Source organism: Notamacropus eugenii, chromosome 2, assembly GCF_028372415.1.
Source record: "Notamacropus eugenii isolate mMacEug1 chromosome 2, mMacEug1.pri_v2, whole genome shotgun sequence".
NCBI classification, from domain to species: Eukaryota; Metazoa; Chordata; class Mammalia; order Diprotodontia; family Macropodidae; genus Notamacropus; species Notamacropus eugenii.
The window spans coordinates 96,939,104-97,011,192 of record NC_092873.1 but is presented as its reverse complement, the minus strand read 5'-3'; the positions used below and the strand labels follow the sequence as shown (position 1 = coordinate 97,011,192).

The 72,089-nt window shown below is 38.9% G+C and overlaps 1 long non-coding RNA gene across 1 annotated transcript; it reads left to right on the top strand.

The window, feature by feature from the left end:
- The first annotated feature begins 24,487 nt into the window (after positions 1-24,487).
- Positions 24,488-71,133, top strand: LOC140526064 (uncharacterized). Its single transcript, XR_011974228.1, has 3 exons — positions 24,488-31,385; positions 31,637-31,800; positions 63,474-71,133. It is a non-coding gene; the product is annotated as an uncharacterized lncRNA (long non-coding RNA).
- The last annotated feature ends 956 nt before the right edge of the window (positions 71,134-72,089 follow it).

Sequence of the window (72,089 nt, the reverse complement as noted above, 5' to 3'; positions counted from 1 at the left end):
TTGGGCCACATTGAGTAGATGGAGGCCCCTTTGAGACCTGGCATTTGGTGGCATCTCCAGTGGAGGAGGCTTGTACTGCTTCCTTCATGATTCCAGCCCATACAACAGTAAGGATAATAGCTCATATATAGTGTTTTCACAGATCAGAAGCAAGTGTAGAAGTGTGGAGGACATGCCTGGATACTACTAATTACTCATCAGTTCTCCTCTCTTCTCTTGTCTGTTGGTCTTCTCCTGGGCTTATTGCTCTTCTCAAGGTTCTGGTCAGTAAGGTGTTTGATAGTCCAATGAAAGCAGCAGATACTACGGATAGAGAATTCGGAGTCCTAGCAGTAGCTGATATGTAACAGAGCTCTATGCATGTAAATTAATCTGTGCATGTAAATCATCTGAGGATGGTGCTGAAATGGACAAACCCATCTCCTAAAGTGTGTCCAACTCCAGCTCACTTCTTACTTTTTTGACTTTGAAGAACCATGAGGTATTTCTAGTAAGTGGGCATCCCTAGAACGATCTATTGCTTCATCTCATCCTCTTGACCTTGACTTATCTTCCTGATGCACTTGACATAGCCTCTCACATCCCTTTTTTGACACCAGTTTTGCTGGGTATTTCTTCTTTCTTGCATTTGTTAATTTAAAAAAGTTTTTTTTTTCTGAAGCCTTATGAATTTATGCCTGCAAAGCCCTTCAAGCCTTCCGGGGGAGGGAATGTCCCATAACAGGCAAAGCAGTAGTAGCCATTCATTCAGGGGTCTTAGGCTGGTCTCTCCTCAGTTACATTAGTGTCATGGTGTTTCCCCTTCTTCACTTTCTTCCCTGTGTTCTTTCAAGGTGGTCTCTGAGATCTGTCTAAAGACTCACAGTAAATACCTTTTGGGGGAGGAGAATATAGTGTCCTCCCCTCAGCCATTCCCCACTTCATTCCTCCAAGGTCACTTCTGGACTCTGGCCAATTCTGCTTCAGCATCTGCATTCAGGAAATGTTCCAGCTTCATTGACTTTTGCTGGCAGATACTGAGGAGGCACAGGAGTAGGAAGAAGGCAAAGAGGAGAATGAATACTAAGATAGTGAGAAAGCCTCATTTAGCTCTTCGCTCACAGATTCTGAGAAAAGAAAAGAACAAGCAGTCAGCTTCACTCTTTCTAATAGAAAACACCCTTCCTTGGTCAACCTGTCTTCAGGTGTCAGAAGTTTTGGTGAGAAGGACTGTATCACACTCTTCTACTTTCAGGCTAGGTTTCTATTTGGGTAGTTTGTCTTCAAACCAGAAAACTCCCCAGGCCAGACAACTATGCCCACTGACCCATCACCCCCATAGAAGAAAATAAATAATATTTTCTTTGCTTTTACCTACAGCTCCAGGGTCCATTTCCTCACTTGCCCCCTTCCTCAGCTCCAACAACCTTCAATAATGTCCCTCCAGGTTCCCGAGATCCTTTTTTACTTTCCAGTCAGTGATCACTGAGTCCTGACAACCTGATTAAAACTGGATACCTGATGGAGATTCAACCTGATCTCATGTAAAAGCCCCAGACAGTTACTCAGGTATGAGAAACCTAGACAAAAAGACTAAAAACGAAAATGGACAACTTAAACAACTTCAGAGGATTAAATAATGATACAACACTTATATCCTGAAAGGAAGAGAACAGACTGCCATCCCTTCGGAAGCCCATCATTTCTAAGTGTCAATAAAGGAACAAAGACAAAAACTCAATGCCTGTATTATGTTCTTTTTTAAAGAAAGAGAAAAGAAAAGAAAAGAAAATGAATACCTTAGAGATGGAAAGGAGAGGAGTTCATGATTGGGGCACCACAAGAAAAGATTCATTTTAAAGGCACCATAGACACTGAAACAATTTCTAGGGTAAAATCTTAATGTGTTAAATGACATAGAATCCAAATACCTGAAGGAAAACTTTGCTGAACTAAAGGAGAACTAGATGGAAAAAAAAACACATAATAGTTGTTGGGGAATTCAGCTTTCCCTTTTCATATGTAGACAAATCTTAACAGAAAGATACACAAGAGAGAAATTAAAGATCTGGATGAAAAATTAGGAAAAAAATGAACGAAATACCTTTGACAATTGTTCCATGAAGTATGTAGTGACTTTACATACTCTGCAACTTTGTGAGACACATTTGCAAAAATCAACCATGTGCTGTGGGACTCACATGCAGAAAAGCAAAAAGATTAAACACATACCTTTATTCTACAACAGTAAAGATTGTCATGAGTAAGAGAAATCTAAAGATACAAATCAACCAGTGGAGACTAAGTAATGCTATCCTAAAGAATAAGTGAATGAAAAAATCTTTATTATGTGCTTACTATTTGCAAAGAATTTTGCTAAGCACTGGACATAAAAATAGAAAGCCAAACAGTCTCTAAATGAGCTCTCAGTCTAATGAGGGAGACAACACACCCAAGGGGCTCTAGCTGCAAGTCCTATGGAAAGCCTTAGTAGTCTTTATGACTCAGAGGCAAAGCAGATTGTAATGCATCTGCTTAATGTTGCTTCTGTTGAACCATATCCATTTCTGATGTTGATCCATTTAGAGTCATTTAAAGAATAAATGAATCAAAGACCTAGAAAAAATTATATCAAAGAAGATGGAAGAAACATGATAAAGCTTATGAGATATAGGGAAATTGTCTGTTTTCAAATATTTGTATTTACAAAAGAAGAGAGATGAATGAATTGATTGTATAACTTAAAAAGCCACAAATTAATAACCCCCAAATAAACACAAAAGTAGAAATTTAGAAAATCAAAGAAGAGGTAAAATGGAAAACTAAACTTCCCTCAAAAAAGTCAATGAGATAATCAATTTAATGATTTATGAAATGCCTGTTACATTAGGTGCTGGAGATAAAAATGCAAAAAAAGAGTTGCTGATTTGAAAGAGCTCATATTCTATTGTGAGATAAAAGCATGGGTGAAGATAAGTAAAAACAAAATGTTCAAAGTACAAAGTACACAAAGTGATTGGTTTGGAGGTGAGATTGTTAGCACCCCAGGGGCCTCGTGTATAAAGTAACATTTAATTTGAGCCTTAAAGGGAAGCTATAGATTCCAAGAAATATAAATGAGAAAGAAAGGCATTTTAGGCATGGAGAATAAATACCTCGTGATACCAAAATGGGTTGTTCTTGTTTTGTTTTGTTTTTTTAAGGAAAAGAATTATCAAAACCCATTAAATAAATCAACTGATCTTTAAAGGACAGCAGGAAGCCCAATTACAAGGTCAAAAATTAAAAGAAGAATTCACGATAAATGAGAAAGACATAAAGTGAAATTATCAGATACTATCATGCCAAAAAAGAAAATTTAAATGGATGAATATTTACAAAAATATCACAGATTTGGAGAAACAGAGCGAGAAAGAGTCCAAACAACTTAATCTTTGAAGGAGAAATTGAAAAATTCAGAAATGAGCTGGTAAAGAAAAAAAGTACACAAACCTATACGGTCTCTTACAAGTGAATTCTAACAAATATTTGACCAACAATTAGATCCTATGTTATATAAAATGTTTGTAAAAATAACTTCTCACCCAGCACTGTGAGACACATATGGTCCTGGGACCCAAGACATGAAACAGATAAGAAAATCTGTAGTTCAGAGGAGAGAGGAAAAGAAATTCCATTCAAAATAATCACAAAATGTGGGAAGTATCTAGATGATTAGCTATCAAAACAGAAATAGTTTACATGAATCCAACTACAAAACACTCTATGGAAATAAAGGAAGCTGAATAATTGAAAAGATAATTCATTGTTCATAGAGGAGTTGCACTAATATAACAAAAAATAATGCTACTAATTAACAAACAGATTTATCCCCATCCCAATTAAATTACCAAGAAGTTGCTTTATAAAACAAAGAAAAATATCAACAAAAGTAATTTGGAGAACAAAAGGTCAATAATATTAAGGGAAACTGTAGAAAAAAGTAGGAATTCTGGGGACTTTGCATTACCACATCTTAAATCTATGTTATAAAGCAGTAATCATTAAAACTGTTTTGTGTTGGTTAAGAAATAGGAAGAGAATCTGAATAAACAAGACAGAGAAGCAATCATATATAGTAATCTAGTGTTTAATAAATCCAGGAAGGCAAAGTACTGGGGTAAGAATTCCTTTTTAAAATAAAAATTGATGGAGAAATGGAAAAAGCAGTTTTTGCAAAAATTAGTTTTCTATCAAGACATTACAGTAAACACCACAATAAGCTCCAAATTATTATATGACTTAAATTTTAAAATTCATGAAATGGAGTATATTGCACCATAAGAAATGATGAACAAGAAGACTTCAGAGAGGCCTGGAAGGATTTATATGATCTGATGCTGAGTGAAAGGAGCAGAACCAGGAGAACTTTGTGCACAGCAACGACCACAGTGTGCGAGAGTTTTTTCTGGTAGACTTGGATCTTCATAGCAATGCAAGGACATTAAAAAAAAATTCCCAATGGTCTTCTAAGGCAAAATGCCTTCCACACTCAGAGAAAGAACTATGGAATTCAATCCCAGAATGTAGCAGATCATTTGTGTGTGTGTGTGTTATGTTTTGATTTGTTATATGATTTCTTCCATATATTTTAGTTCGTCTACACAGTATGACTATAGTGAAAATGTATTCAGTAGGAATGTATGAGTAGATCCCATATAGAATTGTATGCCATCTTGGGGAGGGAGTGGGGTGGTGGGGGGTAGGTACAGGGGGAAAAAAATCTAAGTTTTATGGTAGTGATTGTAGAATATTAAAAATAAAAAATAGAAATAAATTTTAAAATTCATATACAAAAATATTAAACGCATTAGCAAGATATACTTTTCACTTCTATGGTGAAGAGAAAAGGATTGTCACGTATGTGAAAATGCAGCAGCACTTTTTGTGGTAGCAAAAAAATCAGGGAAAAAGTGGGTATCCAATGGGGAATGACCAAAAAAAAATTGTGATTTATGACTGCCATGAAATATTATTGCAGCATAAGGAATGAATCTAGAAAATTTGGAGAAATTTGGGGACACTTCTTTGAACTAATGCAGTGATGTAAGCAAAATGAAGAGAAAAACTTAGACTTTCACCACAGTCGTATAAAAGAAAATATAATGCCTGGCCTATAGTGGGAGCTTAATAATTTCCTGTCAATTGATTGAAAAATGACACTGAAGGCTACCAATACTATGATCAACTCTGATTCCAGATGGAGGAGAATTACCTCCCTCTTCTCAGTAGGAAGATAGTGGACTTGGTGTAGTTTAGAATAAGACTTATATTGTCAGACATGACAACGTGATGGTTTGTTTTGTTTAACTATATTTTCTCATTGCAAGATAGGTTCTATTGCAGCAGAGTGGAGGGAGGGGATCACAGAAAAGAAAAACAATATGTTTTAAAGCGCAAATAAAATACTTATTTTAAAAAGAGAATCAATTAGACCTATAGGTTCCTCACCATTAACCAGGGCCAATCATCAGTAATTCCGTCAACATTTAGATCGCTGTATTTGAGAGCAGTATTCATATGGTTGGTTTTTTATCAAGTTACCTCTTTCTACTATTTGGAGTTATATTTTGCAGCTAAGACATCCCAGAAGATGCATTGAGTTCCTCACAAAACCAGTCATTCCACAGAGGCCCATATACAAGGCAATAAAAACGTGATTGTAGGCAGTAAGAGACACATCAGGAGCAGTTGATATTCTTACCCTTAGTCTAAGGGCCTTGTATCCCAAGTTAATCTAAAGTAGCGGCCTCTCTGTCTCTACACTGACTGTCCTCCAGACAGTTTGATTCCCTTAGCTCTCTTGGCCTGGAAATATACCAACTCTTCTTCGCCTCTACTTTACCAAGCAAAAGGTTGAGTTTAAAAAAAGAAAAAAGTAGCTAAGAGGGAACAAGTAAATTTACACTACTAAAAGAGACTTACTGCCATACATGGAAGTAACTGCAGTATGGTAGAAAAAGGATAATGAATCTGGAAGCAGAGGTTTCAATCCTGGCCCCTGCCACTTACGAGTTGTGACTTTGAGTAGGTAACTTTACCTTTGTAAGCCCAAGCTTCATTACCTGTAAAATAGGATCTATAATAGCTACATTACTTACCTCATGAGATTACTATGAGTATCAAATGATTGAATATATGTAAAGTGCTTTGTTAACCGTAAACGCCATATTTTTTTAAATGGAAGAACAAATGGAATCTCTACAAACCAAGAAAATGGAAATGAAAAGAATGAAAAGCAATATCTTTATTCGTTGATCAACATCTCTTTTGTCATATGGAAATTTCTTAGTGTTCGCATGTATTTTTTTTATTCTAAGTTCAAAACTTCAAATGGAATTTACTACCTACAGATGATATATGAGTATTGATCTAAATTATGCAACATGGGGTAGTAATAAAGGGTGATTTGGTTAAAAGGAGCAGGTAGATGGCGGGGATGGGGAGGTGATAAATCACTAGTTTCCTCATTCGGCCATGTTGTATAAAGTGCCTGCTTGCGTGCTGTACAGAAAGACAGGCTAGGACAAATTTACATGTGTTTAGTCTTGCAGCAAAATAGCCAGCATATTACAAAAACGTGTATCTATTGTGCACCAGGCAACATTTGGTACAGATCACTGTGGTTTCTGATCCTGTTTGCTTAAGTGATTTCTATTTGTGGCTCATTACTGATATCTGTCTTTTCTATTTGTGGTTTGGTTGTTTTTTTCCAATCATGTCCAATTCTTCCTGACCTCATTTCAGGTTTTCTTGGCAGAGATATTGGAGTGGTTCACTTTATGTTTTACTCATGAGGTGTATTAAAGCCATGTTGAACTTGTTCTCAAGAGTCAATTGTTAAATTTTCAGTGTGAACCTTTACACTGGAAATCTACAGACCCTACAAATCAAGACCTTGATTTATTATTTTATTATCTAGGCTTTAAATACAGATGAAGAAAATGTTAGCACACTTAAAACATGTGTTGTACATACTATTTTTTTGGATTTTGTTAATTCCTGGACATTCCTGATTTTTTATGTCCTAAATATGCCTCAGAAGTCATTACTTTGAATAGTTTTTGCTAATTTATAGTGAGTATATGCATCTAGGTATAGGCTGTTAAGTGGTACAGTAGCTAGAGAGCTGGGTCTGGAGTTGGGAAGATCTTAGTTCAAGTCTGGCCTTAGGCTTAACCTGGCATATAGTAGGCTCTATGTAATTACTAGCAATATTATCATTTATTATCTAACTTCTAAATCTCAGAAACTAGATTTTTGTACCTCTGATTAAGAGAACATATGAAATCTTTTCCAGTTATAAAACTGGTGATCAGTATCCAACTTGGTCCCTCCCTTTGTCATTACTTTGCAACTGATTGAACACATTGATCTCATCACATAATATTGACAGTTCCATTTACGGACAGTTCTTACTTTATGTAAATTCACATTATACAAATTCTATTTTAAAGAACTCTGAAAGAAATCTACATTTCCAAAACATTATGAAAATTCCTTATGCAAATCTTATGCTCTATGATAAGATGCTATACAATGTAGCTTGCATACACAGTGGTGGGAAGCCAAGAATCATCTCTAAGTTGGTTCTTTTGTGTCTGCCAACAAACAGTGAGTGATGCTGTCTCTCCCTACGTTCAATAGTGATCCTTATATTTTCCCCATGGCTAGTGGCAAATATGCTCTTAAGGGGAAAAAAGTGAACCATCTCATAAGCATAAGCCAACAGACTAAGAAATGAAAATGAAAATAATCAGACAATGTGAACAACAAAAATTGTCATCAGAAGCACGTGAACTTAGTTTTTCTTGTTGACTGTGAAACATCATAGTGAAGAATGATTCCCAGGTAAAAGGTAGGGCTTGCAGAAAGTTGACTTATCTGTCAAAAGAAAGGGTAGGTGCTATTCTAGAGATGGAGAAACTGTTAACTAGATGGCTAGAATACCAGATCTCAGAAAAATAATCTTTTAAGCTTGATGACAATCCAAGTCAAGGCTCAAAGTCTCTTTGAAGATTTAAAGGTAAAGTACTCTGAAGGAAAACAGGTATTGACATCAGGCAGTGGCTGGTTCTCACAATTTAAAAACTGTTTAGGATTCCATACTGTGCAAGTATCCAGAGGGACTACTAGTGCAGATGTTGAACTGGAAAAGAAATTCTCAATTCTTGCAAGAAATAATAGATGAAGGTCCCCACTTGCTGGAGCAAATCTTTAAAATGGTCTATTTTACCAGAAAGTGCCATCTCAAATCTACATCTTGGTAGAGGAAAAAACATGTGAGGGCATAAAGCTTTGAAAAACAGAATTACTCTTCTGCTCTTAGGGAATGCATCTGGGACTTGCAAATTAACACCTGCTCTTGTACATCATTCAGAAAATCCCAGAACAATGAAAGGAATCGGTAAAACAACAATACTTTATTTCACTGACCCTAAGGCATGGATAACCATTCCCATCTTTGAAAATGGATTTTGTACTGCTTCATTCCCAGGGGAAATTTTGTGATGAGGATGGCATTCCTTTCAAGATTCTACTCGTTTTGGATATTTCCCCAGGTCACTCTTCTTATTTTCATTGAAATTAAAATTTTCCCTAGTACTACCTCATTATTACAATCTATGGATGAGGGAATAATTACGAGTTTCAAGGCTTATTATTTCCATACTACATTCTCCCAGGCAATTGCAGCTTTGGGTGCAGATAAAAGGACTTGACATTGAGAGATTTATGGAAGCCCTATAATATTTACCATGTAATCCGGAATATTACTAAGACATGGGAAGATGTAACAGAAACATGTAAAAAGAAAGTTTTGAAAAATAAATATGCCTACAGTTCATTCCTGTGGATTAGACAAAGATGAAATATTTGAAGAAGTAGCAAGATTGTAAAATTAGCACAAGAAATCAAGCTAGAGTATCTATAGTCATATGAAAAGATACTCTAAATCACTATTAAATAGAGAAATGTAACTTTAAAACTACTCCGAGATACCACTTCACACCTATCAAGTTGACTAACATGACAAAACATGAAAATGATAAATGTTGGAGATGTGGGAAAATTGGTGCATTGTTGGTGGAGTTGTGAACTGATCCAATGGCAATTTGGAACTATGCCCAAAGGGCAATCCAACTGTGCATATCCTTTGATCCAGCAATCCCTCTTCTAAGTCTTTATCCCAAGAGATCATTTAACAAGGGAAAAGGACCTACATGCACAAAAATATTTACATCAACTCTTCTTGTGAAGGCAAAGAACTGAAAATTGAGGGCATGTCCAATTGGGGAATGGCTGAATAAATTGTAGTATATGAGTGTAATGGAATACTATTGTGCAATAAGAAATGATGAGCAGGCAGATTTCAAAAAAATCTGGAAAGACTTATATGAACTGATACTGAGTGAAGTCAGCAGAACCAGGAGAAGGACATTGTACACAGTAACAGCATCATGACTAACTATGATTGACTTAACTCTTCTCATCAATACAATGGTCCAAGTCAACTGCAAAAGATTCAGGATGGAAAATGTTATTCATAACCAGAGAAAGAACTATGCAGTCTGAATGCAGATCAAAGCATAATCTTTTCACTTTTTTTGTGGCTTCTCCCTTTTCTTCTGGGTCTTTTTTTCATAATATGATTAATATGGAAATATATGTAATATGATTACATATGTATAATCTATATGAGATTGCTTATAATCTGGAAGGAGAGAGAAAGAAAACATTTGAAACTAAAAATTTTATTTAAAAAATGAATATTGAAAATTATCTTTACATATAATTGAAAATAAAATAAAATACTATTTGCCAAAAAAAAAAAAAAGAGTTTGAGTTAGAGGTGGGTAAGCATGGATTGGAGAAGTTTATTGAATCTAATGGAGAATGAGGATCTAATGAAGCTTCTAGCTGCAAAGATTGCAAGAAGAAAGGGAAACTTCAAATCCAAGGTCAAACTGAAAAAATTCATCATAACACCACTGGCAGAAACATTTTATCATTCGAGTGAGTTTCTTTCTAGTATTGAAAAGATGGGTCCAAATATTTTAAGATTTTTTAAAGTTTGAAGATGAGTTGAGGATAATAATGCTTGATATAGTCAGACTCAGGAGGAAAAAAAGAGAGCCTCTGTTCAAACATCACTTGATAGCTTCATAAAAAAAGTTGCACAGCCAACCACCAGTGATAAAGACTAGGTGCAGGGGCACCTATACTAAGTTTGCCATACAGTACTGGGCATGCTTTGTCATTGACCTTACTTCTCATTTCATAATTCTGTTTATTATGGTACAGGATTTAATGTCTCTTTTGGTACATTTCATTACTTGCATAAAAGCATTTTCTGTACTCCTTTGTTATATAGGCTAACTGAAGTGGGTAGGGGCAAATTCACATTATGTAAAAATCACTTTGTCTTAAGTAAAGCGAGAACTGTCTGTATTTGGAGAGAACGAAAGTTTCATTCAACAGATGGGCATTTTTGTTTGACAAATACATTAGGGATTTACTTCTAATTTTAAGCATGCTATACACTATTGAAATCTACCATCAACTGGGACCTGTTTCAAATAGTAAAGAACTTCCTGGAACAAATCCTAAGAAACTAAGAGTTTAGATGAAGTTGAACATGAGGATTCAGATTATACAAATGAGGCTCGGCATAAAAACAAGATGATGATCTCCCTCTTTTTAATCAACTTTATTTACATCCTTAAACAGGTCATTTTTTAATGACTCAAGCATTAACTCATGATGACTTCATGATCTTAATTTAGCCAAAAATCAAGTTAAAATTTTATCTTCTTAAAGCTAAAAAAAATGAACTTACTTAGAAGACGGTACCAAAGTATACTGAAAACACATTCTTAATTCCTAGTTCCCTTTGACCAATGCTTAGATTAACCATAATATAGCATGGCAGAGTGGGACAAGTGCTCACAGGGTTAGAGTTCAAATCCTCACTCTGCCTTACTACCTCACTTGTACTCTTCAATATTCACACTTACTATCTTATTTACCCGAAGCAAGTCACTTTCTGCTATGGGCCTCAGTTTTCTCATCTATAAAATGAGGGTTAAGGGGGCAAGTTAGTTGATCTCTGAGGTTCTTTATAGCTCTAGAAGTATGATCCTATGAATGATGAACTGTTGAATGAAGTTGAAGTAGCTACATGGAAATCATATTTAAAAGATATCCTATAATTATTAGAAAACTTCAAAACAAAAAATTGCCCAAGAAATTGTCACTGATCCTCTCAAGTCTTATAAATACAGGATGCAATATGTAGCTAAAGAAAAAAACTTCTTGGATTCACATTTGAATAATAAACACAAGAAATCTCAACAGCAAGGGAAAAAAAGCAGTATCAGAAAAATGGAGTCCCACATACTGCCTGACTATTGGATGCTGACAAGGGATATTCCATGGATAAAATCCAATAAGAAACCAGTAGCTACATCTTAAGAAAGTTAAGTGATTTGAATTTGTTAGGTAGAAAATAATTTTAATATAAAACTGTGATTCCAGTGACATGGTGAGTGATTTACAAACACCGAACCAAAATTGAACAAACACACAAAACTCCTTACAAGTCTCACCTATTTTATTGATAGAGGGTATAGGGTGTTCAGGGAAGATTAGTTCCTCTGATGTGAAGGCTGCTGAGTCCTTTTAAGGGCTGCTTTCCACCTTTGGTGTTCATCTAATTCTCCTAGCTCTTACCTAGAGCTCCAAGAACTAGCATGTGCAGCAGTCACTGTGGAATACCATTTCAGCAGACAGGCTAGGGATAACCCAAGGGGACTCAAAGAGCCCTTTGTTAAATTGGGAGGGGAGAGTCTACCCCAAGCATGTGGAGACTTCCCCCAGCAGAATGAGAGGAAAAGAACAATTTGCTCCACTGACCATAAAGATGGCTGAAGAAGGCACTGCCAAACACTTAGATCTTGGTTAGACATCAAAGACAACAAAGTCAACCATAGTATCCTAAACCATCACCATTCAACTTGTCTTTTGTCTTGCCACTGGATTCTGATGATGCTGGACAAGAGAGCAGAGACAATGACTTTATACAACTCTACCTCACTTAAATCCAATTTATGTGCAAGTCAAAATCCATAACTTTTTACCATTTTACACTTACCTCATTGTCTTATGGCAATATGTAAGTGATGAAGCAGCAGGTGCAGATACAATGGGAACTATGGTCACAACCCTGTACTCAGGCAGCCCAGGCCATAGGGTCATCTTATTACTGAAGCATCAGAGGTATTCAGTATCCATCTGGGTGTCTGAGCAGTCTTTTTTAAGGACCACACTGCTCACCTCCTGACATAAGGAAGGAGCTAGGAAAGGTGCCCCTAAAAATTATCTGTTTCACCCAACCCTGGTCTGCTTGCCATGGTAGGTGGGGATCCCATCCTATAGTCAAAGCAACAAAAAAATGTACAAAACCTTTTGCATAGATGATTCTATTCACCCTTGGTATATGGAATGTGCATACACTGATGGAAAACAAGAAATCAGTAGACTTGAAAGATGAATATCTCTTGTTGCAAGAGAATGAGCAGGTATGCCATCTAAATAGCAGCCCTGAATGACACAAGGCTGGCAAAGGAAGGTCAACTTACTAAAGTCAGAACTGGATACATGTTTTGCTGGAGTGGTCACTGTGATAATGAGCACGATGAAGCTGGTGTAAGTGTAGTTATGAAATCTAATCTTGCCAACGAGCTTGTATGTCTCCCAAAAGTCAACAACAGGCTCATGACAAGATGAAAGTGTCATGTCACCATCACCAGTGTGTATGTCCCCACGAGAACAACCCCTGATGAGGTCAAAGAGAAGTTTTATGAAGACTTTGAGACCCTCACCATTAATCTGCTGAAAGAGAAAAAGCTTATAATTCTAAGTAATTGGAACACCAGAGTAGGCAGGGACCATCAGACGTGACAAGAGAGTCCTTGGGAATGACGGAAGTCAGAAACAGCAACAGCAATGATCTTTCTTACTCCTTACTTACTTACTCCTTACTATTCAGGTACTAACTTACTACTCAAGACTTCTGCCTCTTACGACCTTCTCATCACTAATGTTTTCCATTTGCCTAAATGCAATAAATGAGTGTATGTACCTCACAGAAAACACTGGCACTTAATAGACTATGTCACTGTAAAGAGAAGACCCAGCCCAGATGTAAGAGTGATGAAATGTAAGAGTGATGAAAGTGATGAATTGATCATAGACTTATCTTCTCCAAGTTAAATGCTTGGATTCTACTAAAGCAATGGCCCCAAGGTAAGAAAATTACCAGAAGACTTAATGTCAACAGATTACAGCACCTCTCCAGGCACAAAAAATTCATTCCTAACTTGGAGGGAAAGCTGATCCAGCATATGATTAACAACAGTGAATCAGAAAAGAAGATTTGGTATACAGTATTATGTTTCCTCATCTGTGTCAGAACACTTGCAAACTTCAAGATTGATTTTATGAAAATGATGGAGAAATTCATAAGTTGCTAAATGAAAAGCGAGAACTTCATAGGGTTTATTAGCCGGATAGTTCATTCATCTCTAAGAAGGCAGAATTTAACTCCCATTAAAAGAAAAGTGCAAATGAAGCTTAAAGAGATGCAGCATCCTTGACTTAGTAAGAAGGCAGATGAAATTCAGTTTTGTGCTGATAGTAATAATGCAAATTGCTTTCATGATGCTCCAAAATCTATTTATAGACCACACCTATGGAGCATCTCAGCTACTCAGTGCTGATGGAGACACATTGATTAGTGATTAGTATATAATTCTGGAAAGATGGGCCGAACATTTCCATAGTGTTCTCAACCAACCATCATCAATCAATGCTGAAGCTATTGACTGTGTACTTCAGATTGAAATCAATCTCTCTGTAGCAAAACTGAAGAAGAGGTTTTGAATGCCATTACTCTACTCTCATGTGGTAAAACGTCTGGTGCTGATTCTATTCCAGCTGAGATTTATAAGATAGGAGGTCCACTGTTCATACAAAAACTGACTGAAATTTTCTGGGTTACATTGGTAAAAGAAGGTTATCGCCAGGAATCCAAGGATGCTTCCACTGTCCATCTCGATAAAGGAAAGGGAAATGAGTTGTCCTATGACAATCATGGGGAAGTTTTTCTCTTAGTCATTGCTAGGAAGATTCTTGCCAGACTCCTCCTTAACAGGCTGATGCATCACCTCAAAAATGATCATCCACCCAAGAACCAATGGGGCATCAGAAAGGGCCAAAGAATGGTCAATATGTTTGCTGCTTGATAACTCCAGGAGAAATACCAAGAGCAAAACAGAGGTCCATACACAATGTTCATTGATCTAATGAGAGCTTTTGATACCATCAGTCATGAGGGCTGGCAAAATTTGACTGCCCAGAGAAGCTCATCAGTATTGTTCATCAGTTTCACAATGACATGCTTGCATAGGTTTTGGATAATGGGTGATGCTCTCACATTTTCCCAGTCACTTAATGGAGTGAAATAAGGTTGGGTGCTTGCTCCCATGAAATGATGTTGTCACATGTCTGCAATGAGAATGAAAAGAGCATCAAGGTCATCTACCATACTCATAGTAAAATTACTTATCCTGAAAAGGCTACAATCCAAGACTAAAATGGAGGGAGAGTTGGTGCATGACTTTTTGTTTATACTCAATACTTTATGCACTCAATGAAGCCTCTGAAACTGAGATACAACAGAGTATGGATCTAGTCTCTGCCCCTTAATGCTAATTTTCGCCTGATAATTTATACCACAAAAACAGAGGTCCTCCACCAGCCAGTACTACACCATTCATACATGAGATCATTGGTTATAGCAAAGAGAGAAATTGTAAATGCTGTGGGTAAGTTTACTTACCTTGACAGTATACTTTTCAAGGATGTTGCACATAAAATGATGAAGCTGACACACATTGCCAGAGCTAGCTCAGTGTTTGGGAGGCCCCAAAGTAAAGTGTGGGAGAGAAGAGATATTAGGCTACTTACCAAATTGAAGATCTACAGAGCTCTTGTGCTGACCTCATTGTTAGCTGCCTGTGAAACCTGAACAGCATACGAGTGCCATGCCAGGAAATTGAATCTACTCCATTTGAATTGTCATAGGAAGAGTCTGAAGATCACCTGGCAAGATAAGGCACTGGACAGTGAGGTCCTTTCTCAAACTGAACTGCCAAGCATTCAAACTCTACTGCAGAGAGTGCAACTCTAATGGGTTGGCCATGATATTTTAATGCCAAACATGACTTTGCTTAAAAGACTCACACAAGGCAAGTGTTCATATGTAGGTCAAAAGAAGTGGTACAAGGACACTCTTGAGGTCTCTCTGAAGAACTTTGGAACTGACTGTGAGACATAACAGACATTGGTACAAGACCACCTAGCATGGCATGCCCACATCAAAGATGGCACTATGCTCTTTGAGCAAAACAGAATTGCAGTAGTTCAAAAGAAATACAAGATGCAGAAATTTAGAAACAGCTCCACTCCAAGTGTTCATGGAGGCATTTGTGCCTGACTTGTGGTAGAGCTTTCTGAGCTCTTAATGGTCTGATCAGCCATAATTTAGACACACTACACCTTGACTCCAACATAGCAATGTCATTTTTGTCCTCTTTGAGAGCCAAGCATTTTATGAATGGGACAGAAAACTCCTCATTACTGTCATTCAGTGTAAACTAAGCACGATAGGGCTTCTGGAGAATCATGAAGAAATGAAAAGTCTACATGCCATCCTTGAGGACATCACAAAGAAAAATCACCTAGAAGTATTGGAAATAGAGATTAAAGTTCAGATAGTTAGAATCCGTAAAGCATAGAGAACAACTCTTACTTTAACTCATCAAGAATTTTATGATCAAACTACAGAATTTCAATATCAAATAAATATTTCAGGTAGTTAAGAGAAAGAATGTCACCTACAAACATCAGGAATCAAGAAGTTATTGAAATGTAATATACAAAAAAGAAAAGGAGATCAGTTTACACATCAAAAATATACTGCAAAGCTCAGCTTAGACATCAGTAGAAAATTATGGACCTCCAACAAAAGGGAAGACTTTGAGATATTCCTTCAAGTGGTTCAATGGAAAGGAGTGAAATTGAAGTCACAGGACCTGAGTCCAACCCCAGCCCAGATAATTCCTATCTGTTTGACTTTGAACAAGTTACTTAAATTCTCTAGACCTCAGCTTCTGTATATGTAAAATAAGGTTTCTATAACAGATGAGCACTAAGGTCCCTTCCAGTTTTGGAGCTAGATCCATAGTGGAATAGGGACATAGGGACACAAGACACATAGTAAATGACCATAGTTACATAGTTTTTGATAAATCCCAAAACCCCCAGCTCCTGGGGTTGAACTCCCTATTCAACAAAAACCCGCTGAGAAAACTGGAAAACAGTATGGTAAAAACAATGTGTAGACCAACGTCTTACGCTGTATACCAAGATAAAGTCAAAATGTCTACATGATATAGACATAAAGTGTAATAAAATAAGCAAATTCGGAAAACATGGAATAGTTTTCTTGTCAGATCTATGGAGAAGGGAAGAATTTATGACCAAACAAGAGATAGAGAGCACTAAAAAGTGTAAAATGGATCTATGATCTTATGAAACCTGATGTAAATAGAGCATTTAATATGCATGGATTCAATTATCCTAATCTCTCTGTTGACCTCCAATCTCGCATCTCCAATTGCATATTGGACTTCTCAAATTGGATTTCCTATGAGCAAATTAAACTCAGTATGTGTCAAACTCTAAAAACCCTTCTTCCTAATTTTCCTATTACTATTGAGGATACCATTATCCTATCAGTCACCCAGGCTCACAATCTGTGTCATCCTTGGCTCCTCTCTCTCACCTCTTATATCCAGTATGTTGTGAAGTCCATCAACTTTATCTTCTTAACATCTCCCACTTACATCCCTTTTCCTTCTAATGCTTGCCACTACCCTGCAGCAGGCCCTCACCACTTCATACCTAAACTATTTTAATAGCTTGCTGGTTGGTGCCTCAGCCACAAGCCTTTACACATTCCAACTTGTCCTGCATTAGACTGTCAGTTTATCTTCCTAACGTGTGGCCCTGATCTTGTCACTTTCTTACTCAGCAAGCCTCAGTGGCTCCCTTTCACCTCCAGGATCAAATATAAAATCTGTTGTTTGGCATTCAAGGTCTTTCACAATCTGTCCCTCTCCTTCTTTTCCTGTCTTCTTACTTACATATTACTACTCCCCCCCAACATGTTCTGTGATCCAGTGACAACAGCCTCCTTGCTGTTCCTCAAAGTCACTTTCCTCTAGGAGCTTCAGTTTCCTCATCTGTAAAATGAGTTGGAGAAGGATATGGCAAACCACTTCATTATCTCTGCCAAGAAAACCCCAAATGGGGTCACAAATAGTCAGACATGACTGAACAACAAAACTCTCCCTTGTCAGCAGACCTCTTTTTTCCCTTGCTTCAACTACCAGCAAAAATAAGAAGAAAAACTGAAGAAATCTGTTTATGTTGATTATTTACAATTTATGTTGTAAGTAGCTCATTTATACATAGTTAAATATTGTCTCCCCCAGGAGCTGTTTGACAGCATGCACTGTCCTTTACCTTTCTATTTTTGTATCCTCAGTGTTCAGTGCAATGCCTGGAACACAGTGATTAATAAATGTTTTTTGACTGTTTTTGACATGAAACAAAAGAAACATTAAAAATGAGAATGTTCAGTTAGCAAGGAAAGATTAAACAGGGAAATCATCATTTCCATACTTCTAGGGTAAAATAAGACCATTGATTTGGGGCAAAGGGCAGTAAACTTTTACATTTTTTGACAGCTACTGAGTCATTCAAGAAAAAGCCTCTATGGACAAACGTGAAACAAGATAAAAATAGGGAGAGAATGGAATAGAAACAAATTAATATATTACAACTTAGAATCATGATTCCCTCACTATTAAATCTATAGTAGGGAGGGAAAACACAGAGGGAGAGTTCCTGGGATAGAAGCAGGCAGAAAAGAGACAAGGAGCAACCAGAGGATCACTTTTGCCTTCCCTGCTCTCAAGAGAGGCAGTGAATGCTTTTTCTAGTTGCTTGTCCTAGTTCATGACTTTGGGGAAAAAAGGGAGGAAGCATTGAAGAGTAGACCCTGGAAAGGAAGTGGATGTTGGCTCCCACCAATGTGCTTTCTGCCTTTCTCTTCCCCTTCTCTAACCAGAGATTTGAGACCAGAGCCCTGAATGTTGGTTTTTCTGGCACAAGAGAAGGCAGCAGCCAGAAGAGTTTGAGTGCTGAGAGTTCTCAGAGAGCTGGTAGCCAAGGAATACATGATTTCAATCACATATTCCTATAATTCTGACTTGATCTACTTGATCATATATATGCCCAGTGGTATCATCACTGATCTGAAGGATATGTATAATTTAATAACTTTTCTAGTATAGTTCCAAATTGCTGTCCAGAATGGTGGGACCAAATCACAACTTCACCTGTCGTAAAAAAGATTTCTTGGGTAGCATGACCTTCTAATTTAAATTTCTAGCCAGATAAGGGTAATTTCTTGGATAATGCCAGCCTCGGTTATTGTATTGCATCTAACCCTATATTCAAAATTTCAGAGATTTGGTCTTCTGTTGATAATAAAAAGAAGGATTTCCTGAGCAATCTATGCTGCTTAAAAAGGAAAGATCTTGTGACTCCTGGTACTTGTATGAGAATCAACAAGGGACTAGATGCACAATATGGATAGGTAGCTAGTGATCTGGATCTTACCTTCTGATGTTAGTTTGAGTTATTCAGATGGTATGATTTTGAAAGAATAGGGTCTCCCTGTATAGTAGATCTAATGCTTCCCTGTGGGGAAATCCCAAGACCTCAGAGTAGTACAATAAAGCTGAATGGCTGTGTAGGTCTCTGTGGGGCCAAAGAAGGACACCAGAATGTTGGAGTGTCATCTTTGTCATCAACCTCAACCTGTATTAACCTTTGAAGGAAAATCACTTGATAGTTCTATCAGTCTGTGAGGGGTTGTACGTATCACCGTAAAACTAGTCGCACTCATTGGAATGTGGGTGGGTTTACCCCACTGGCAACCCAAAATGTGTTTTCCTCCCAAGAAAAATCCAAGCTATAGGATGGTATTGAATCTGGAAGACTTTAAGCCTCTGGTAAAAAGGTGGACTCTCCAGAGGAAGAGGAGGACTATATTGATTGCTTATGGGTGATCAAGAGTCCTTTATGTTTTATTTGTATTTATGGACACCTATAAATCCTTTACATTTTTTGTATTTCTGTGCGATAGAATAAAAAGCTGTCTTATACCTAGTGAGTGCACGGTAATCTTGAGTGTTTATATGGGTTCTCAGGAGCCTTTTAAATCATATCTATAAGGAACTGGGCCCCAGTTATGTTTAGGAATCTCCCTACAAATTCTGAATGGGGGCACAAGTAGCTAAAGATTTGTGAATCAGTCCCCCAAATTGAAATCCATCCTCCAGGAGGCACTAAGGGGCATTCCTGTACTTCAAAGAAAGATACAAAGTCCCACAAAGTTCATTACCCTATAAGCTCATTAAGCTAATCAAAGAATACTCTTGACCAGATTAAGAGCTGAAAAGGACCTTTGAGGTCATTACTGACAGTCCTTTCATTTTACAGATGACAAACGTGATCCAGAGGGTTTATAAGTGACTTGTCCAGGGTAACTAATAAGTATGTGAGAGAGAACTCAAAGTCAAGTCTTCCTGACTTCAGGTCTAGTGTTCGATTCACTATGCCATCCTGCCTGTCCCTGTAGAGTTGTCTTTAAATATCTTGAAATGGTGTAGTATGGAAAAAGGGCTTGGATTTTCAACAGAGAAGCTCACCTGCTCAGATGATCATCATATAGCTACAGTTCTGGGGACATTTGGACAACAGACCTAGAATCCAGGAGTGCAGTGCTAGCAGCAACAACAGGCAATTAGACCATTTGCCAAAAGAAAAGCAAAAAACAAAAAAAGCTTATTATGATAAGTTAAAAGTCTATATCCTATTCTAATAGGGCATTTCTTCTACTTAAAAACATCTCATTCAAAGAGTGTACCAGAACTTGTTTAAAAAAATAACTTTTGGGAGAGGGGATTTCTTTAACTAACTTTGGTAGTTTTGGGAAGAAAAAAGCTCAGGTGCACATCTCAGGAGACAAGGACCTACCTGGAGACCTGTTCTATCCACAACTCACTCTTGCTCTAGTATTTTCAGGGAACATTTCTTAGAAGAAACAGAAATTCTCAGGGAACTGTTTCAGCAGCGACTCAAGGCAGCTTTCCCTACAAGGTTTTTGGATCAGAAATTTCTTCTACAATCTACCCCCATTTCTCCATAAGGATTTGTTTTTTTTCTTCCAGTGGTATTGATGTCTGAGTGAGGGGTTGTTTTCCATTGGTTTGTGAAGGGATAAGAATGATCTTGCTGCATGTGTTTTCCTGTTCTATCTTGTTAGTATGGCTCAATAAAATGTCTTATTTCCATTTCTGTTTGACTGGCTGGTGAGTTGAGTTTGCACTAGATAACTGTTTGAGCCAAGAATATATTTTCATTTTAAACTTTTAACCTGAGTGGAGCATGGGTGGGAACTCTCACTGCACAATTTAGAGTCCAAATAATTTTGCACCAATCCCCTCTCCCTGTGTGTGCTTTATCCAACCCATGTTCTACTTTCCCATTCCCCCTTTTCACCTTCTATCTTATTGCCCCAAAGGATAATTTCTCTCATCCCTTTCCTGCTTCTAATAGATTTTGTTTTCATCAGAGTGCTATGATATGGAAGGTGTGGGGGCATACTGACTCTCTGATTTAGGAGTCTCTGATCTATTTGTAGACCCAAGATACAATGCTCCTTCCTCTGTCTCCTGCAGCTAGACTTTAGCTAGAGGGGTTCTTCTAGCCAAAAACCCCATAATTAAGACACAGAGTACTAAATTTCCCAAAATACTTAATGACCTTCCAAACATTACTTTTCCAATCTTATTGAGAGAAAAGGGAGATACTCACTGACCTGGGTCCCCGTAGATGAGAAATGTGGTGACTTTGGGATAATTAGAAAAAGTTATATTGTTAATAACATTAGAATTAGACATTTTGCTTTCCTTAATCCCTTGAGACATAAAGAGAAAAATATCAAATTGATTTGGGAAAATTCCTTACATCCCATATTCAGAACAGAAAGAGATCATTGTAAATATTCTACGTGGCAAAAAAGGTATTAGTATGTTAAACACTTGTTCCTGTAGAATCTTCCTTTGATTTTCATTTTATAAAAACTTCTATATGTCCATCCACAAAATCGCTGCACTAATGCATCATCACAATATAGAAGTGACCTTATGTATTCAAAGGCCATACCAATAGAATACCAGTTCTAACAGGGAGAAGTTTCAGAATGACATTCCAACTTGGTGAAGGTTGGTGGGGGTCCAAAGGATACTTGAGGAACTATATCAATTGCCTGCATGAAGATTTTTTCCTGCTTTTTGCAAAACTCCAAAATACCAGAGTCACATATTAGTTAATCGAATAACAAGGGAGTGCAATGTATAGTCAATCCACCAATCCATTAGATATTGCTCCTTTCCAGCTGCTACTAACCAAGGGGGAGGGGGGGAGAAAGAGGTCAAAGAAAGGTCTCTAACATGTAAGCAAGAAATCTCCTCCTGGACTTCTGGGAGCCAAGATGGCAAAGTAAGCAGTAAATTGCCATAACTCTCCCATATTCACCTCTATACAACCATGAAATAGCACCCCAAAGCAAATCCTGGAACAAGAGAACCAGCAAAAAGCTTTCATAAGGGGAATATCAGAACTGAAAAAAAAAATTTGATCTTCAATATCATGACCAAAAAGAAGCCTAAAAGGTGAGAAGAAATTCAAAAGAGCTGAACTGTTAACATCCCTATATGGGAAGATGATACTTGTAATTCTTAAAAATTTACCACTAATAGTACAACTAGAAGGAATTATCTAGATATTTGGAGACACTATTTCCCAGAGACAAGGCCCAAAAAAGCAAGTTGTAACCTGAGTTTGGCATAACAACAATCCTTTGTGCTCTGGATGATCTCATCCTCTGTCAAAGCGCATTGCTTTGACCAGAACCAGTTTTTCATTGAGGGATCTATTATTTTCATATTAATTATTGACTGTTTAGACTTGTAACAACTCCCCCTATTAGGGACCTGAGAGCCAGAAGTCGGTGGTGTGCTGCAGCCTAAAGTGTTCCATTATATCTCTTGATATGCTCTCAAACCCTGTTTCTTGTTACAATCATGTGAACCAAGCCAGGTACTGAACTCCTGTTCCCACCACACTTACTGTATGATCAAAAGACTCAACAACCCCCTTATGCAACTTAGAGACTGTTCCCATGGGACCCAAAAATGCCTGTATTTTCCCAAGGGATGCCAACTATGGGAACTACTACTCAAGACCTAAGATGAATCATATTGCGGTCCAGCCCCACATTGTAGTTTTCATGTTTGTAAGTCCTATCCTTGCCAAAGAAAGTTAAGTGCTTCTACTTACGGGTTGGAGATGGGCTTTGCTTGCAAACATTTTCTTCACTCTGAAATTATTAAAACCATTACTTGATTCCTGACACACTTGCTTCTGGCCTCCTTTGTTTAGCTCTATCCATTCACAGGTTAGAGGTTGGTTTCAGTCTGGTTGACAGAATATACATAGACAGAGGGTACAGGTAGAAGGTGAGTTTGACATAATGACTTTGAAAATAATTAAAGGGCAGAGTCAAGATGGCAGAGTAGAAGCATGGACCTGCTTGAGCTCTCCCCGCAAAGCCCTTAAAATATCTGTAAAAAATGACTCTAAACAAATTCTAGAGCAGCAGAAGCCATAAAATGACAGAGTGAAACAGATCTCCAGTCCAAGACAACCTGGAAGGCCAACAGGAAGGGTCTATTGCACCAGACCTGGAGCGGAGTACAGCCCAGCATGGACTGCACAGGCACAGACAGGACTGGAACAGGTTTCAGGGCACTGAATCATGAGCAGCTGCTGCAGTTTCCTTATTTGTCAACCCACAAATGCCAAAGACAGCTTCAAAGGTCAGTGAGAAAGTTCTCTCACCTGGCTGAGAGGGGAATATGGTCTGATCCTAACCCCAGCCCCATACTTGCAGTTTCAGGGCAGGAAAGGGTGCTTGTGGTTGCTCACAGACCAGAGCACAGTCCAGGAAAGGAGTAAACATCTCTCCTCTCATTATACCACTTTGGAGGAACTGAGAATTTACAAATTCATAGAAATATCTCAGAGAACAGCTGCACCAAACCTCTGAAGCCTGGGGTAGTATACCCTCCACTTCACAAAGGGCTCAAAAGTCAATTACTTGACTGGGTAAATGGCCAAAAAGGGGACAAAAATAAGACTATGGAAGGTTAATTTCTTGGTGAAAATGTATTTTCTTTCATCCTTTTGGATGAGGAAGATCAAAGCATACAACCAGAGGAAGACCAAAGCATTAAAGTTGAACTGTTTGCATTCCAAATGAAAAGATGGCATTTGTAACTCATGAGACCTTTCTCAATATTAGAGCAGTTAGAGGGAATATATATGTAGGTGTATATGTGCATGTAAGTATGTGTATATTATATATGTGTACGTATATGTGTAGGGGTGTGTGTGTGTATGTGTATACATAGACAGAGGGCACAGGATGAGCTGAATATTAAGGGAGAATACCTAAAAAAAATAAAATTTACTGTTGAGAGGAAAGTACTAGGAGAAGGAGAAAGGGTGAGGTAGAATGTAGCAAATAATCTCACATAGAAGAGGCCAGACAGAGAGCTTTTACCATAAAGGGGAAGAAAGGGAAAATGAGAGGAAATAAGTCAGCCTTACTCTCATGAAATTTGGCTTGAGGAGGGAGTAACATACACTCAACTGGATATGGAAATGTATTTTACCCCGCAAGAAGGCAGGTGGGAAAGGTATAGGAAAGGGAAGATAATAGAAGGGACAGCAAATTGGGGAAAGGGATAATCAGAAGCAAGCACTACTGTGGGGGGAGAGAATGGAATAAATGGAGGGCAAGACAGGACAGAGGGAAATGCTGTTAGTCTTTTGCAGCATAACTGTTATGGAAGTGTTTTGCATGGCTACACATGTATGACCTGTTTCAAATTACTTGCTTTCTCAATGAGGGTGGGTGGTAAGGAAGAAATGGAGAGAAAATGGAACTCAAAGACTTAAAAACGAAGGTTAAAATTGTTTTTGTATACAGCTGGGAAACAAGATGTACACACAATGGGGTACAGAAATCTATTTTGCCCTACAGGAAAATAGAGGTGAGGAGATGGAAGAAGAGGGTGATAGGAGAGAGGACAGACTGGGGGAAGGGGTGGATGGGGTGTATACTGTCCTGGGATGGGGGTGGGGAGAGATGGGGAGAATATTTGGAATTTAAATTCTTGTGGAAGTGAATTTTGAATACTGAAAAATAAATAATTCATTTTTAAATAGAAAAGAAAAATACAAAGAATGAAAAAGAGAAGTACACTGAGTACAGAAGAAAGGAAGGGGTAGAATGAGGTAGATTATTTCACAAGAAATGGTGCAAAAAACTTATTATAGTGGAGGGGAAGATGGAAGGGTAGAATGTGGGCATCTCTTGAACATGACTCCTTTCTGTGTTGGCGCAAAGAGGGAATTATATGCATAATCAATTGAATAAAGAAGTCTGTCTTTTTCAATGTAGAAAGTAGAAGATGAGATGATTAAATAAAGAGCATTGGAAGGGGGCTGGGAGTCAGGGAACTGACAGAAGGGAGGGCAGATTTGGGGAAGAGATAAGAAGAAGACCAATGTTTTCACTGGTGAGGAGACAATGGGTGAAAGAAAGAGGACAAACAGGAGGAAAAAATAGGAAATACACAGTTCATAGTCATAACTGTGAATGTGAAAGAGATTAACTCTCCCATAAAATGGAAGCAGATAACAAGAGCGGATCAAAAATTAGAATCCTGCAATATCTTGCTTACAAGAAATGCATGAAGCAGAGAGATGCACACAGAGTAAAGGTAAGGGACTGGTTCCAAATCTATTATGCTTCAGCTAAAGTAAAAAAATAAAAAAAGCAGGGTAGCAATCCTGATTTCTGACAAAGCAAAAGCAAAAATTGACCTAATTAAAAGAGATAAGGAAGGAAACTACATCTTGCTAAAAGGTACCATAGATAATGAACTAAAATTAATACTCAACATATGTGTACTAAATGGTATAGCATCCAAATTCTTAAAGAAGTTAAATGAGTTATAGGTTCATGACAAATCAAGAGAAAGAGTACATTATGAAATTTAAAATAGATAATTTTGATTATATTAAATCAAAAAGCTTTTGCACAAACAAAATTAATACAGTTAAGATTAGAAGGAAAGCAGAAAGCTGGGAAACAATCTTTACAGCAAGTATCTCTGATAAAGACCTCATTTCTCAAATATATGAGAGAACTAAGTCAAATTTAAAAAGAATACAAGCCTTTCCCCAATTGATAAAAGGTCAAAGGAGATGAACAGGCAGTTTTCAGATGAAGAAATCAAAACTATCTATATGCATATGAACAAGTGCTCTAAATCACTTTTGATTAGAGAAATGCAATTTAAAACTACTCTCATGGAGCACCTCACACCAATCAGATTGACTAATATGACAAAAAAGGAAAATAATAAATGTTGAAAGGATGTGGGTAAATTGGGACACTAATGCACTGCTGGTGGAGTTGTGAACTGATTCAACCATTGTGGAGAGCAATTTGGCACTGTGCCCAAAGGGTTATAAAACTGTGCATATCCTTTAACTTAGCATTACTACTACTAAGTCTGTGCCCCAAAGAGATCATAAAAAATGGAAAAGGACCTATATGTTCAAAAATATTTATAGTAGCCCTTTTTGTGGTGGCAAAAAATATTGGAAATTGAGGCCATGCCCATTAATTGTGGAATGACTGAACAAGCTGTGGTATATGTATGTAATCAAATACTATTGTGCAATAAGAAATGATAAACAAGTAGATTTCAGAAAAAAACCCTGGAATGTCTTGCGTGAACTGCTGCAAAGTAAAATTAGCAGAACCGGGGAATCTGTACACAATATCAGTATAATTGTATAATATATTGTATAATACTGTACACAGTATCAGTAACATTGTATAATGATCAACTATGAATATAAATATGAGTACAAAGAACTCATAACAGAAAATGCTATCCATACCCAGATAAAGAGCTGAAGAACTCTGAATGCAGATTGAAGCATACTTTGTTTCACGTCATTCCTTTTCATTTGATTTTCTTTTTTTCATCTTTTTTCTTTTGATTTGTTTCTTCTTTCATACTGTGACTAATATGGAATTATGCTTTACTTGATAGCATATGTGTAATCTATATAAAATTGCCTGTCATTTTAGGAAAAGAGGAGAGAAACAGAGACAGTGAGAAAAATTTAGGGTTCAAAATCTTGTAAAAATGAATGCTAAAAATTGTCTTGACATATGTTTGGGGGGCAAATGCTATTAAAAAGAAATTTTCAAATAAAAATTTTTTTAAGTGATCTCTTCCTCTGTCACTCTAGGTTGTATTTTCCCTTACTAGTTGGATGCAAAATTCAGTATAAGGGGAAAGAAAATGGAATATCACTCTGAAACATTAAGATTAAGAATATTTTAATTGGTTCATTCTGTATCTGAGACACTTCTCTTCCTCCAATCTCACTTGTTCTCCCTGAATGGCTAGGAGAGGTAGCAGAATTGTTTTCTTTTTAGGGCGGATGGGAAGAGTTGGGAGGAGCAGTCCATAACAGTGATTTCATCCCTGTGGGGAAACTCTCAGTGTGGAAATTCTTTCCATGGATCTCAACAACTTGTCTGCAATGTACACCCTCCGAGAGTTGCCTGGGGGAGGGGGAGGGACTAAGAGGTTAAGTGACTTGCCCCAGGTCACACAGAGAATACGGGTGATAGGGAGGAACACAACTCTTCCTAATTCATGGATTAGGTCTAACTGTCTCTCAGAAGTTGGAAGGATAAATCATATATTTATGTGATATTTACTCCAAGGCATAAAATAAGTGGGGAGCACATCTCTGCTTCAGTAACTTTCAGGTGTGTTTTGAGTCTGAAATCTCACTTTTTAGGCTTCCTACCTGTGTGATCTTGGGTGAATTAACTTCTCTTGACCTCAGTTTCCTCAGCTGTAATATGAGAGGATAGAATGAGGTAGTATCTGAGGTCACTTCCAGAACTAAATCTCTGACCTCTATGAAATGTTATCTAAAACTTGGTAATCTTGTGAACTCATCAACAAATGGTGAGTAATGGCGTGTGAGGTCAATCCATATACAGGCTATGTTTACTTCTCATAAGCTAACCTTTCTTTGTAGTTCGAGCCACCCCCCAAAATCATATTATTTAGAAGTTATTTGGCCTAAGATCCATGGGACAGGCCCCTTGGTGAAATCATCCTTCCACTGATGATGAACATGAGGGTTCTGCTGTTGCTATGTTTGCGTTTAATGTGGGGCTGCCATGTCACTGATGAGGTCATAGCATTCTGTAGGCTCCTGTTGCTCATTAGAATCCTAACAGGTCCACAGAGGAGAGTGAACTCTGAGGATTGCTGTCTGACTCCGTCCTTCTCTGGAAGGTTTGAGTGACTTCAGTTGAAATAAGATCATTTCTTGTAGAATACCTAAGGGATTCAGACCCTCTTAGATACTGAAAAAAGGGGACCACAGAACTTGAGGGTCATCCTTCCCCAGGATTACTTTTGGTCCCTCACTATGAATCCTCAACATGAGGAAGAGTTGCCTGATCTTGAGGCTAATAGCCAAGCCTCACAGAATTCAGAAGGTAAGAGCTGGGGATTTTCTCCAAGGGAAAGAAGGATGGATTAGGATGGAGAAAATTAATCCTTCCCTAGATAAGTAGGAAGAAATCAAAACATTGTGAAGTTTGAGGAGACTAATGATGAGTCAAAAGAGGAGAGAAAAATCAACAAGGAGCTTGTGAGGTTGGGAGGAAGTGATGTACCACATCCCAAAGTCCACAGGAAAGGACTACTCAATATCACCCAGTAAGTGTTAGAAATTGGCACCATCCTTCATGACTTTGGGTCTATGGAGACTTGGGGCTTCTGTCTTGACTATAGGGCATGCAGGTCAATCCAGCTGATGAAACTTTTAAAAAATTTGCTGCTTAAAAATAATTTAGTTTGTATTTAAACAGTTCCCAACCAAAAGAAAGATAGAAAGAGAAAGTATAACAACTTACCCAAGATTGCTTGGCTAACAGAGACAGGATCAGACCCCATGTCTCCTGACTCCCATCCCACTGCTCACACTAAGCTCATTCATTTATGTGAGTCTCATCCTTCCTCAGAGTTTGTCTCCTATGTTCATTTTTTCATATGTTCAAGAATGAATGTGCATCAGTTGCTTTTCAACGCAAGAGAATGGACTCAGGAAGACCAGCTACTACTATATGTTAGACACAGGGAATACAAAAACAAGAGATTTTCCCTATCTTCAAAGTGTTTATATGAAAATTGAGTCACTTCTTGGACTCAGAGAATGCCCAGTTCTGGTCACATTGTAGACCCCAGCCGAGTAACAGTCCCTAAATGGATCCTACATCAGAGTTCTCTAGTCAATACCATGGCCCTAAGACCTACTTTGAACTTACTGAAGCAGAGATGTTGCCTTCATGTATGCTCTTCCCAAAGGGAAACATGATTACAAAGCACAACCCTAACCACTCTTCTGTGTACCTACACCCACCTCCACCTAAGTCTGCACCATAACCAGGAACAATATTTATAGGGGTTTCTAAGACTGTGCCCCAGACTTGTTGCTAATAGCAAAGAATCTGATCTCAGACATTATAGTCTCCCTTCTCAGTTAAATCCTTTCCTGCTGGGTTGAAGGAGGTAGGAGAGAATAGAATGACACAAACCCTAGAACTCCAAGGGGAATCTCTAGGCCTTGGGCCCAAAGAAAGCCCCACTTAACAGGCTCAGACTCAAGGGAAGTGTGAACAAGATCGAGCAGTGTAGAGAGGAGTTTTCTGGGCCCTTCAGAGACAAACTCCCAAAATAGGAATCTGAGAGAAGGGTCCACCTATGGATGCCTGTGCCTTTTTCCACCAACATTTCCTGACCCCTTGACAAAGGAAGTGATTGACCTGAGAAGGGTGAGGTCTACCAATAAGAGTGAAACTGAGAACCTCTTCACTTCATTTCTCAGGGGCTGTGAGAGCAGAAGATCTGATCCAGCCTGGGCCCAGTGGGGAGGATGGGGCTGAGAGGCAAGAGGAAAGGGGAGCTGCTTCTCCATCACTTTACTTTCCACTTTCCACTTCCTCCTCTTCTCCTTACCACTCTTGTGTCTCCTCACTCTCAGGCAGTGAAGAAAATCCAGTCAGCTTCAGCTACTTCCATGTAGAAATGATCACAGCTGAGAACATTGCATGGGAGCCTGATGCCAAATTGGAACCAATTCCAAAGAGGTCTAGGATATATAGCACGGAGGCATGAGAGGGGAGTGTACTAGATCCTTCTCCCAAGAGTGTACCCTTTGGCCTACTCATTGGCAAAGAGGCCACTCTGGAAGGAAATGGTAAAGAAATGGAAGAGGAAAAGGCAGGAACCTCAAGAGACCCTGAAAAAAGACTAGAGCCCCAGCCTCCTAGCTGGACTAGCCCTCCAGAAGGTGTCTATTGTTATTGCTGCCTGACCTGCTTCAGGATTTTCTCTACCCATGGGGCTCTGGAAGCACATACACACCATGAGGTCATAGAGGGTTTCAGCTGCTGTAGTTTTCATCATCCAATACAAGAGAGAAGAATCATCCTGCAGAATGGAGGTCAGAGTGAAGATCTCAGGAGACTGTACCAGGAAATTCAACTAGGGCATCAGGAAGACAAGGGTCAAAGTCAGACTGTACATCATTAAGAAGAGGAATGTGGTGAAGACCCATTCCTGAAGAGTCAACACACTTGAAGTCCCCTACAGTCCCTTCCAAGTAAAATAAATAAGGGAATTTGGGGTGCCCTATTTTGTAAGATGGTGGCTTGTCCATCAGAGCACCTTACCCAGTCCAAGCACTTCATTTTAAATTTCCTTCCAAGAACTAGGTGACAAACAAACATCAACATGACCCCAAATCCTCCCTCTGTAGCATCTGTTGGTCTGGTCCAAGAAAGGGAAAAGTCCTATAGACCAGAACAACACAGAGAACAATTAAGTCCAAGAGAAAACTAAAAAGCAGAGAGAGGACTCTGGCAGCATGAAGAGAATCTCCTAACCCCTTCACCCCCACACTTTCACATGAGAAAAGTGGTTATTTTTCTATTATATTAACAACCAATTATTAAATTAGGATCCTATTTCTTCATTCAGGGATCAGCTCCTATAAGCCAGTCAGTCAAATTCTGAAGGACTTTGCATCATCTAGATTGCCCAAATCCTCCAAGTACATGCTCTGAGATCTTGCACAAGACTGACCCCACCCAACTCTAAGACCTTTCAAACAGAGTCTAATCTAGGTGAATTCTTGCCCTTAGGAAATATACCCATGTCATTGTACCCTTCTAATAGAGCCTAAGGAAACCCAGTTTATGAAGGAGAAAGTCAACCAAAGTGGTCTGGGTAGAAATGGGTTCCCCTGTCCAGATTGCAGGAGGCAGCTGAGGCTCATGATCAAGTCACATTCTCATCAGGAGGAGCTGAAGACTTCTAGACCATCTCCTTAATAATGTCCCCTCATTAATTGTTCACTAACCCGGGGGCGGCACCTTTTCCAAAGGTAATTAAACATTCAGGGATCACCAATGTTTTGTCTTTGGTTACTGACACCACTGACCATCAATTTATTGATTATCAGTTAATCTAGCCTAATTAATAAATGGATTATTAATTATCCAGAAACTGTCTCTCAGGCTTTTCATTTGTTTCACACAATAGGCTCTGACTTCTATAGACTCACAGGACCATTGAATCATAGATTAAGAATTGAAAAGCATATTAGAGACCATCAAATCCAACCCTCTCATTTTATAGATGAGGAAACTGAGACCCAAGAAGGATCGGTGGCTTACCAAAGTTCACACAGGTGATAACAGAGGCAATATTGAAACTAAATCTTCTGATTCCAAAGGCTGTACCACGCCGATAAAACCACAACCCAAGGAACCACTCAGTATCATCCAGTGAGCCTAAGTTAGGAGTCAGTGCCATCCTTCAAGACTCTGGGTTTATGAAGACATGGGGCTTCTGTCTTGACCACAGGTGAGGCATTTGGGTCAGCCTAAAGTGATTTTTTAAAATCTACTGTTTAAAAACGATTTAGTTTGTCCTTAAGTTTAAATTGTCCCCAAATCAAAGAATGAGATAAGGACCAGAAGCCCAGAAAGGTATAAGGATTTACCCAAGATTGCTTAGGTAACAGAGACAGAACTAGACCCCATGTCTCCTTACTCCCATTGCACTGCTCACACTAAGTTCCTTGCCCATTTATGTGAGTCTCTCCTTTCCCCTAGGTTTGTCTTCCAGACTCATTTATATATAGGAAGCCAAATGTTCAAGAATGAATGTACAACAGTTGTTTTTCAACACAGAGACTGGACAGAGAACATCCTTAGAGGGAACATCAAGGAAGTAAGCAGATGAGTGGAGAGTGTTGCCGCCCATTCCTGAAAAACCAGTAAGTCTAGACTCGAAAGTCAATTTGAAAATGTTTCTTAGGCAGGCAACTACTCCAGGGTGGAGCAGGTCTGGCCATGTCCTCCTAGAACTGAGGAATGAATTGGATAGGACATTTTTTTCTTTTCAAACCTTTACCAGTATATTGTGAAAGCATATTGTCGACTTCCCTCCTGGGATTTCTCTGACCTATGAGGTCATTCAAGGCTCTAAAATTTCACACATCTTGCACAAGCTACTGTTTCCATCAGAAAAATCACAAGATTAAAGTTTGAAAACCCACAGTCATTCAAGCCTCTTGTTTCCTGGAAGTGACTGTTATGTCTAATGAATCATCCAATGGGGAAGATCTGGACTCTTACGAATTCAAACACTAACAGGTTTCTCTTTATTTTACAATTTGTTCTTTCATTGTATCCAAACACTCGAAAATCCCAGTCGTGACTTACAGGGGTGAAACAGTCGGAAAAGCCAATTCCCAGAAACAAAGGGAAGTTTGAGCCAGTTGTAGCTGAAAGGGGCAGAACATAAACCTTTCCTTCTCTGACAGGAAGCTGCTCAGATCTGCTTTGAGCTTCGTTTCCTAGAGGGTGAAAGCTGCTGTTCTAGCTTCTGAAAGAAGGGGGAGGAGGGGAGGGAACAAGGATTTATTAATCATCCATTATAAGCCATTCACTGTGTTAAATGCTTTACAAAGATTACCCATTTGATTCGATCCTCACAACAATCTAGCGAAGTAGGTGCTATTTCAATCTTCATTTTATAGTTGAAGAAACTGAAGCAGGTTAAATGACTTGCCCAGGGTCACACAGCTAGCAAGTTTCTGAGGCTGTATTTGAACTCAGTTCTTTCTGCCTCCAGATCTAGCCCTTTTTCACTGCACCGCTACTTAGATGCCAACATTGCTTTCAAGTTCCAGAAGGAAACTGCCTGGGCATTTTTGAATTCTCGGTGTCTTGCCTAGGGTCTAAAGCTAGTGATCCCTTTTTGTTAATCCTTTTCTCTATTAATACCAAACAGAAATTGCAGCTGTATGCAGGGAAAGAAAGAGGATGGCATGTTATCCCCATGAAAATGTGAACACACTAGTGACTAGGTACTTGGATCCTCCTTGGTGGGTACAGAGGCCAAATCAGATGTGAAAGGTAAAATGGTATGATGGTTAAAAGTGCTAGATGTGGGTTCAAATCCTGCCTCTGATGCTTTTTAACTATGGGATATAGTTATGTTATTTAACCTCTCTGTCCCTCAGTCTCCTCATCAGTCAAATGAAGGGTAGGACTAAAACGTTTCTGAGATCCCTTTTTACTCTAAATCTATAACCTATTAGCCTGATCAGGACACTCTCTAGGGATTCCCTGTGGGATCTGACCCCCTACCTGGGCCAGCTCTTTAACTCTATCCTATCCCAAAACACCAAAGACTAATCTAACGATCTCATTTTGGCAGATGATGAAATTGAGTCATTTCCTCCCTGTGTGACCCTAAGTTCCCTTAACTGCTCTGGACCTTTTTCCTCCTCTGTAAAAGGAGGGAGCTTGGTAAGACGGGCTTTAAGATTCCATCCATGAAAAATAAAGTGACTTTACCTAAGATGATAGCAATAGGTAGCATCAAAGTCAGCATTAAGACATGAGTCCCCTGGTTCCCCTTTCAGTGCCACACCCATTTGCAAATTCTTCCCTTACACAGTTTTTGTGTTCCAAAATGTTAGCTGTTTCAGTCTGCTTTATTCATAAGAAATTGTAAATTAATGAATTTACTCTGTATGTACCTTATGTTTTCATGCTGTTTCCAGTTATAATGTGAGCTCCTTGCGGGAAGGAACTGTTCTTTGCCTTTCTTTGAATCCCCAGTGCTTAGCATAATTTCTAGTACATAGTAGGCACTTAATAGATGTTTTTTGACTGCCTGAATGGTCTAATGAACCTATACAATTTCTTTTTAATACAGAAAGCCCAGAACTGACTGGCAATGTTAGAAATGAGCCCAAAAGGAAAGCAAAGAAGATGAGTTAGGTCTCCCACCCTCCACCCATCCCCATTTCCTGAAAAGTCTCTTAAGTCGACCTAGTAAATTCTGCTTGGGGCTGATATCTAAGGCTACATCCACTCTAAGTGAGGGCACATCTAACAGATAAGAGAGAGTATTTGGTGTGAGGCAGCCTCACCCCATTCTCAAAAAATTAGGGATTGAACAGATGATTGACACTATTTCCACAGGCACAATGGAGTTAGTAGAAAGAACATTGGATAGGAAACATAAGACCTTTATTCAAATTCTGACCATGACACTAGCTCAGCGGACTGAGTAACTCAAAAGAGAAAGTACTTGCCTTAATATATCATAGTACAATTGAGGGAAAATGCTTTATAAACCTGAAAGCACTCACTTTATAAAGGTGGGTTCTTGTCATTATAGAGAGGCAAATATGACATAGTTGACAGAGATCAGGCCTTGGAGTCCGGAAGGCCTCCCACTGACATATTGGTGATGGGACTGGCCCTTGGTAAGTTGCTTAACTTCTCAATAAATTAAAGTTGCACATCTACATTACTAGAGGCAGTTTCCTCTTCAAGAATTTCTTATGCAAATGAAATCATAAATTTAGTCTCCCCAAAATGTTATTTTTACTAGAATGGTGTTTGAGGGCACAGTTCCCTTATGGCAGGGATTGTTACATCATGGACCCTGTTGCCAATCTGGTGAAGCCTGTGGACTCCTCAGATCAAGTTAAATCAAAAGGCATTTGTTATGCCTTACTATGGTTCAGGCATTGTACTAAATGCAAAGTATTGTGTCAGATTCATGCTTTTCAATGAAAACTACAAAGGAAAACAATTATATTTAAATACAGTTATTAAAATATTAAAAGTTCTAAGTTCATAGACTTTCCTGATATCTATTCATGGACCCCTTGCATTAAGAAACCCTGTCTGATGATAAATAAAAAGACTCCTGAGTTTGTGGTGATGATTATTCTCTAGAATTTCACATTCTTAGTATAAGCTGATGTCTCTGTGGACAGTTCGCTAGGAGAAGCTTGGGAATGGACAACTCAGGCCTTATATCCAGAGGAGTCAGCTTTGTTGGGATTGTCTAATAGAAGTCATTTATATACCCTTGGAGTGTGTTGCATGTGGAAACAGTTTCCCATTATTATATGCAGGGTTTTTTCATTGTATTCCAGAAGGAGAAAATCCAGCTATGTTCCCAGTGACCGGTGAAGATAAGCTCAACCAAAGACAGGCCCAAAATTGGAAATTCTCCTGACAAAAAGAGTTTGGGGTAGTTTTAGCAGGAATGGGAAGAACAATGTCATGTTTTCCTTACACAGAAGACTGCCCAAGTCACAGCTTTAACTTGGACCTCACATTTCTTTGACAGTGAAATTTACCATGAGCTTCCTAGCTCCTGGAGGAAACCATTTGAGGGTCTGAACCTGAATTATCATCCTCCTTTTGTTAATTCCTCTTTATGAATCCTTAAAAGAAACTATGGCATGGAAGATATAGAGGATACCTATGTCCCCCTCCCCCCCAAAAAAAGGAAAAGGGAAAAATATAGTGTGTTGTTTTCTTTGGAATGGTAAATACATATTATCAAACTGGAGACCAGACTGCAGTGCTGCATTGATGGATATAGATGTCCCACAGCCAGCAGAACCAGAACAGATTAGAGTCTTTATAGAATCTGCTGTAGGGGAGGCAGAACCAAGATGGAGAAAAGGAAAGGACTAATCTGAGCTCTTCCCTAAACCCCTCCAAATACCTTTAAATAATGCCTCAAAATAAATTCTAGAGTAGCAGAACCCACAAAAGGATGGAGTGAAACAATTTTACAACCCAAAACAACTTAGAAGGTTGGCAAGAAAGATCTGGGGGATGAGAATGGAGTGAAGTCCAAGTGTAGATTTTGACCTAGCAAACCAACAGTAGACCATGGGAGTGGGAGAGGGGGGTGGCATTGAATCACTGGTAACAGCAGTGAAAAGGTGAACAGACAACTGGTCAGGAGAAGATTACAGGGGTCCTTTTGCTGGCACCAGGGGCAGAACCCTGTTGCATTGTCCATACCTACATCTAGGTCACAGTCCTGGGTCTCAGTCCCAGAACTCTACTTCCCTTTTTTGATTTTAAAATTCTTTTTTGAGCTCTTCAGTGTCCTGGAGCTAATACATATATTTTTTTTTCCTTGATGCTTTGGATGTAGGAGTTTTGATCTTGCTGTTTTCTTCTGAGTTTGTGTTTTGATCTTCTCTATTACCATAGTAACTTTCTATAGTCAGGATCTTTTTGTTGTTTGCTCATTTTCCAACTTATTTCTTGACTTTTATCTCTTTGATAAAGTGGACCCCTATTTCCAGAGTGGAGGGGGTACTGTTCCAAGCTTCAAGTTTTTTTGCAGTTATTTTCAGAGGTAATTCTGGGGACCTGTAAGTTTTCAGTCTTCCAAGATGATATGATCTAATGAGAGATGTGTTTATTATTTGTTCTTTACTCTGGTCTGTGAAGGACTCTTTTCTATTCTGTACCTTTGTTTGACCAGAGTCCCAGCTCCCCTGTAGCCAGCAAGGTCTAGTGTGTTGGTGCTCCTCCTCTCCCTAGAACTGTGACCCAGGACTTGACTCAGATCCAAGTATAGGAAATTCAACAGGGTCCTGCCACTGCTGCTCCCAAAGGGATCCCTGTAATCTTTGTCTGGCCAGTTGTCTGACCCCCTTATCATCTGTGTGTTGATAGGTCCAGGAACCACTACTGTCACCACTGATTCAATCCCACCCCAACCCTCACTCCAAATGTCTACTGCTGGTTTCCTGGGGCATGAACTGTACTGTACTGCACTCTACGCTCACCCTGGTACAACATATCTTTCCTGCCAACTTTCTAAGTTGTCTTGGGTTGAAAAATTGCTTCACTCCATCGTTTTGTGTGTTCTGCCACTCTAGAATTTGTTTTGAGGCATCATTTAAAGGTATTTTGGAGGGATTTGGGGAAGAGTTCAGACAAGTTGCTACCTTTTTGCCACCATTTTAGCTTCTCTTTTTTTGAGATAATTCTGAAGGACTTAAGATAAAAGGTGTAGTCCATCTCCCAAATGAGAACTGGTGGAGTCTGGATGCAGATTGAAGCACACTTTTTATTTTTCTTGGGTTTTTCTTTTTCTTTTTTGTGTTTTCTTTCACAACATGACTTAAATGGAAATGTGTTTTGCATGACTACACATGTATAACCTATATCAGATTGCTTATCTTCTCAATGAGATGAAGAGTGAAGAAAGAGATGATTTCAAATTCAAAATTTTGGGGGGACGGAAGAGTGCTAAAATTATTTTTAAATGTAATTGGGGAAAATATTAAATAAAAAATTCAGAGGGAAAAAAGAATCTGCTGTGGGGGTTCCTGGTATAATCTGATTCTCAGCAACTGTCCCCAGCTACAAGGGAGCCCAGAGCTCCCATAGGGGACACAGTCATCTCCAGAGTGTGAAGTGGAAACCTTTGACTATGATGTTTCCCCCAGTTTCCATGATTATCATCAGCCCCCAGAAAAGAGAATCCAATAAGACCAAGATGAGAAAGTAGCCAAGAAGCCAGGAGCAGGAAAAAAAGGTCCCACATTGTGTAAGGGAATGGTGGAACCTGATTTGCCTGGTTTAAAATCTGATACTAAGAGGGTGAAAAACCAAAAGTTTCACCATTTTGGTGCAAAATCAAGACAGAAGTTTTTTAGATGAGAAAACAGATTAATGTCCTGGAAATGGCCCCTTTTTGCCTTTTGAGCATCTTTTTGGACACAAATCTTCTATGGTTTTGCAAAAACAGTGAAGGCTGGGTTCCTGGGGAGAGTACCAAGATGGCTTTGATTTCTACAATGATATATAGTTGAATCCTTGCTGGGAAGTACATTGTCCCAAAACTAAAAATGTGATTCCCTAAAATAAAGATTTTCATTTTTGGTAATGGACACAGCATATTACTCTGATAATTACTACGTGTGTAACTTTGGAAAAAATCACATGACCTCACCAGGCCTAAGTTTCCTCATCTATAAAAAGAGGGAGTTTAACTAAATGACCTTTGAAGTGCCTACAAGCCATTGCTCCATGATCCTATGCTGCCCCTTAATAAAAATGGGTCATTATAAGAAATTAGAAGAGCCTGGAATAGACAAGGGGATTTATCAGAGGCAGCAGAAAAATGTCCACTTAAGTATATGTACTTAAAAGACATAAACTACAGCTTGCTAAAAGGTAGCATGAAGCAACCAAATTAGAAAAGCAAGGAACAGTCTACCTGTCAAATGTAAGGGGAGGGGAACAATTCATGACCAAACAAGAGATAGAGATCGTTACGAAATGTAGAATAGATAGTTTTCATCATATTAAATTGAAAAGCTTTTGTAAAACAAAACAAATGCAACCAAGATTAAAAGGAAAGCAGAAAGCTGGGAAACAATCTTTACAGCAAGTGTCTCTGATATAGGTTTCAGTTCTCAAATATACAGAGAACTGAAGCAAATTTATGAGAATACAAGTCATTCCTCAATTGATAACTGGTCAAAGGTTTATGTTTTACATGATAACACATGCATGAACTATACATACATACATATATGTATATATATATATCAAATTGTCTACCATTTTCAGAAGAGGAGAGGGGAGAAAGGGGTGGGAGAAAAATTTGGAACTCAAAATCTTGTAAAAATCAATGCTAAAAAACTTTCTTAATATGTAATTGGGGAAAAATAAAATACCATTTAAATTTTTTAAATAAAGAAAAGTATCCATCTATATCCTAAGAATGAAGTGGGGGTAAGATACTTACTTTGATAAGGGACTTCTTTTGATTGGGACTCAGGACACAGCATTTCACATCACTAAAAGAACCCTGTTAATGATAGGGAGGAGAACTTCTGCCAAGTGAGACTATAAGTTCCTTTTTTAAAAGTATAGCAGCGGTGTGTAGTGGGTAGCACAGGGAAGAAAAGCGGACTTTATATTTTACTCAGGAGCCTAGTCCAACTCTTGGTTCTGTCTGATAGTCAGTTATCTGTTTAACCTTTGACAAGTCATAGAACATCTATTTGGTTTTTTAATTTTTTAATCTGTGAAATGACGAGTTTGGACTAGATGGCCTCTCTATCTTAAGTCTACATTTTTTATCCCCTGCAGAACCTAGAATGTTTGAAATTTAGGGCCTGTTCAGTGAGTGAATGTATGTGTGTAGATGTAAATATGTGTGTATGTGTGTGTGTGTGTGTGTGTGTGTATGTGTATTTCATCAGCTTTTAGAGGAGCTAGGTGACTCAGCAGACAGAATGCTGGGCCTAGAGGGAGGAAGATCTGAGTTCAATTCTGGCCTCAGATATTTACGTTTGTGTAGACCCTGGGCAAGTCCCTTAACCTTTGTTTGCGTCACTTTCCTTAATTGCAAAATGGGTATAAAATAATCGTACCTACCTGGCAGGGTTCTTGTGAGGATAAAATGAGGTAGGGGTTGTAAAGCACTTAGTATGGTGCCAGACACATAGTAGGTGCTGTATAAATGCTAAATGAATAGATAGATAAATTAATGGATGGATGGATGGATGAAAAGTCTTGAATCCTCAGGATCATTGAATCACAGAAGGAGAGTTGGAAGGGATCCCAGCAGCCATAACCCTTACTCAGAAGAAATTCCTACTATTTTAACATACCCAGCAAGCCTGGTCCCTTCCTATTTTGCCAGTCTTCTTACATTTCTCCTCATGTATTCTGATGCAGTGGCACTCATCTCCTTGATGTTCCTTCAAAAATACACTCCATTTTCCAATGTTATGCTTTTCCAGTGGTTATTTCTCCATGCCTGAAATTGTCTCCTTCCTCATCTCTGTCTCCTGGACTCCCTTGTTTGAATTTTCAGCTAAAATCCCACCTTCTGACAAGTCTTTCCACATCTTCCTTCATACCTTTCCCCTTGTTATCATCATTTTATCATAGATATAGATATACACACACATATATACACACATATATGTGTGTGTGTGTGTGTGTATTTTATACACCATTGTTTGCATGCTGTGTCTACCTTGACTGGGAACTCCTTGAAAGTAGGCACTCTCTTTTACCTTTCATTGTATCCCTAACTCTTAGCACAGTATACGACACATAGGAGATCTTTAATACATGGTTGGTGGATACTTGATATGTGGTCTGTGACTATATATTTGTGGCAACTGCCTTGATATCTTGAGGAGTATGGCACTGTGATCCAGGGCTCAAATGCAAGGGTCACCTGTTGAATCACAGGACCTGCCCTGAGAGAATCCTTCATCAGATGTTTGTGTTATCTTAATACTTAGCTGATTAAGCAACATTGATGAACTTATTGCCTAATGTCAGTGCTATACCTATTCTTTTAGGACAACCCCAAGCTAATGAGAGAAGCTCAAACATGTATTAATCAAATGAAACTTTGACCAGAGTTAGGCCAAACACTCATAATTCCACAATAAGGAGCCCATTTTTCTTCCTACCTACCCTATGAGATTCTCAGGAAAGCCTTTGTCTTGTGTTCTGTTTTACATATATACATGTATATAGATATATATATGTATGTATGTATACATATATATACATATCTTATATGTGTGTGTATTCTGCTATTTTGTAGTATTTCTAAGGGGAAAATCTAGCACAACCAGAAAGTTTACTATTAAAAGAAAAAACACAGAAAGGGAGCTTAGAATAGTGGGGGAGATGAATGAAGTTTCATACTTAAAGTAGCTCTCCCCGCTTTCTGTAATCTAATGTTGAACTTACCTGAAAAAACCAACAAAAACAACACAACAAAACAACAACAACTGTAAGATGCTTTCCCTCTATCTTTTCAATCCTGGCAAAGTTGGGGTTATAGAGATAAAAACAAATAAGCAAAGAAAGGAAATCATTTTGCCTTTAGAGGTTAAAGTGCTATAGCTTCAGATATGGTTATCTGTCAGCTTATATGCTTACAATGACCAGTGTTTTTCTGGGTTTAGAGTGAACTATCAGGTACTCACTGTACACGTAATCACATAATGTAATTATTTTCTTAATTTCAAAGGATTAATTTTGTTCCAAGATGGATTAAAACTAGAATGAATAAGACATAAGGCCTTGTTTGCATTTATTGTTAACTTCTATTTCAACAACATGAGAAAAAAATCTCCTGAGACTGTTATTTTGATACCATTTTAAGTTTTGCTTTCATGTGTGATAGTCTGAATTGTCATTTAAACTAATCCATCTCTCAAAAGAAGTGCCATGGGCTGCTCAAAGGGAGTTTGATGCAATTACTGATACAGGTGTATGTCTGTGCCTGAGAAGGTTGGGAGAACAACCCTGCAAGTTCAATGGTAGGATCCTCTTGAATCAATTCCCATATTGTGCTGTTTCCTTTCTCAGCAAGAAATTTTCCCACCTGGTTAATTCTGAGCCTGGCTGCGTTACCCTGTGCATAATGTGGAACTTTGCTACATGATTGGCTATTCCAAAATAAAGATTAACTCTTACTTGGAATCAAACACAGTTTAGGATGCTTTATCCTAATATGCTTATGTTGGGTCAGTCTGTGCCCTTGAAGACACAATATTAATATTATTATAACAATGTCCCTCCTTCTTCCTTTCATAGAATTTTTTTATAACCAGGCAGAAGCATTGTAAAAGATCTTTTTTGCTATTGTTGTTTTTAGATACAACTAATCTTGTTGCAATACTCAACATCTCTGAGTTACTGTAATGGGGTATAAGTATTAAACATCTTACTGTTTTTTAAATTTTTCTATTTGAATTTGTAGTCACTAATAGTTACACATTTATGTATAAGATTAGGTCTCTAAAGTATCTCATTCTTTCTGAATGATATGAAGATAACAAATTCTCAAAAGGAAAGAATACAACAAAGATGTGTGATAAAGATGTAAAAGTTTTCCATTTTAATTGAGTAGCAAACTTCAATTTGAGAAAGATTAGATTGTTTTCACTAAGAACTAAGACAGAGAGGGAGGAGCCAAGGTGGCAGAGAAGAAAGACCCATATACTCTAGTGCTTCCCCCATAGCCCACAAAATGCCTGTAAAAAATGACTCTCAGCAAATTTTAGAGCAGCAGAAGCCACAGAACAACAGAGTGAAAGAGATTTCCTGTCAAAGGGAACCTGGAAGGCTGACAAGAAAGGTCTATCTCATGAGACCCTGAGCAGAATAGAGTCAATCTCTGGCCATGTGGCACTGGGAAGCACAGGACCTGAACAGATCTCCAGGGTCTCACCAGAGAGGGTTCCAGATCCCTCAACCCACAAGTGACAAAGAAAGCTCCAAAGGTCAGTGTGGAAGGACTTTACCAGCTGGGAGAGAGGGGAGTAAGGTACCCCCAGCACTGGCCATACGCAACAGCAGAGGTTGTGGCAGCAGCAGCAGCAGGTGGCTATAGTGGCCGTGGAAGCAGTCTGGGTCCATTGTCCAGGCAGCTCAGCTTAAAGTCCCTGGGGGAATTGAGCAGCTCATCTGAATCTCAGCCTTGAGCATGGCACTGGAGGGAGGAGGAGCACTAGGACCCTCCTCTTGACAAAGGATTCAGAAGTCAAGTAACTTCCTGGGGAAAATGCCCCAAAAAGGGGGAAAAATAAGACCATAGAAGGTTACTTTCTTAGTGAACAATTATCTCCTTCCATCCTTTGAGATGAGAAAGAACAATGCATACTGTCAGAGGAAGTCAAGGCTTCTGCCTCCAGTACCTCCAAAATGAATATGAAATGGGTTCAAGTCATAGAAGAGCTTAAAAAGCAAGTCAGCAGTTTGCTAAATGAGAAACAAAAAATGCTGAGGAAAATAACACCTTTAAGAAGAGGCTACCTCAATTGGAAAAAGAGGTCCAAAAAGTCAGTGAGGAGAAGAAGGTTTTAAAAAGCAGAATTAGCCAAATAGATAGGAAAGTTCAAAAGCTCACTGAACAAAATAGTTCTTTAAAAGAGAGACTGGAGTTCAGGGAAGCTAATAATTTTATGAGATAAACCAAGAAGTTAGAAAACAAAACCAAAAGATTGAAAAAATTGAAAATAATGTGAAACATCTCATTGGAAAAACAACTGACCTAGAAAATAGATCCAGGAGAGACAATTTAAAAATTATAGGGCTACCTGAAAGCCATGATCAAAAAAAGATCCTAGACATCATCTTTCATGAAATTATCAAGGAAAACTGCCCTGACATTCTAGAACCAGAGGGCAAAATAAATATTGAAAGAATCCACCAATCACCTCTTGAAAGACATCTGAAAAGAGAAACTCCTAGGAATATTGTGGCCAAATTTCAGAGTTCCCAGGTCGAGTAGAAAATATTGCAAGCATCTAGAAAGAAACAATTCAAGTATTGTGGAAATACAATCAGGATAACACAGGATCTGGCAGCTTCAACATTAAGGGATCGAAGGGCTTGGAACAGGACATTCCAGAAGTCAAAGGAACTGGGATTAAAACCAAGAATCACCTACCCAGCAACACTGAGTATAACACTTCAAGGGAATAAATGGTCATTCAATGATATAGAATAATTCAATGATATAGAATATGAATGTTTTCAAGCATTCATGATGAAAAGACCAGAACTGAATAGAAAATTTTGACTTTCAAACATAAGAATGAAGAAAAGCATGAGGGGGGGCGGAGCCAAGATGGCAGAGTAGAAAAACGCACATACACATAGCTCCGAACCCATAACCCACAGAACGGCTAGAGGGGAGTAATGGCGAATTCTGCACCCAGAGGCCACGGAATATTGGAGCGAGGGAGATTTCTGTTCCAGAGAGACCTGCAAACCTCTCGCGGGGGGTCCTTCGTGCTGCGGACTGGGCGCAGGGACTGGGAGCTGAGTGCAGCCCTGCAGCGGCCGCAACACCGTGAGGAAAAGATCCGAGCGGGCTACGGGGATGGGATCTCCTGTGGCCACGCGGGTCCCTTCACCCACAGAGGGAACTGCAAACCTCTCGCAAAAGGTCCATCGCGCTGCAGACGCGGAGCCCAGCCCAGACCTGCGGAGGCCTCGGCTCCGAGAGGTACAGATCCGAGCAGGCTTCAGAGACGGGATCTCCAGTGGCGGCACAAGCCCCTCCACCCACAGGTGAGGACGGTCAGTGAGAGAGTCTCTTTGGCAGGTCGAGAGGGGAGTGGGGTGCCCCCATGTCGGGCCCCCCCAGGAGATAGAAGCTGAGAGGCGGCTGCAGACAGGGGCTCCCCAAGCGGGCGGGAGCCTGGATCCATTGTGGAAGGTCTGTGCATAAACCCCCTGAGGGAACTGAGCCTGAGAGGCAGCCCTGCCCCGACCTGACCACCTGAACTTAATTCTCACACTGAATAGCAGCCCTGCCCCCGCCAAAAGCCCTAAGGCGGGAAGCAGCATTTGAATCTCAGTCCCCAAACTCTGGCTGGGAGGACCAGGAGGCAAGGTGGGTGTGAGGAGAATATTCAGAGGTCAAGCCACTGGCTGGCCAAAATGCCAAGAAAAGGGAAAAGAAATAAAACTATTGAAGGGTACTTTCTCAGAGAAAAGACACTTCCTCCCTTCCTTTCTGATGAGGAAGAACAATGCTTACCATCAGGCAAAGACACAGAAATCAAGGATTCTGTGTCCCAGCCCACCCAATGGGCTCAGGCCATGGAAGAGCTCAAAAAGAATTTTGAAAATCAAGTTAGAGAGGTGGAGGAAAAACTGGGAAGAGAAATGAGAGGGATGAAAGAGAAGCATGAAAAGCAGATCAGCTCCCTGCTAAAGAAGAACCAAAAAAATGTTGAAGAAATTAACACCTTGAAAACTAGCCTAACTCAATTGGCAAAAGAGGTTCAAAAGGCCAATGAGGAGAAGAATGCTTTCAAAAGCAGAATTAGCCAAATGGAAAAGGAGATTCAAAAGCTCACTGAAGAAAATAGATCTTTCAAAACTGGAATGGTACGGATGGACGCTAAGGACTTTATGAGAAAGACAGATATCATAGAACATAGCGTGAAGATTCGAAAAATGGAAGATAATGTGAAATATCTTATTGGAAAAACAACTGACCTGGAAAATAGAATCACCAGAGACAATGTAAAAATTCTGGGACTACCTGAAAACCATGATCAAAAGAAGAGCCTAGACATCATCTTCCATGAAATTATCAAGGAAAACTGCCCTGACATTCTAGAACCAGAGGGCAAAATAAATATTCAAGGAATCCGCAGAACACCGCGTGAAAGAGATCCAAAAAGAGAAACTTCTAGGAACATTGTGGCCAAATTCCAGAATTCCCAGGTGAAAGAGAAAATATTGCAAGCAGCTAGAAAGAAACAATTCAAGCATTGTGGAAATACAATCAGGATAACACAAGATCTAGCACCCTCTACATTAAGGGATCGAAGGAAATGGAGTAGGATATTCCAGAAGTCAAAGGAACTAGGATTAAAACCAAGAATCACCTACCCAGCAAAACTGAGTATAATACTTCAGGAGAAAAAATGGTCTTTCAATGAAATAGAGGATTTTCAAATTTTCTTGATGAAAAGACCAGAGCTGAAAAGAAAATTTGACTTTCAAACACAAGAATGAAGAGAACCATGAAAAGGTGAACAGCAAAGAGAAGTCATAAGGGACTTACTAAAGTTGAACTGTTTACATTCCTACATGGAAAGACAATATTTGTAACTCTTGAAACATTTCAGTATCTGGGTACTGGGTGGGAGTACACACACACACACATGCACACACGCACACATACATAGAGACAGAGTGCACAGAGTGAATTGAAGAGGATGGGATCATATCTTAAAAAAAAAATGAAATCAAGCAGTGAGAGAGAAATATTGGGAGGAAAAAGGGAGAAGCTGAATGGGGCAAATTATCTCTCATAAAAGAGGCAAGCAAAAGACTTATTAGTGGAGGGATAAAGAGGGGAGGTGAGAGGAAAACATGAGGTCTATCCCATCACATTCCACTAAAGGAAAGAATAAAATGCACACTCATTTTGATAGGAAAACCTTCTCATAATACAGGAGAGTGGGGGACAGGGGCACAAGCAGGGTGGGGGGGAGGATGGAGGGGAGGGCATGGGGAGGAGAATGCAATTCAAGGGCGACACTCATGGGGAGGGAAAGGATCATAAGAGAATAGAAGTAATGGGGGACAGGATAGGATGGAGGGAAATATAGTTAGTCCTATACAACACAACTATTATGGAAATCATTTGCAAAACTACACAGATTTGGCCTATATTGAATTGCTTGTCTTCCAAGGGGAAGGGGTGGGGAGGGAGGGAGCTAAAGAAGTTGGAACTCAAAGTGTTAGGATCAAATGTAATGTTCTTACCACTGGGAAATAAGAAATACAGGTTAAGGGGTCAAGAAAGCTATCTGGCCCTACAGGACAAAAGAGAAGACGGAGACAAGGGCAGAGAGGGAGGATAGAAGAGAGAGTAGATTGGTCACAGGGGCAATTAGAATGCTTGGGTTTGGGGGGGGCAGGGGATAAAAGGGGAGAAAATTTGTAACCCAAAATTTTGTGAAAATAAATGTTAAAAGCCAAATAAAAAAAAGAAAAGAAAAGAAAAGCATGAAAAGGTAAACAGGAAAGAGAAATCATAAAGGACTTTTTAATGCTGAACTGTTTACATTCCTACATGGAAAGATAATATTTGTAATTCTTGAGACTTTTCTCAGTATTTGGGTAGGTGGAGGGATTACACACACACACACACACACACACACACACACACACACACACAGTACAGGTTGAGTTGAATCAGAAGAGATGATATCCATAAAAAAAATAAAATTAAATTAAGGGGTGAGAGAGGAAAATATTGGGAGGAGAAAGAGAGAAATGGAATGGGGCAGGCTATCATTCATAAAAGAGATAAGAAAAATCTTGTTCAATGAAGAAGAAAAGGGAGGAGGTGAGAGGGGGAAAGTGAAGCTTACTCTCTTCACATAGGGCTCAAGGAGGGAATAACATGGTCACTAAATTTGATATGAAAATCGATCTTACACTACAGGAAAGTAAGAGAGAAAGGGACAAGTGGGGTGAGGGGGATGATAGAAGGGAGAGCAAATGTCAAAAGGGACTAACTAGAAGTAAACACTTTTGGGAAGGGACAAGGTCAAATGAGAAAATAGAAAAAAAGGGGGGGACAGGGTAGGATGGAAGGCAATATAGTTAGTTGTACGCAACATGACTATTATGGAAGTCTTTTGCAAAACGACACATATATAACCTGTACTGAACTGCTTGCCTTCTCAGTGGGGATGGGTAAGGAGGGAGGGAAGCAGACAAGTTGGAATTCAAAGTATTAGAAATGAATGTTGAGAATTATTATTGCATATGACTGGGAAATAAGAAACACAGGTAATGGGGAATAGAAATTTATCTTGCCCTGCAAGAAAAGAGAGAAGATGGGGATATGGGAAGGGTGGGGTGTGATAGAAGGGAGGATACATTGAGGGAAGGGGTAATCAGAATGCAAGATATTATGGGGTGGGGGGAGGGGAGAGATGGGGAGAAAATTGGAACTCAAAATTTTGTGGAGGTGTATGTTGAAATCTAAAAATAAATTTAAATTTAATTTAATTTAAATTTAAAAAGAACTAAGACAATGTGTAGATATATAGATGTGTGTATATGTGTGTGTATGTATGTATGTATGTGTGTGCATGTATATATATACACAGACATACACACACATATACAGACATATGCGTATATATGGCTTTCAAATATTTCTGTGAAGAATAATAACAAAATAACAAGTATAAGTTTAGCTCTGAAGGTTTGAACTGCTTTTCACCATATGAACTAGTTACTGGAAAACCAAACTGAAGAGGAATATTCCTCCAGAACTTCTCTGCAAATGAAGGCTATTCCAGAATTTACAAGGGAAAATATTTCTAAGGATCAGATGGCTACATGGGACAACTAAGGTCCCAAATAAAATAAGCTGATTAAATGTAGTTTCACCCTATAATCTTGGTTTATCTAATAGAATCTGTTTGGCTAGGTTTGTTTCTTAAGAGCTGTATGAAATTAGAAATCTGCTTAACTAAATTGGTCCAATTTTTATGATATTAAAGGAAGTATAGAATTGGGAACCTATTACTTTTTAGCTTTTGGTGATACTTATGGCCATATATGTTCTTTCAATGTGTAGGAAATTGTATTGGGTGGTGCACTTGTACAGCCCCCAATGCTTACTTAATTTGATCCCTCTAACTATGAGATATTGGGATAAGGTCTCTCCTTAAAGAATTCTATCAAGCTCTTGATAAAATGGATAGCAAAGGGGATGCCTCAACTGACTTGAGTTATTTAACAAATTTCCTTTTCAGCTTTAACCCAGCTCTCTGCTTCTGTAACTGTGCTTACATTAGTATAGAATGTTGGGCTTTAGAAAGCCCCAAGGCGGGGGAATGGGACAACTTTATTTCAGTGTTCGAACCGAATTTTTCATGGCTGAGAGACCAGATTTGTTGCTTAGAAATCAGATTTGTTTAATACTTAACTCAGGGCCACAGGTTGTGTTGACCCCAAAAATCTTCCTGGTGTAACCCCAATGCAATACCCATAGCAGCTGCTATGAATATGCATAAATATTTCCAGGGTAGATTAGTAAAATATAATAAACTCTCTCCCTCAAAGGTAAAGCCAAAATATTTATTTAGATTATCATTATTAGGATACCAAAAGGTAAGATTTAGCAAGGTACTAAACACCAGTCCAGAGAGGGCCTGCATTTTTTCTGTTAGGCCTCCCCACAAACAAGTTGCCCTTGGCAGAATTCCTCCCTCTGCCTGCTCACATTGGCTTCTCTCTCCCCAAAATTCTATTTCAGCTAAAATTCCATTGGGTAAGCTCCTCCCACAATGGGCTCCATGTGACTCACGGTGTATCACAGTTGTGAGCTGGACCAGAGCTCAAAGCAGGTAACATAGTCCTATTATTGGACAAGGAAGATCTTCCTATTACATTAACATTACATTTGGCCCCAAGATCTTTCATGTCCATTATATAGGCTGATGGGACTTTAGGGATAATTTCTATTTACATAACTTCCATAACATTATAAAAGGGATAACAAAAAATAAACACATAAAACAACATCTTGGGGTGGGGGCTTGGGCACAAGTACTCCATCGTTTCTTCCTCAAACTAATAGATCCCAAAATCCCTTGGGGTAAGGACCAAAGGTTTCATTTTCTAAAACTGCTTCCTGCTGAGATTGGATATAGATCTCTCCTTACCTTGAGAGGTCCCATCTGAGGGACCTTAGCCAGTATCTGTTGCTTGATCAATGCCAGGTCCAGGGGTGACATGTCATAGTCTTGGACAGAGGGTGATATTCAGCTTAAGCAGTCAGTCACCTAGAAGTAGAGGGCACTAAGCCTGCAGGAGACAAATCTAACAAACAGGTCAAACAAAGAAAGATCAAAAAGAATAAAGAGACAATAACTAGAAGCAGGATAAATATACCATCAGCCATGCATGTAGAGTCCATTAACCTACTATCATAACCTTATTCACAATAAAAAAAAATATGAATTAAGGGCACGATTTCATAATTATCTTCTTCTGAATAAACAACAGTTATAGTATTTTCTTTTCCATGTACTGTAATCTCTGTAGCCTTTGGAATATCGTCTGACTTCCACTTCTCCCCTACTTTAGCTCCCAATTTTATTCTATTAGTAGAAACAAACCCTTCAGTTTCTCTGATAGTTATTTTGGAAGAGGGTCAGTTTACACAAGGGTATGATTTCATGAGGAATAATGATCACTTGAACTTTTCTACCATTTTTACAAAACTGTATAGGTTCTTTGCCTAAATTTCGGAATACCACAATAATTTCTCCTTGATAATTAGAATCTATCACTCTAGCCAATACATGTATTCTGTGAGCTGCTAATCCTAATTCAGGCAATATCTGAGTAAAATGATTTTTTAGGAATTTTTCATGCATATTCCAGTAGGAATTTTTCTTCTTTCTTTCTTTTCCAACAAAAAGTCTTCCAAATAATGTAAATATATTCAGCTGAACCACATGTTCCTGGATATACTGCTGGGAGATTTTGCCTCACAGTATAATACTCAACATTTGGAATTTATGTGTTTGCTGTTTTTTAATTTGTAGATTTGGGGTCATCATTCTGGCTAGAGGTGTACTTTCTCCAGATGGCCTATTACCCAAATTACATAAAGAAGTGAATAAATTATCTTTTCAATGTTGATAAAAATTATTAGAACTTCATTAACTGTTTTTTTCAATAATCCATGAATTCTTTCAATTAACCCAGATGCTTGTGGATAATATGGAATATGTGTCGATTCTAAATTGTTTGATATACAATATCTCATCATTTCATTACCTTTAAAATGTGACCCTTTGTCACTTTGAATATGCATTGAGGTCTCATTATATAAACTTATATCTAGAGTTTTACAGGGATTTATCTGGGTTGCACTCTTAAAAGAACAAATCATTAGTATACCTGAATAGGTGTCAACATAAGTACATATAAATTTGCATCCTCTATCTTGGGGCAGAGGTCCAATATAACCTATTTGCCAAATTTGGACTGGGACTTTTCCCTTTGCTATCTCTCCATTTGTTACCCAAGGAAGAGTTCATTCCTTTTCCATTTGACATTTGTGGCATTCCTCTGCTCTCTGTTTTAACAATGAATGTGAGATACTAATATTTCAATCCTGTGCCCACTTGTGTGTGGCCTGAACCCCTAAATGGCAAGCCACTTGATGGACCCATCTAACTAGTTTCATATCTTCAGTTGGTTTCAGACTAGGAACAATATGTTGAGTAGGAATCTTTGCTAGTAAATCAGCATGTGCATTGTACTCATGCTTTGGTGTGGTGAGGGCCATGTGAGCATCTACATGAAAACCGACAAGTTAGTGACCAAAGACACGTCCTGTATATATTCCCATAGTTCTTTGCCCCAGACTTGTTTACTATGAATTTCTCAATTTTGATTTTTCCACATTGGCATCCATGTAGCTAAACTCAATAGCTACAGCGCATGAATCAGTATATATTTATATCAGTATATGTGTGTGTGTGTATGTGTGAGTATATGTATATGAATACATATATACACATATATATGTATGCATATATATATACATAAGACACTGTCATCCTTGTTCTGTTTTAATAGCCCCAAGTTCAGCATATTGACTACTTCCACCTGTCCACTACTTTCCAAAGTCTGTCTAATGCATGGGTTATAGTCTACTGCTTTCCAATGTCTTTTATGGCCTAAATATTTTGCTGTCCCATCAGTAAACCATATATGTGTCTTTTCTTCTTCAGTTAATCCATCATACCCCTTATTCCACTTTACCAAGGACTGTACCAACTTCTGCTTTGAGCCAGGGGATGTATCATTTCCCTCAGTATCTATGTTTGCTATAGATCCATGTAAAGCAGAAACTCCACTTTTGCTTGCTTTAGATCAGTTTTAAATGTACCATTTCCACTTAATTATGCTAGCCTCTTGTGCATGTCCAATTCTGTGAGAAGCTGGGGTACTCATTACCCAGGTCATAATTGGGATTCCAGGCCTTAACATTACTTCATGACCCAGAGTCAATTGTTCAGTCTCTACCAAGGCCCAATATGCAGCTAACAACTGCTTTTCAAAAGTGGTATATTGAGTTCCAGTAGAAGGGAGTTTCCTAGGCCAAAATTCGAAGAGTACATTTTACCTTTGTTGTTTTTGCTGTCCCCTCCGGTTTGCATGTTTATCCAGTCACTTGTAATTTCTTTGGGCCACTTTGCATACATAGGTCATAAATCTAGGGCCAATTGTATAGCAGCCTTGGCTTCTTCAAAAGCTTTACTCTGCTCAAGTATCCAATCCAATTCATATTTCTTCCTAGTAACCTTATATAAAGGTTTTCAGAATCTGTCCTGAATGCAATATGTGAAGTCTCCAATATCCAAATAATCCTATAAACTTTTGGGCCTCTTATTGGTAAGGATACGAAAATCCTGAATCTTTCCTTGGGTTTCCAGGAGAATCTCTTGTAACACCTTATTCCATTGTATGCTTAAAAAATGCTTTTTGAGCTGATCCTTGAACCTTTTCATGGTTAGTTTCCCACCCTTTGCTTCTCACGTGCTCAAAATAAAAGTATCATTTTTTTTTTCTGTATCATAATATCATCTATGTAGTAGGTAAGCTGCATACCAGGCAGTTCTAATTCATTCAAATGTTCAGCCACAATCCTTTAACAAATAGTAGGGCTATGCAGATATACAAGTAAAAGTATATTGCCTGCCCTGCTAAATGAAAGAAATTGGTCCCATTGTTTAGAATCTATTGGGATAGTAAAGAAGGTACTAACTAAATCAATAACTGCATACCAAGTTCCATCCTATTTCTGGATGCTTTCTATTAAGGTTATCTGAAAAAGCAGCATACAAGGGGGGAAGTCATTTTATTCAATTGTCTATAATCCACTTTCATCTTCCACATTCCATCTGACTTTCATATTAGCCAGACAGGATTATTTTATTGAATGGTTGTAGGGACTAACACTCCTGCCTCTGGAGTGTTTAAAGCATTAGTATTAATAATCTTATCTTGCTCACCTGGCACATGATACTGCTTTAAAGAAACGACTTCAGAAGGTTCAGGTAAAGTGAGTGGGTTTTTTTTATTTTTATTTTACGCTCCAAAACTGTATTAATTCCTATCTTCCCTGCTACAAATTGGCATCTCCCCTCAGGCAAATTTAAAGTCATACCTCTCAATATCTCTATCCCAATGATGAAACAGTCAGAAACAGGTACAATTATCACCGTACATTCTTTCTCAGGTAATTGCCCAATTTTCATCATTAGTTTAACTTGTCTGGTTGGTATTTCAGTCCCTCCAAGTCTTGTGATGGTAATAGGGATTCCATGTTTAAATTTATCAGGGTTTCCATACATAAGAGGCCTCTGCCCCAGCACATATTAATGCCTTCATTATAGTAGCTGATCCATTTTTCCAGAGTAAGATTAAACAGAAATGGGGTCTGTAATCCCATCTGTGTACTCCTGTAATCTGAACTGTTCCTTGGTCAGTTTGCTATTCTCCCTGCAGATGTGACAAACTTGGATACAATGATTCAGGAGGATTCAGGACAGTTCTTACCTCCCTATTCCATCTAATAGTAAGTCCCTTTCCTTGATACATCTTATATAGTTCATTAGTTGGAATACTATCCTTCCATAACCTATCCCTGCTCTCAATAAATCAATAACATTTCTCTCCTTGTTAATTTATTCTGACTTTGAGTGTGCTGGCTATTTTTTCTTCTCTCGAGGAAATTTATCTTTTTCCCATTCCCCTAGGCCACCTAACCGTGCAATCTTATCTAGCAGCTCTGAAAGGGGGTGCCCTATTTCCCCAGTTAATAAAGTCAGAATTACATGTTTTTAAGCAGAAGAAGCAGTCTTCACTATTATATTTCTGTGAGGAACTGTTAAGGGAGTACTGTGATACATGTCTGCATCTCCCAACTTTATTGCAGTTTTCCTTACCTCTCTTTCTCATACAATCTCGAAGCGAAGTCTGTCTCCATGAGGCCACAAAGAGTCAGTGTGATACTGTTTATTGCATGCCTCATCAGCCAGAGCTGGCAAATTAGTCCCATTGTTACTTCATTGAATATGGTAATCCCTAACAGGTTATTTAATACCTATAAATCTCAAATAATCTAAATTTTCTACCTATACACCTCCAGCCCCTTTGTCACTGATTCTCATCATCCAAGATATCAGTGATTCTCCAATTTTGGGGATGAATTGACTTAATATGTCTGTGACCTCCTGCTAAGTAAAATTCTCAGTTACTCCCTTAAACACTGTGTGCCCCCTCCCCCCATGGTTTTCCTGCTTCCTTTGTATTATTGAATGTGCATCCACATTTTCAGACTCTTCCTCATCTGAATGTTTCGTCTTCTTCCCCATGTCTTCTTCCTATGTGTCTGGATCCCAGTCAGGCCTTGCAGATGCAAGGGTTGCATGCACTTTCTTCCTATTAATTTTTCTCTTTTTTTCTGAGCCACTCTGTCAGCTGTCTTTTCTGCTACCACCTGATACTTTCTAGCTTGCTCTTCTAAAGGAAAGTTCAGACGTTGTAGCGTAGAAAGCTTCTCATTCAAATCAGCTAATTCCCTTTTCAACTGAACCTTTTCCTCCAGCAATTTGTCCCTACTTTTACATGTAATATGATAACTTGTTAACAATGTCTATCCTCTTATACATACTCCTGCCATTTCTTTCTCTGGTTTTATTGGTATTCCTTGCAAACATCTTTCTAAATCTATGGGTTCTCCCTTCTATAGGCTTGGTTCCCAGTTTTCACAAAGTCCCGTGCTTCTAGCCCATTCTCTAGCCAGGGAGGAATAAGGAATAAATCCTCCCATCTATTTCTATCTCCAAGTAGAGCTTTTATATTTTGTGATACCATCGTCATCACCAAATATAACACCAATGCAATAACATATTAGTGCTGTCAATATACATAAGTATTTCCAGGGTAGCTTAGCAAAATATAACAAACTGTCTTCCTCAAAAGCAAAACCAAAATATTTAGACCACCACCATTAGGATACCAAAAGATAAGATTTAGCAAGGTACTAATCACCAATCCAGAAAGCACCCACATCTTAAGTATTCTTTCTGTTAGGCCTCCCCACAAACATGTTCTCATAGGCAGAATTCCTCCCTCTGCCTGCTCACACTGACTTCTGCCTCCCCAACGTTCTATTTCACTTAAAATTCCATTGGGCAAGCTCCTACCACAATGGGCTCCATGTGACTCAGGCTCCCTGTGACTCAGGATGTATAACATCTATGAGCTGGGCCAGAGCTCAAAGCAGGTCACGTAGGCCTATTAATGGGTGGGGAAGATCTTCTATTCCATTAACATTACACATGGAGAGGGAGCCAGAGTTAAAGATTGATGCAAAGAATGTTTCCTCCTGTTATATATAGCCTAATCAATCTAGGTGTCTTATCTGGAAAACTGACTCCATTTTGATCAGCTATTGTTTCCTTGTACCTTTGTTTGAAGTTCATATAATATAAAACTTAAGAGACTGGGAGAGCAAAAGAATCCCTTTTCTGGCTGTCCCCTTTGCCAGAAGATTTAATGAATTTCCTTCTAAATTTTTTTTCAGTTTATCATTTTATTCTCTACCAATACCTTCCTCTGGACATTCCCTAGTTTGTTAATATCTTTCTTAAACTGTGTTGCCCAAACCGAAAGTTAGCCCAGTACCCCTTCTCTCGGACTGCTAAACTGCCTCTAAGATCCCATTTTCCAAGAAGAAGACAGATGCATAGATAGGTAGATAGATACGGATGTAGATATAACATTTAAACACTATGTATCAGGAACTGTGATAAGCACTGAAGATATAAGAATACAAAGAAACAAGGTTCTCTTGTGCTCCCTTAAATAGTCTAGGGAAAATATTATTAGGTTCATGCTACACCTGATTGTTAGTCCTTAATGCTTCAGAAGGAGTGTCCCAAGCTGTAGATCCAAGACTTAATCCCTATCCCACCAGATGCCAGTCCCACAATCAACAAACGTAACAGCAAATAAACACATTTATCCAAATAGCAAACATTTTTGTTTGGATAGATCGATATACATACATACATACATATATACATGTATGTATATACATATATGTGTGTATATGTATATAGACAGTTCTTATATCATGTAAATTCACATTGTGCAAATTCAACTTTACCCAATTGGATATCTCCCAAAAATCTCTAGTGTAGCAAGCTGGGAATAGGGACATAATAAAAATTTCTAGCTCTTCTACATGTTCACTTGCATACACACACACACACACATTTACAGTCTTTCTCTCCCTTTAGAGACCTGAAGAGGGGTTGAGATGACTCTTCTAGCTTGAAGTTCAAGGGGATCAGAAAGGAGGAGAATATCTCTTCTCCCTAGCTCTTACAAAGTCCTTTCCTCATGCAGGCATGGAACATTGAATAAATCAATCTTTACCAATGATGAGACAGCCTCATGAAATCTGTCACTTGAGGTAGAGGTTTTATATTATGATTCTGTGAAACAAAGTGCCCTGCTATTCCTCTCTCCAACCCCTATCATGTCATAGCTTTAGGCCAGAAGAATCTGAAAACGGGGCAAAGAAAGTGAGATGCAGCATGACTTCATCATTCCTCCTTCATCTCATTCATTATTCAACTCCTGTTGTCCAAGACTCAGACTATGTCAACTCTTCTAGGATCATGAGAGATTTTACAAGAATAATCCCTTTTCATTGCAACAATATGTGGGTTCTATCCAATTCTTACCTGAATTCTGCCCATGAATACAATGAGAGATAGTGTGGTATAGTGAAGTGATATCAAACTCTAAGAGAAATAAATCCCCCTGGGTGCATATTGACTTAGAAAACCACAAATTAACTGTATACTGTATTACATTTTTATTTATTTTGTTAAACATTCCCCATTTGCATTTTAATCTGGTTCAGAGGATGCTCTCAAGTTTAAAGGCCATCTGACATCTCTGAGGTGCTGGATGTGGAGTTAGGAAGACTAACCCCCCCCCAAGGCTCAAATCCTACCTCAGATGCCTCATAGCTGTGGGATCCTGGACAAGTCATGTAGCCATTCTGTGCTTCAATTTCTTCATTTGTAAAGTGAAGGGATTGGATTTAATAGCCCCTAAGGTCCCATCAAGCTTAAATGTATAAGCCTATAATCCCATAACTAGTCAGTCATGGTTCCTCAGATTCATTATCCTTAGATCCTAGCCATGAAAGCTGGCTATAGATTAGGCATAAATCTCTGGGAAATGAGAAGCATAAAGTTCCTGGCATGATTGCTCAGCCATACCACCTAATCTAAGAGCTGCCAAGAGTGAACAGAGGTGGAAGTGGAACTGAAGGTTTGAAGAAATCAATATATTTCTCAAGGGTCAACTCCCCAGACTCAGATATTTTGCTCTTAGTAGAACAGCCATTAAGATAAGCATCAAGAAATTTTCAGGATATTTAGGTTTAAATGTATAAAGCCTGGACACTGTTAGCCTCATCGTTACTATCTTGCTGCTCTTGTGGGGTGGATGAGGTTCAGATAGTGATGATCCAAGGACCCCTATGTTGAGAAAGATTGAAGGCCAAAGGAAAAGGAAAGAGCAGAGGATGAGATGGATAGATAGCTTTGTGAAAACAACAAACGAATTTGGACAGACTTCAAGGGATTGCGGTATACAGAGAATCAGAGAGGATTGAATGATTAAACAACAAAGACATTAATCTTCTGCTATTACTCTTTTATATTTAATGTTCTGCAGACATTATTCAGGTGTATAAAAATGACCCTTTTTTGGTAAATGATAAAGTATTATTGAGAGGTATATTCATCCTCTGTAGACTCACTGAAAATATCTTTAGGAAAATTCCAGTAGCAAACATGACTGGGATGACACATACCTTGTTCTGTTGCCATATGTCTTTGATTTCCTCTGCTAGGTCTCTATATCTTGGAAGAATTTCATCCCATGTAGTTTGGAGATTATGAGTACTTGGTATGACAACAACTATTCAAAATGTTCTTAATTTTGTATGAATCAATGTGATAAGCAGGCAGTTGTGGTCAACTGTTTAGTCTGTGAAATTGGTCCAGTTACAGTATGGTGCTGAATTCTCAAGGACATTTTGGAGTTTGTGTTGGTAGTACAGAGACTTGTCATTTATTAGTTTGTAAACAATAGCAAGTCCCTGGTGTATAATTCTAGCCACTTGATCATGTCTTTCTAGGTATATACTAGATGTTAAATTTTTCGAACCCACAGGAATATGTCCACAGTTTTCACTACCTAAAAGGATGAATAAATAAAAAAAAAATTTTAAGTAGTCACTATGTGTCAAATTCTAGGGATGTACAGAAAAAGTCAATCTCCCTCCCAAGGAACTCGCACTGTAATTAGAGGAGGGGAAAAAGCACATGAAAAGTTTAGTTGTAGGTCAGAGGCAAAGTTCAGGAAGTCCTAAATGTGAGCTGCAGGATGGATGGCAAGGCCCAGGTACCCTTTAATTATATTTAGTGGATGGGGAGGAAGTTTGGAGGGAATTGAAGCCATGTGGATGGTAAGGTATGGAGGACCTCCACCTCACAGGAAAGAATGGAGTTGGTAAATTCTATTTCCTGTGAGCCATGTGAGCATTCAAGCATCCTGGATGGGTTTTTGGTGACCTGGGTCCAGGGAAGGGAGAGAAGGGAAAAAGAGTACCACAGTGGCTATTGGTCTTCCTTATTGTTGGAGGCTATAGGCTAGAGAGAGGATACAAAGGAAAGAAAAAGGAAAGAGTAGCACTGTTGTGGCATATGCTATATTTTTCTGTCAGGTACAGAAGAGAAGTAAGTAAAGACAAAAGGACCAGGAATGAAAGGAAAGGAACTTTCTATTGATGTTGAAGGACTTCATTGTGGTTATAGCACCCTGGAAAACAGTGACTGAGCTTTTAAGCAAAAAGCTCTTAAGCTATTTCTCCTCCAATTCTCCGTATCATTCTTTCCAGTTCCAAATACTGTCGAGCCTCTTGTCTAAGCCAGATTACAATAAAAACATTCTCAGTTATGCTCCCAAGAACGTTAAACATCAGAGTTCTCTCACAGAGGTAAAAAAAAGTCAATCAACCAATCAAAAGGCATTTTGTTAGGCCCTTACTAGTGCAGTGCCAGGTGCTGAGCTAGGCTCTGGGAACACAAAGACAAAAAATGAAACAGTTCCTGCCCTCAAGAAGCTTTTATCTTTGGATTTCTGTAATACTATTAACAATATTATGTCAGAAGCCAGACCTCACCCTAGGATTGGAATAAAACCTACCCAGAAAAAAAAAAAAAAAACCTATACTCTCTAATTCCTAAATTTTTTCACTTACCTTCCTCTTATACCTCTAGTTGCCAAAAATATTCCACTATTTGTCACTTCCATCTTGGATTTTGAAGATCTCAGAAAAATGCATCAAGGATCTTGAAAATAAATCAAGTTACTAGACAAAGGAAACTCAAGCATCTGGAAGCCTATAAACTGTTATAACCCTTAAGTTAAAGATCTCATTAGAGAGGAAAGGGTCAGGTATATCCTGGGATAATTCTCAATTTCTCTCTTCTCTGACTCATTTTCCCCACTCAGATACATCAAGCACAAAAACTCTCCAGTAGAACAGTGACCACAACTATCTGCATAGAGGCTTGGCAAAGCAAGCCCAGGTGATTTTAATTAACCTGCTCAGACTGACATTTAGGAAGATATTAGTGTGCTTTCAGCCGTTAAACCTATGGAAGGTATCACCCTAGGCAGGAGGTAAGCGAGAAAGGACACTAGACATCAAATTCCCCCTGAGTCAGTGTGATATTTGTGCTGCCGTCATGGTAGGAGGCATAAGGACAAAGGGTTTCTGACAGCTGAGCACGTTTCTTCAAGGCTCAAGATCAGAAATGAACCCTTCACAGAAATGGAGACAAAATGTGGAGTAATGTTTTGAGCTGTAAACATACTCTTTTCAGAAAAGGGTTGGGGAGGGGGGGACTTTGGGAGACTTCCTTAAGGAACTTGGACCATGAGCTGGTTCCCTAAGGAAGGGAATAACTGGTGTTGTCTTCAGGGAGCTGGAGAATGTAGCATCTAAAGCACAGACCCGCTACATATTTTGTAGTTGCCAAGTGGAACAATGTGCCTTGGATGTATGAAGACAAGCATGAGGTTAGAGTGCATTCTTCTGTTGGGCACTCTGCTGTGCAGAAGATGAGCCCCTAGAATAATAGTCATCTCTCAATTCCTAAAGAAATTGAAATTTAAGGTGGGCCCATGCAGAGAAAACAGCTGGAAAGTTACAAAGGACTGCTGGCCAAGCCAGTGGGATAGCTGGGCAGGCCTTATATGACAACCAAGACTGACACTTCCTCATGGAAGATATGAATGACAGCTTCCCAGAAGAGAGGATTTCAGTGACAATCAGGACTGGAGCCCCTTGCTAGAAGCCACAGAACATTCCCAGCACAGCCATACAGCAGAGACAACCTTAGTGAAAACCAGTCCTGGCATCCTCTGCTGGAAGCTACGAGAACTGCAGACAGACCAGTACAGTACAGAAGATCTCAATGACAGCTAGGACCAGCCACATCGGTTGTGATTTGAGGAGACTTATATATACTATGGATAGTGGTGATGAAGGAGGTATATGGTACTGGTAGTACCACACTGATCAGATGACTATAGGACCACTGCAAAGGCCTTCTATTGCGTGAATATACACCAGACACAAACCAAGGCAATCCTTGAACTGAATCATGCTACATATGCCACTGGGAAGGGCTACTAAGTGGTGAGTATTGATTTTTTCTCTGGACTCTCACTCAGACCCTATCTGTACCCTCAAACTATAAAAAAAGTATTTTTTCTTTGAATATTGTAAAGCCTACTTATTCTTGCAAGGGGAGTGGGTGATGATACATAGGTAGTGTCAAACAGGAAACTTTCAGATTATCTGAGCGGAGGTAATGAATCAGAGAAGTGAGAAAATGAAAAATCTCCAGAGGAATAACTGGCCCACTTGTGTGCTATGAGAATCACTGACCCAAGGGTTACAGCAATACTCCATACTGAAAGCAGACAGTAGACTCTCTCTCCCCACGGTGTCAAATCTTGGTATAGTAATAAGTGTTTCTAAGTTATTGTTTCTAACCACAATATTAGAAAAGAGATAACATGGGAAATGGAGGTGAAAATCCAATTCTGGTTTCAAGACTTACCCTGTTCTCATTCATTATTCTATTTAAACCTTATCTACCTAGTGAAGAGATCCCATCACACCCTAAAATTTTCTACAACTAAGAGCTTAAGAGACCTTCCCAGAATGTCCTAACATCCAAATATAATTCTTTAGCATTGATACTCCAAGACTCAATTCCTATGTGGGCTTGGTCAAGTCAGCTAAGCTACATAAACCTCAGTTTTCCAATTTGTAAAGTGACAAGGAAAGGTAAGACTGAGGAAGGTCTTCCTCCAATACTCTCAGATCCTTTGTGACCCTTACTAACATAAAATCCTTATCTACTCTTAGGAAGATGGGGGAAAAATCACAAATTTGTAAAGTTAAATTCTCCAAGGATTGCAGTGCATCCTATCTTTCCCTAAATTCCAACACTCTTCTTCATTTTCAATGAAGAATCCAAAAAATTCCATAGTAATCCCCTCTCCTTGTGTATCCTTCTGTCAATTTGTATTCCACTTCTCCATCTCTCTTTTCTGCCCGCCTTCTACTCTCCAAAGCAGAACTCCTCTCACTACATTCCTGCCCCTACCGAACTCCACCAAAGGGCTGCAGTGGGGGGCGACGTAAGACATAATAATCTCACTGACAGCATCACTGGTACCAAAGACTCTGACCTATATGCCGATTCAAGATCCAGTGCTCTCCCCTTCAATTTCTGCATCCCTTTGCATTCAGTCTTTCCTCTAAGAAGAGCTTCACATACAGTACAATCCAGTCATTCCTGAGAGCCAGTAAAGGGGGAGGCCTCCTGGCCAGCATCCCCTTGGACCAGAAGTTTGGAGGTGTTGGGACCATCAGGAAAGTTCTATTGTTAACAATAACAGAACTTAAAATAGATCTTTTCTTTCTGTAAGTTCTTGAAGTAGTTGAGAAAATTTCCCACACTCTGCATCCAGAAGAGAAAGAGACCATTGTAAATGTTCTAAGTGGCAAAAGGGATATTCATATATTAAACTCTGGCTCCTGAAGAATATTTCTATTATTTTTTTTTTAAATTCTCATTCCTTATCCCTCCACAAATGCCTGACACTGATGCCTCAGTATGGCACAGGAGTGACCCTGGGTTCTCAAAGGCTATGCCAATGGACTACCATGTCTTTCAGGTGCTAGCCAACAGGAAAAGCTTTGAGCATGTTCCTGGTAACAGACTGTATCTGCTTACTGGGGACAAGTACTGCTAATTTGATTCAAGCATTTCCTATGTTAAGTATATGGTAAACCCAGAGAGGTTCATCACCAAAAGAATGGCTGTTAGGTGATTTTTTTTTTTGGCCATAGCAAACCATTGATCAAAAAGATCTGTGCGGCTAGTAATCTAATGCTTTTGTGGTGATGGTTGCAGGATGTCAGAAAGGGAGACAGAAGATGCTAAAAATGTTATGGCTTCATACTGTTCTTAGACCATCTGTCTACCAATATAAGTGTAGCTTGGCATACGTAAAAATGTTATTATTAGTTCATCTCCAATAGATTATTATAGACTATGGGAGGAATGAAACCAGATCTATATTGGAATTGGCAATACAGATGAAAACATATTTCAAAGTTACTTTGGACACGTGAGAGAACTGTGACCATCACTTCGAAAATTAAAGTTGCAACATAATGCATGTGAAAGAACCCAAAGGTTAGTAGACTACCCAGAAACATCAAGCTTCTGTCATGGAAAATTTCAAAAGCCATGTGTGGAAAAGTTTTGAACATTGATAACCCAAACATCATCAGAATAAAAAAGGAAAGAAATTAATTTCTCTTAAACAAGAAAAGACTAGAAACTGACATGGGGGAGCTTTTTGAGTGGTCATCTGTTATGATAAATGACAAAATCAAAACTTCATTATGTGAAAGGTCAGAGATAAGAAACATTCTTTAAGCACCCAATAGCACCAACAAGATCTATATGAACAAGTTAAGACCTCAAAAAAGTAGAATGTGACAAAGGTAAAGATATTTGCAAATACCTTTTCTTGAAGAAATTTTACTATTATTAATATGTACTTAAAGTATTAATAAATCATGAAGCTAATTCTAAAAATCTAAAATTCCAAGAAATCCTAAAATTTAAACCATTTATATTTTACCTTTAAAACAATCATACAATTTTACAAAATGGGAACATCAAAAGTCAGCCCAGGGGCTATTTGGAATTCATCTGTCTACTTAAGAATAATCTGTTGCCTTTGTTGACTGTTTTTTACTGTTGGTAATAAATGAGCATACCTTCATTATTTGCTGGTCTCACTCTTTGTCACATTATTTGAGCCTTTCTATAACTTTTACTTGTCATTTTTTAAAGCTACCTAGCTATGTATTTTTGTCAAGAGCTATCGAAGTCAAGCAAGGCAATAGAAACCACATCAGATTATGAGGGTCAGAAACACCAGCTAATAGGAAAGAAAAGGGCAAGGAAAGTTTGGGAATAAAAGACCTGACCTTCTGGGAAGAAGCACGAATTTGAACAATGTCCAATCCACAGCATACTATGTGCATTTGACTCTAGAAGTTGGGTGAGAGATGACATGGTATAACAATATTGGGCTGAACTTGGGAGTCAAGGAAATTTGAGTTCAAGCCCTGTGTCTGACACATACTGGCTGTGTAACCATGGATAATCAGAGGCCTAGATGACTTTTCAAGATGGTTAAGTCACATATTTATTGATGACTGTCATCAGTGGAAGAATATTTTTACACTAACACTTCCCTAAACTGATAAAACTCACAGACTGACAGAATTGATCTACTATGGGCTGGTTCTAATTACTTCTCCTCTTCTTTCATATAGCTTCCATTTGGATATCAGTGACCTACGGTCACTCTCAGTAGTGACCTGTCCTGACCTTCAGAACACATACGTTCTCCTCCCATCTCAAGCCTTCATCTCTCGCCACAGGCAAGGATTGCTACTTCCTCACTTCTTTTTTCCTAATTACAAGCTCACATGAGTACTTTCAGTGAGCACAGCATAAATTCTCAGGGCTATAAGTAAGATGGAACAACTTGGGTTTTGTCTGATCATGACTACAGCAACTTCCTGGGGGCAATTCCTCCTCTTTCCATTCCTCCCCTGGCAGTAACAAATATCACTAACTTTTACTGATGTCCTTCCATCCCTGCCTGACTCCACCCCTAACAATGTCAGGAAAACAGTCCCATTTCAGTTGGGCAGAAAACTTAAGGTATATCAGGGCATATTTCCTCCCTCCAAATCATTTCCCAGTTGAACTTCCCTTTTGTCCATCCCTCTATTTGCCCCAGGTGAAAATATTACTATTACATGAAGACTGTAAACTCTAAAAGACAAATGGCTTGTATTCAATGGTAGTACCACTAGCCCTACTGCTAGGATCCCAGTAGGTACAGTCAGAGAATGCAGAGCTGGAATAGCAGATGTGTCAGACCTCCAGAAAAAATAAAACATACTACAAAATGTATTAAAAACCTTAAAAAAATGCAAATACCTGACTCAGTGTTCCCCAAGTTTTGCTACCAAAAGAGTGCTAGACCTCCCACAGTAGCTGGCTCATTGCAAGTTGTTTATGGAACTTCACCCCAGGGGACTCCCCAAGGGTTGGACCAAGGTTGCTTCATAACATCCTACCAAGAATGGGCAAGCTGTCCATCAGGCAACCATCATGTTAAACTTTACAGACAATAGCTAAGTGTTTCATGTGAAGGTTTTCTAAGGAATTTAAAATAAACAACCTCCCCCCCCAAAAAAAAACCTCTACTAATAGCTCCATAAAACCAAACTGGCTAACTAGAAGGTTTGACAATTCCAAGAGGAGATTTGGACCATGAAAGAAAATGCCAGCTCCTCTTATACCAGGATTATAGAGGGACATGACAAGGAGCAACTCAGCTATAGTAAATCCATTTCTGGATGGTTTGTCTGTGCCCATCCAGTTTATATAACCTTGAGTGCACATGTCTCATGACTTGTCTCTCTAAATGTATACATAACAAATTATAGCCGTTATCACAGTTCAGCCTTGGGATAGATCCTACAGCACCCTTCCAGCCTAGAGATAGGAATGATTTACATTGGCAGCTCTGTGATTAAAGTGCCTGGCACACATTTGCCTCTCAGTGATGGATTTCTATTCAATCCCATAAAGATTGGCTTATCAGGACCATGGGTAAGTAGGGAGTGGGATTCCCTTATTCCCCTCAATCCCTATACCAACCTTGTTTCAGTGCCTATTTCATGGCTCAACTCTTTCTAAACCTAAAAACAGAATTGGCAACCCTAGAATGTTCTAGGGTCCACCTGTCATGGCCTTAAGAACCCCTAAAAATACTATTGACTTAGAGACAATGACTCTCAGGAGTTTATGCCATTTTAGGGGTAGTCAAATCATTTTATGGATCTGAACAAATCAGTGAGCCCGAAGAACAAATAGAGTGGAAAGTCTGTAAGGAGCTGAGTGTAAATATGAACTATGATATTTTTTCATCCAGAAAGTTTCAGGGGTTCATAAATTCAGTGTTTCAAGACCTCCTAGACAAGAAGGTAGTGACTTGTCTTTTCCTGGAATACTGCACAGTATGCCAAATTAGTCCAGAGCAACCTCTGATACTTATACTAATGTTAGATATTTGCCACATTGAAGAAATATAATTTCAAATTTTAGAAGATGATGTTCCTGGAGACAAATGATGGGGTAGTTGGGAGTTTGTCTTTATAGACGTAAGGTAGCAGTCATTCTTCAGTGGTTCTGCATCCTGTCTTCCATGAAAGATTTACAGGGAGTCCTACCACATTTTCCTCTCTTTCAGCATATTTCAGTGACCTCCAGGTCATTGAAATACCTTAAGGCTTTTCAGAAGACACCAGAACCTTAGCCCCTATCCTGATATATCTAGATGCACAGGAAAAAATTTACTGTGAAGATGAGTGAATTCAACCTTACCAAGGGACCCTTCCCTCATGGACTATATGCGTCTTTCTTCTATGCCTCATCTCTTAAAAATACTTCTCACCTAAGATGGCCAGTGTGAGAAAGAACTGTATGAAAGAAGCATCTCCTGGTCAAAGTCATAGTGGAGCTGTGGAGGTACCATAACAAGGGGGTATGGCACATCTTCATGATCCATATTGATCCAGAAGAATTTGGGGTACCTCCAAGCATTCAAACTTCATACATGGACATTGAAATCTCTAGGTGGAAACATAACACTAAAGCCACTCTTTGAAGCAAGTTTACTAAACCCAAACACATCAATGGCATTGGCTGAGCTCCACCTATAGTTAGATGTAGGATGTCCAGATAAAGTCCCATTTTTGCCTTCCACTCAAGCATAACACCTGCAGTAGCACTTCCAGCTAGACCAAGGTCACTTTGCACACAAACCACATCTTCCAAGTCTTCACCTACCACTGAAAATCACTAATGGGAAAGAAGAATACATTGTGCAGGAGAATCTAGACTCATGGCAGCATTGGGGCTGCCTCTAGTACCTATGAGATTGACTTGACTACAAAGAGATATCATGAGAGCAGAAGCAGATGTGTGCACCTTAGAATTGGCAGAATTCTTCTACCAGAGCAGCTCATCAAATTAGCCCAAACGGGTATGCATACACGTGTGTATCTATATATCAGCTGCAGGTGGACAATGAGCTGGGCCTAAAATTGAACAGGAGCAGGGAATAGGCTGGATCTTATTGGAAAATTTTCAGATAATCTCAAAAGGCTTGTCATCATGGAAGGTAAGCTACTTCATACTCATTCTGCTACTGATGTTTCTCTGACTGTGAATCATGATATCAGAAGAATCAAAATTGTAGGTGACCCAAAGGAAAATGGAAAGATGCTCAGTGGCAGGAGGTGGAGGATGAGAGGAAAAGAAGGGAAATGGAACCTGGGAGGAAGGCTTCATTTTATTACCAATGATGACCACATAAGAAGAGGTGTAGGGAAGCGTAATGAGACTGAGACAAATAGAGAACCTAAGGGCTGATTGACTCAGCACTTCAAAAACTCGGGAGAAGATATTCTATGGAGACTTTATAAGAAAACTTGGGCACAAATTACACAGAAAAAGATGTTGCTGGGATCTGAGCTGCAGTCTGGGAAGAAGTGAGATATTGGAACCACTGAAGTATCTAAGGACTACATGTATCATGACTTTATTCTAAGACTGCACATTAATTTTAAAGAACCCTACATTCCAACCTTCAATTCTAAAACCCCAGGATTTTGTTCTGGGAAGGGGGAAGTTGTATAATTCCTTCCCATAGCAGGATCCCTGTAGGGAGTGTGTTTGTCTCTTCCTTCATGACTATGGAGGGTGGAATCAGCCTGAAAAATCACTGAAAGAATTCCCTAGGTCTTTTGTTTGATTTTTTAAAAAAGTTATCATGGAAAGTTCACTCCAAAAATATATCATAGCCTTCATCAGGAAGGATAGCTTATTTAGTCTTTTTGTTTTGGTCACAAGAGAAATGAAGGGAAATAATCAACACTAAAAGGAGGCAGGGGTGGGGAACACGAGATAAACTATAGTTAAAACAGCTCACACTTCATTTCAGTAAGAAATCACCATAGGATAATAGGAAACAATAGTTGTTCCCTTCCCACCTCCTGAATCTTAAACTCAACTACCACTCACTCCTCAATGAAAATGGGAAAAAAATTGGGAAGGAATTCTTGTAGGCTAGTTTTCAATCCTCTTGATGTTCTCCAGGAATCTGGTCTGAGGTATCATAACTCTCTGCTCTTTCTCCAAAGCCCATCATCCCGGACAGAAGGACGTTAGCATTTTGAGAGACTTCAGTTTGACTAGAAATCATTGTCAACATAGGTATTAATACCTAAAGAATTTAAAACCCATCTGGTACTGAGAAAAGGAGACCTGGGATTTGGAGAAATTTACCCTACCCTGGATCAACCTCATTCCTTCACTACAAAGCAGGGCCATGAGATGGAAGCTCTAAGAGGCAGAAGCATACAGTCACGCTATTTCTTCCCCCCAGATGCGAAAGTGAGGGGAAGGGATCAGGCATTTATTAGGTATCTTCTACGTGCCAGGGACTATGCTAAATTCCTTCATAAATGTAATCTCATTTGAGATAATTTTAAGGTCTGGGCATTTTCTTTGGGGAAGAGAAGAAAGGATCAGGAGGGGAGAGGGGAGTGTCATATTCTAGGAAAGGGAGAACCTGAGAGATATCATGGATTTGAGGGAGGAAACTTAAGGCAGAAGACGAGAGACCTAAGCTGAGTGCTGAAGAGAGCATGGGTTGTTACTGATGACATACTTGTTGAGGGTCTCTTACATGTCAGACACTGCAAAGAATCTACAAATGTTCAAATCACTGCCTGCCCTCTAAATGCTTCTCTTCAAATGCGATATTTCACAGGGATGTATGTCAAGCACACGGTGGACATGCTACAGAAAAAAAAAGGATTGGTGTTGTAGGAATTTGGCTTCTTCAACTGTTTCCACGTTGGATACTCTGGCTGGGACCAGTAGGAGAAAAATGATTGAAACTAGAGATGAGACAGACTAGCCCCCATTTTATAGATGGGGAAACAGAGGCCTGGAGAACTTAAATGGTATTGTATAGAGAAGTACATGCCAAGAAACATATTCCTCTCTGACTCTTGATGAGGGACTGGACTATTATTGACAAACCCAGTCTATCTCCAAGCTGACCAACTCTGTCTGGGATCTGTAAGTGAGATCAGGTGGACGTTCACCAGCAGAGATCAAAGCTTGATTAGGATATAAGGGTAAGTGATTCCTGTTTGAGATGAAAGTAAACAAGGATCTTGGGAAGCTTGAGATTAAGGTTGATGAAGGCAAGAAGAATGAAGGACACAGCAGTGACCCAAACCAAATCTGCAACCCCAAGGACCAAAGAAAACTCTGCTCAAGTGGTGAGGGCACATTTTGTACTTAGAGGAAAGAGCAGTGAACAGAATAGCTTGAACAAAGAAACTTTCTATGCCTCTTAGAAATAATTCTCAAAATGGAAACCTGAATAGTGGGTAAAGATGCCTATGGTTCTTCTCACCAACAATTCCTAACATTTTGAGGAGGGAGGTGGTAGAACAAACAAGGGTGTGGTCTGATGAAAAGAGTGAAGTTTAGACGTCCTTTTATTTCTCAGTAGCAATGAGAACAGATGATCCTCCAGTCCCTTGAGCCCCAGAGGCAAGGCCATAGCCAAGAGTTAAGTGAGGCTTTCTCTTTTTCTTTCATTCACTTCCTCTTTTTCTTCTTCCTATTCCTATGTCTTCTCAATAACCACAAGTGAAAATCAGTGAGGCACTAGAATGTCCTGGATGTAGGTGATGAAGCTGGATTAGACTAAATCCACAAGTGGCCTTGGATGTTTAAAGTTGAGGTGTGGGAGGAAAGGACATTATTCTCCTCATCAAAGTATGTCTTCTGTGAGTCTACCAACTGACTCAGAGACTGATCTGAAAACACGAGGAAGAAAGTGAAGAAGGGGAAACACCAGGACCCTAAAGCAACACTAAGAAGAAACTAAATGAAAGGATAGTAACTACACAATGGCTACCTTTGATTTTTATGCTTCAGGTTATTACCAGATCTGGAATTCCTCTAGAGACATATTCAACATGGGATCATAGAGGTCTTCAGCTACCATATTTCTGAAATGAATGAAAGTAAAAAAGAGGAAAATACCTAGCAAAATTGGCATCAAAGAAAGCGAGAGTCTACACCAAGAAGATCAGCCTAAGCATCAGACCAGAGTCAAGGTCAAGAGGTTGAACATCATCAAGGAGAGGTCTAGTGAAGGCAAAATTCAGAAGAATCAAACTGCTATGAGTCATGCAATGCTGCTTCATTGTCAAAATCCAGGGATGTCTCACTTCAGGGGACTGTGGTTTGTCCATCGCAGCATCATAACCAGTTTTATCACTTCATTTTTTTATTCTATGCCAAGAATTCTGTGACATACCAATACCACTAGGACCCCAAATCCTCTCTCACAACAACTTCTGATTTTCCTGGAGGTAAGGTAAAAGTCCTACAGACCAAGACAATAAGAGTAATGATCCCAGGATACCATCAAGGAAGAGATGAAAGAAAGGGGGAGGACCTTTCTTCTTTCAGAGTTATTGGAAGACTCTCAAAAATATCAGAGGATCTCTTCACCCTTCCATACTTAGTCCTGACCTCTGAAGAAGGTGAAACCTCCACCAGAGAAGCAAGGCCCTCAAGAAGTGAATACTGTATATGATTCATTAAGTGGGAGTGAGGAGTCAACTCTGTCTCTCAGTGAATCTGGATATATGTAGACCTAGATCTTCTTCTGTGACCATGGGAGGTGCGTGCAGGTCGGGCCTAGTAATGAAACATTTTTAATTTTTTTTTTAAATTTGTACTTAATTTTAAACAACTCCCAAACCAAATAAACAGATGAAGAACAGAGGCTCAGGAAAATTAAATAAATAACCCAGGGTCATAGAGCTAACAGAGCTATGATTAGAACCCAGGTCTCTAGGCTTCCATTCTATTGCCCTTATGATTATACCACACTGACTCAATCAATCATCAGTCAATTCGTTGCTTACTAGAAGGTATTTTTCAAAAGAGTTCTTCTAGCCATATTTAGTAATTAGGAACCAAATGTTTATGAATGGATAATTAGCATTTTTTTCAACACAGAAATGCTAATCTGATGGAAAAGGAGAATGTTGAAGAAAAAGGAGAATGTGGGAGAAAAATAAGCATCAGGGGTAAGAGTGGAGGACATTCCTGAAGAACTAGTTATATCTAGGTTAAAAAAATCACCTCTGGGTGTTTACTGGGCTTGAATTTTCACAATATTCGGTCAGATGTGACTAAGTTTTCCTGGAACTGATGGCTAGGAGGCTAGGATGCAAATCTTTTCTTAAACTTTTATCGGCCTAACTGAAGGAAGGACAAGAAGGTGAAGGAGAGGAAAGGAGGTTTGAAGGCATAATGGAAAAGAGCACAGTCACCCCAATGGGACTTCTATGACCAATGAGAGGCCTCCTGAATTCATGGTTTTTGCTGTCCTCTAAAAATTTCTCACTTCTAAGGCTGGCTACCATATACAGCTGTGGACTGTTTACCAAGAGAAAGCTTGAGAACCAATATGTGAAGAATATTGCCTAGAAGTGTTAGACATATCTAGAGCATCTATCTAACGGGGAGAGGCTAGTCTTGTGTGTAAATCTAAGTTGGCTATTAAAACAAACTTTTAATTCCACACTTTATTCTTTCATTGAATCTTAGCAGCAGGAAATTCTAGCTATATCATCAGTGAGCAGTAGAAATCAGCTAGAATTCCCATAGAAAAAGAAATTTTGGCCAGTTTGAACAGAAGCAGAGAAAATGATGCCCTTTCCTCATTGCACAAGAAATTTCTTAAGTAATAGATTTGATTTGTGCCTGACATTTGGAAGGTGAGAACTTTCATGAGCTTCCTATCTCTTTCAAGAAATGTTTGGGGGTTTCTGAAAAAGGTGTCACTTGCCTAGAAATTCCTCTGTTCTTGTTTATTTTTTTCTTTATAGATGCCTAATAGAAGTTGGAGTCTAGAAGTCAGCTATATTCAAAGAAGGAAAGAGGAGAATGTATTGTTCCCCCATAAAGACTTGAAAACATGGATGTGTAATCACTGGGTATCTGATTGCTTTACTCTAATGAGTGATACAGAGCATTAGAGATGAGGCAGCACCAGACCAGGTCAGATGATCTTACAGGACAGGCATGAGGAATTTTCTTCTTGCCCTGACCTCTTGACATCTGTCACTAGTAGTAAGGAAGCCCAGATTTTTAGTCACCATAGGGGATGCAGTCATCTTAAAATATAAAGTTTTAGGACTATAAATGTGATATTTTAGCTCTAGTGATTATCATTAGCCCCCAGAGGGAGGAGTTCTGACATTACCAAAAAGGAAGAAGAAGAAAAGACAGAAGGAGTAAATAAGAGATCTTAGGAATCACTCAGAGAAAGGACAAGGGAGCCCAGTTCTCTCTGGGATTGAAGATCTGGTTCCAGGAAGCTATGAACCCAAGAACATCATTATTTTGGGTCATAATCTGTTATGAGCTTATAAATGTCATCAGGATAGGATATTGAGATGAGAGAGCAGAAATGCCCACAGACACTCTATTTTCTCTGAGTTCATTCTGGACATAAATACTATGGGGGTTTTGTTGTGGTCTTAGCCTCCTTGGTCAGAAACATTCTGGTTTGCAGCAGAACAGATGCCCTGAAACCACTTACAAACTAACTCTTCTGTCCCAAAGCTAAAAATGGGATTCTCCATCAGGAGGATGACTTGTTTTTATTTTCAGCAGCAAGAAAGCATAGAGGGGAACCCAGAACAGATGAGAGAGACCATCAGGGACAGAAGAATGTCCCCATGAAGATGGGGAGAAGCCAATGG